The following is a 60948-nucleotide window of genomic DNA, read 5'->3' as shown; positions in this document are numbered from 1 at the left end:
ACATGCGATCAGAACAATAAAACAAAACTGTACAACAATAATATAACATAATACATTCAGATTATAGCAACTCCCTTTTTTACAATCCTGTAATCCCTTAAATCAGGGATTTATTTGTAGCTAAACTCATATTTGAGTCAGTCAAAAGTACTCCGACCTTATAATGTGTTGCAATCCTTCTTTGGATGATCATATAAATTGACATGTTTAGGCCAGAATGAGGGGGACGGTTTTCTGTAAAAATGTGGTATATGCACAATAGAGTTCCGAAATGATATGTTACTAATTTTGGGGATAGACTTTTCTCATTTTCAATATGGGAAATGATACCTCAAAGGCTGACTTAAGCTTACTCATGAAGGAAAACAATATAACCAAAACGTCTCACAAATTCAAATGTTGATAATATTTACCTAAGATAAGAATTTACCTTCAGTGTGATATATTTGTTTTAGAGATTTAAACAAGAACCCATTTTTGGTTATTAACTTGCATTCTAGCATAAGAATAGAATGTTATTGATGATAATTTTTGAAGGAGGAGGAAGATGTTATTGTTCAAGGCAGCTTATTGGGAGAGGGGGTCCTTCCATTTTATTTGCATAGCAATCAATTCGGCTGAGAGACAGACTTGATTTGCTGTAACTCACACAGTATTCATGGTTTTAGAGTAGGCATAACCTTTTTCTAATGACCCTTTAATCCCTTTATTTGGGGTGGAGCCAGGGCAACTGAATGAAGCTGAGCGTTTACTAGAAGCTCCATTCAGTCACTTCAACTCCACCCGGAATAAAGGGATTAAAGGGTTGTAAAAAGAAAAAAGTTGCCCCCCAAAATATGGAGCTACGTAAATAGAATCAGGACAGGCTATGCAAGAACTAACCCAAAGCTCTTTAAGTGAGAAATGGCTGAGAGGCTGCAATGCAACGTTGTGCTCTGGAACAGACTGTAACACATACAGTTCAAAAATGTCTCCTTAGGAAATTTCAAGGCATTTGGTGTGTGTGTGTGTGTGTGTGTGTGTGAACACCCCCCCCCCCAAGGAATGAAATATTTTGAGAAATATTTCTCAAAGGACCGGGGGAGGCTGTTTTCGTCCTTCCTAGGCTTCAGGAAAGCCTCCAGAGCCTGGGGAGGGCGAAAATCCCCCCACACACACACTTGGGGGTTGCTTGTGCATGCGTGGGTGGAGCTCACTCGCGCATGCGCAGGTGGGTGGACACGCACACACACAAAAGCACAGTTTTGGCACAGCTTTAGAAAAAGATTAGCCATCACTGACCTAGGATTTGCATTTCCTCTTTTGCGTATAGAGCCAGCTATGACCCCTACATGACCCCATAGGAATCTAACAACAGCCAGTAGAATATTAGAGGGCATGTTCTTGCACAGGAACAAGAAGCTCAAATACAAAGACCAAAGAAGGTATAACACACACACACACCCAACTCCATTTCGTCAGCTGCACCAGAACCACAACTCCTGATTGTTCTGTTCACCATTAAACCATCTTTCCAATCAGCCTCCATGTTTCCAGTGTCTTTCTCCCAGCTTGGAACTGAACCAGATGGATATTTCTTCCAACATATGTAAATGGAGTCTACCTGTAGTCAAAGAAAGCAGAGAAATGCAGATTTCTTTTCATGCTTTGATATTCAGTGATAAAGGGTAAATAAGGATCATTTAAAGAACTAGCAGAATTATTAAAAATAAATACCATGAAATGGTCTGAAGTGAAACTGAAGTGGGAAAATACAGGAAACTTATTTCAGAGGTTCGTGTGGAGTAATATGTCGGTAGTGATATGCAGGATGGATATGTGAAACTATTTTAATTTTTTTTTTTTTACAGTAGACGATTCGAACATTTATTTAATGGATTTATATTCCGGCCCATCTCAAATTAATGTCTTCGCGCGGCTGAAAAATTAAAAAAATGCATTTGCTAAAAATTAAACACAATAATAACCAATATTAGCGTTTGCACTTTAATAAAAGTCCGTAATCTGAATTCATTATTAATATCGGTCACTCTGCAAGATGCTAGACATCGTAAGGGAAAAAAACCGAGCTTCCTATCTCCCAGAAAGTTTGCAGTGTCCATAATTCCGGGGGCGGAGACGCAGGAGAAGGAGCTGTAAGGCTTTCAATCCGAGTCCAAGAAGTCCCGTTTAGGGAGGCTCTCTTCCAAATACAATAACGCGGGTAGAGTCCGGAGGACAACCGTGGAGATCTGGCGGGGGACCTCCGTTACGGGGTTGGGGGCTTTGCCCTGGTCGCTCGGCAGCAGAACGGGCCGTCGCCTCATCACCTGGCGAAGGCGTCAGACTAAAAGGGTGCCGGCCCCTTTAAGAAACTGACGGCGTGGAGTAGAGGCCCGAGGTGCCGATTGGGCGGCGTGGGCCGGAAATTGAAGGAGAGCTCGTGCTGCCGTTTGGGTTTGGCCGCAGGATCAGCCGCCGCCCCCTTTTCCTCTCCTCGCAGGTGGAGCAGCGGCCGGCGCTGCTGCTGTTCGGGGGCATTGGGGGAAGCGGGGCGGTATTTGCAAGGGGTGGAGCAGGGAGCGCTGCTCCTGCTCCGCAATGCCCGCGGCGGCTTCCGATTGAGGCAGGAGCCGTTTGTGGGTGGGTGGCAAGTGAGTGGCTCTTTCTTTTTCCCCAGCAGGCCTGGTGCCGCCATGGCTGAGAGGGCTTTTCCGAATCCCTTTGCAGACTACGACAAATCCTTGGCAGCAGGATATTTTGATCCTTCAGGGAGGGTGAGTGCTTGGATTTTGGCTTCTTCTTGCTGCTCCTTTTAAGAAAGTGTTTCTCAATCTTGGCGACTTTTAAGTCCACGGAACTTAAAAGTCGCCAAGGTTGAGAAACACAGTTTGAAGCGGTTGAAAGATTAGGGTGTATTTTGGTAGCAGCCGCGAGGGAAGAAAGGCTTCCCTCATTAGGGCTTTTTTTCCTCTTAATAACGCCTGGCGGCTATAAGCTGTATAATAAATGTAAACAAGCTGCCATTTTTATTGTTTCAGTCTTGCCTTCATAAAGACCTTTCTAAACATCGTTTGCCAGAGTCTAGGTCAGCGACCCAAACCCCCAAAACGCAATGTGTCTGCGGGCCCCCGCATATGCGCCCGCCCCTGTGCATGCACGCGCTCCCCGGCACGCGCCCCCACACATGCGTACGCAGCCCCCTTGCATGTGCCCTGCCCATGTGTGCTCCTATAGCCCCCAGCACACAATATGCGCATGCCCCCTGCACCAGCCCCAGTGCATGCAAGGCATAGACCTGATTACCAGCTGGCTGGCGGGAGGCGTGCAGTTGAGCTGAATTAGGGCGACGGCTCGCGTGCCCAGAGAGAGATCGCTGCGTGCCACCTGTGGCATGTGTGCCATAGTTTTGCCATCACGGGTCTAGGTCATTAAATCTTACTTTGAATTCAAGGACGGAGTTTGCCAAAAAGAAGTACTTAACAATATTCCTAGTTCATTCTTACAACTTCTAGTTAAAAATAGAAATCATTATTTCTCTTTCCAAAATTATATGCATTATTCTACAGCATTGTGTGGTTTCTGTTTATGTAATGCCCACTCTTGTACAGCAGAGTGTTTGTGGGGGGGGGGGGTGTTCAGGTACATGGCAGGTAGACATTCTCAGTGTTTTTAAGGAAACTCTGTAAAGACATCCCCCCCCCCCCAAAAAAAATCAGGTAATATTGTGGGTTAAGTTTAATATGTTTTCGATATTTATTTATTTATTTATTTCTTCGCACTTCTAGACCGCCCCCTCTCCCAAAAGGGACTCGGGGCAGTGTACAGTCCACACAGCAAATATTGTGGATGATGATCCACAATAAAATTCATTAAATAGATAAACAGATGAATAAGTGAATAAATATAAATATGGAGGAGGTTAAAAGAATTAAAAGAACTGTACAGCAAGAATATAAATATGGCTTTAAAACCCCTAAAATCAATTAAATTTAAAACAATACCCTTAAAATACCAGTTAAAAGTATATTTCCAGGAGGTAACAGTTATAACATTTATAATTATGCCAGGCCAGCTAATCGGAACAGGTGAGTCTTTAATTTTTGTCGGAAGGAGCGGAAGTCCGTGGTGGTTCTAATATCGGGGGGGAGGTCATTCCAGAGGGTTGGGCCCATCACAGAGAAGGCCCTACTCCTTGGCGCCGCCCGCTGGCATTGCCTAATGGACAGCACCTGGAGAAGCCCCTCCCTGTGAGAGCGAATTGGCCGCAGGGATGTATGTGGGAGGATGCGATCCCGCAAGTAACTAGGTCCTGTGCCATGGAGCGCTTTAAAGATGGTGATCAGAACCTTGAAACGCACCCGAAAAACCACAGGCAGCCAGTGCAGATAAATCTTAGTGTCACCTACTGTAGTGCGGAAATACAGTTCCATAATTTTTAATGACTGGGTGGTGATGAGAATCACGGAAAAAACTATTTTAAAAAGGGTGCTCATTGACTTAGCTATAATAAGTCATGCTAGTTGTGAAGTAAATTACTTTAATTGTGTTAAATTGGTTGGGAGCAGGATAGTGAAATTCTTTTTCTTAAGTGCATCACCTATGACTTTATGAAGAAACAGAAGATTCACTCTCATGCATTTGTACATGGAAAGCATAGAATCAGAACCCTGCCATTTCTTTCAAACCCCAATTAAGGAAGCCTTCTAAATATTGAGATTGTCTTGATTATGAAACTTGGATTAAAATATGTTTTTGTGGCTGCTGCTCACTGAATACAACAGACATCTTTAGAGAAGGGTGTGTCATGAGAATATCCCTAAGAAAGCCAGGAACTCTGAATTGTAATTGCTTTGTCAGTACCCTTAGGCAGAATACTTGGCAACAGCTTTAGCTTTTCAAAAGATAATCTACATATTCAAAATAAGATATTTGGCTAGAGTATGAAGTGTTTAATATGTTGTGCAGAAATATGTACTGTGCCATCCACAAATATGAGTGTAAAAACCCATAAACAGCATTGTGTTTGCCATATCTCTGAAATCATAAAAAAATGTCAGGCAATTTAGGTGGAAGAGTGTCAAGGGAACCAATAAATGCTGAGTGAAGCATCTAGCTATGAAGTTTATATAGCACTACTGAAGAGACATCACTCACTGTGTGTTAGCTTTAAATCAAGAGGAGGATCTTGTTATTGACATATAAAGGCCTAACTAACTTGGGAGAAGACTTTGGTATCTCACACTTAACTTTCCAAAGAATCACAACATTCAAGAGAAGAGTCATTTTTGATGATGTTATTGTGTAGATTGCCCTTTAGCAATAACTGCTAGGACCTGTTTCAGATGCCTCCTAGAGATGCATCTTTACCGAAGTCTTCCTTGTATGAGTATTAGCTATTACATATGGATGTATATATTTACTGATTAAATTGTTCCACTTATTGTATTTTATAATGATTTTATATACCTAACACTTTATGGAAAATGTATTCTGCTTCAAGATAAATAAACATTAGTTACTGTAAGCACATGTATCAGTTGTGTTGCATTTGTTTTTTTAGCTGTGTATGGATGGCCTTCATTTAGCAACCACAGTTGGGGCTAACAACTTGGTTATTAAACAACGCTAACTGATACAGCAATAGTGCTTATGTCTTATTTAAGCCTTTCTGTGCTTTACAGACTTATGAGGATTGGCCACAAAGTTAATTTTTCATCGCTATTGTAATTACAAATGGTCACTTACTATACATGCATCTGAACTCTTTTCAAACAACACAGTACAGTGTGTGTGTATACATACACACACACACACTGTGTGTGTATATGTATGTATGTGTGTGTGTATGTGTGTATATATATATATATATATATATATATATATATATATATATATATGTATATATATATATATATATATATATATATATATATATATATATATATATATATATATATATATATATATATATATATATATATTCGTAGATTTTCACGGGTGTAGGTAAGCTGGTCTTGTTGTATTCGGGTCTTTTCCCGTGTAAGATTGAGATTGTCTTGGCAACGTTTCGGCAAGGTCTCACACACACACACACTGTATTTTTATAAGACGCACCAGTGTATAAGACTCATCAAGATTTCGAAGAGGTAAGTAAGAAAAAATGGTTTTTGTCCTCCCTGGCCAACAAAACGTTCTGGCTGTTTTGATGATCACAACCTCTATATGAATCAACAGTGGGATGCAGCTATAAATAATTGCAATCCTAGGCTGCATAAACATAAATAGAATAGCAAAGAGAAATAATTTCTCTTTGAAATGATGGACGACAAAAGTGTTCAGAATTGTACCAGAGTACAGGTCAAGAAATAATGGGTTTACAAGGAGATGGAATTTGATTCTATGTAAGGTAAAATTTCTTGATAGTCATAGTTCAACAATGGAACAAACTACCTTGGGATTTCTTTTGCTGAAGATATTTAAACAGGATGGATCCCCATGTCAGGGATCTCCTGTAGTAATGAGCTCCTGCATAATTTCCCTTTCCCTTTCAACCTTTACATATTTATGTATGTGTTTCTATATAATGCCAGTGTTCATCACAAAGTTTCAAACCTGAAAGGGTTTTTAGGCTTGGAGCCTCAATAAATACTTGACTGCATTAAGAAATGGATACCTCCTTCATTTGCTGTGGTAAGCATTTTATGCTTACCACAGCAAATGTTGGTTAATCTATAGTGCCCTGTACAAAAGCTTCCATGCGGTAGAATGGTGATGAGTCAGCGCAGACTGTCAAGTAATATTGTACGATGCTATTTCTGTCCTATTTGTCTAATGGCAATCATCTAGCAGAATCTACTCTTAAAAAATTGAGTAGCCTTCAAGGTCCCCTCAGGGGAAAGTATAGCACTGGCTATAACCTCAAGGTAATAGGCATGGATAGCCAATGTATCACCAGGGGAGAGAAATACAGTTTTAAATATTTACGGTTAAATTCTTAATAGTTACTTGGAAGAAAGTCTGCAGTAATAGGGTTTTCTATAAAAATGAATTTTGATTCTTCTTTCTCTTTTTAAATTACTGCTTCCAGTCTGGCAGCTGTTTATTTCCTTTATACTTCTAAAAAGGTGGTTCTCTTAAAAGTATACAGCACTTCAAAGTACTTAGTTTGGCACATCTTGATAAGTGACAGTGTGTCTGCTGAGACATAACCACTGTGTTTTTATTAACATCTACAGCTCACTCCTGAATTCAGTCAGCATGTGAATAATAAAATCAAGGAGCTTCTCCAACAGATGGAAAGAGGTCTGAAATCTGCCGACCCCAGGGACTGTACTTGTTATACTGGCTGGGCAGGTAGGATGGGAGAGCTGCAAAATGTGAATGCTAAATAGCATGTTTTAAACTGGATGTTTAAAGAATGGCTGGAGGACATATGGTCTTATTATACTGCTGGGATTGAATTTGTCTTGAAGAAGGAAAGACTTGGGGAATCCTGCAAATATTATTTATCAAGGGATTTGTAAGCTATCCATTTTTTTTCAGGGTGAATTATCTCCTGAATTTCCGAAGTATTCCTGAATGTGATAGTAATTCTTTGGACAGAGAAAAAAAAGGTTTCCTCTTTTTGCTATTGTTGCAGCCCATTGATAATGGCTGCCAACCTTTCTGCCTTATCAGAGATGTCTCTACGTTCTTATACTGGAATTCTAAACTAGTTTACTGTTACTTTGCTTTTTGATAAGCCAGTTTCAAACTATTCTTTTGAAATATACTAGGAGTGCGTTTGCACACATCACATTTAACCATGAATAATGAATAAATTATTGTGGGCTTGAGTTTTAGAAAAATGAAACCCTGTACTATACAATCTTATCACTTCATTCATGCAATAGATACATGAGCTGCAATAGTTCGCAGTATGCTTCTGGGTGCAATTCAAGTCACTTTAAAGTTGCACAGATGTGGGTTCCGGGTGGTGACGTCGGGGCGAGTGTGGGGAAGAAATCAGGGCTCTGACTTCTTATCTCAATCTACACGTTTGGAGGACCCCTGCGGGGGTGCGCTGATCTTGGAGAGAGACGCGGAGGAGTAGGGAAACCCTAGGACTAACGAAGCGGAGGGCAACCACCTGCTATGATCTGGGGATACCTTTTTAATCCAGCGTGCAAGTGTCTGCCTTGTTTCAATGGAGGACTTGAAGTCTCAACAAACTATTTAGAAGGGGAAGGAAGAATTTAATCAGCCTGTTGTGTCATTTAGTGGATTGACTTGTGAGTGGAAACAACGGTGAGTGTTGGCAGAAAAGGAAGATCCCAGAGAAGAATGGGCAAAGTAGTGAGTCTCTAGAGATCGGGTGAGAGCCCTATAACCGAGCAGCCACCTGTAGGAGTGAGAGCGGCAGATTTTTAGAGGCAAAGACCGGCCCAAAGAACTAATTGGCCTAAATGAGCAATCCGAGGGAAAACAACAAGAAAGAGCACGAACTGACTCTTAAGACATACAGACTCAAGTGGTGGAAAAGAAACCGAGAAAGAAAGAGGACTTGGAGAACGGTGGTGTACTTGAGGGGGGGGTGGCGGCAGCTGACAGATAGCAGGTAGGAAAAAGAGGACAACGAAATGGAAGGGGAAGGCTGATGCAACAGCTGTGCTGAAATTATCTAGAACTATTTAGAACAGAAGAGCATGGACAATTTTGCAAAGACTGAAAAGAAAAGTAATTCAACCCAGAACTTTTTTTAAAAAAAAGGTAAAAGAAAAGGTGTTGAACGAATTGACTGCATTAATAGTTTAGTGAAATAAGTTACAATTATGTATAATATTTATAGATAATATTTATAATACCTATAAACAATTACTAAAATCTAAATTTATATTTATAAACAAGTAAGTGGAAAGCTTGTGGATATCCTTATATATATGTCTATGGTTATAAATATCTATTTGAATTAATTGCAGTAATTGCACTAAGGATATAATGAAATAATTGCATTCTTAAGATATAGCACTGTTGGTATAAATGAGTACTGAGTACTGAGACTTCCTCTCTCTGTCCTCTCTCTCTGTTTGCTTTTTCCTTCTTATTACCCCTTGTTATTGAATTATATATATATATATATATATATATATATATATATATATATATGTGTGTGTGTGTGTGTGTGTGTGTGTGTGTGTGTGTGTGTTGTATTTGTGCTGATAAATAAATAAAGGGAGACTAGTATGGATCCATTTCAAGCTATTTAGCTCTCATCAGCTAGCCATACCCTTACTGGGATTTGAACCTGGGATGTGTTACATATTAGGCAGATTTGTTAGCCACTACACCACAGGCTCTCCTCCTTTTATCAGGTAAGCCAGGGAAATAGGTATGTGTTTGTGTTACAACCCCTGGTATGCCCAAATATGGGAGGGAGCTCACGCCTCCCTCTTTCTGTCCTTCGGCTCATCACAGAAAACCATCCACATATTATTTATCAGCACAAATACAACACAAATATAAAAAGGCAACATTAAAAATAAAAATATGGGTTTCTGCCTGGATGGTTTTCTGTGATGAGCCGAAGGACAGAAAGAGGGAGGAGTGAGCTCCCTCCCATATTTGGGCATACCAGGGGTTGTAACACAAACACACACACATACATACATACATACACACACACACACACATTGTTTTAGTTGTTTATACTGCTTTAAGACTACTGTTTGTGGATTATTATAGATAGAACAAGCTAAGATAAGGAATTATTTTAAAAAAACTTAACAGCAAAGCATATATATTATATTATCAGTAATATCTAATGTAACAGTGTATAGCCTATTAGTAGAAAATTTAGGATTGTGATTAAAAGAGGGGGGGAAGAATATTGATAGAAAAAAAAGATAAGTTGAAATAAAAATAAAAGTCAAGATATCGAATGCTAATTTGGGACAACATATATAATATACTAAAAGAACAAGATAAAATTTTAAAAGAGATGGCGAGTATCACAACAACATCACTGAAAGCCGGGAAAAAGACAACTGTAAATCCAGCGACAAAGATATTGACTGCTTCTCCAGCATCCCAAAGGTCCACAGAAGGAATGGCTACAATGGAAAAAACAGATTCCGGATTGAATATCGAAAATGTGCAGGCAGCATTGCTAACCATCCAAGAACCTATGACCAAGCTTCAAGAGGCAGTAGCTAAAAACCACAGTGAATTGAACACAGATATGAATGAAATGAAAATAGAGATGAGTGAAATGAAAAATGACATACAGAAATTAGATGATAAAATGGGAATAATACAACAAAAACTGGAAAAAAATGAACAATCAATAAAAGCGGTAGAAAAAAGAACAGAACCAACAGAGAAGAAACTAGACTTAGTTGAACAGTAGATGAAAACATCAACCAAAAACTTAGAAGACTCCCTCATCCACCTGGAAATGGATCGTGCAGCATTTTATCTCTGATTCCAGAATGTAACAGAGACAAAAGAGGAAGATTTACAAATGATAATGTTGGAATTAATAGCAGAGATGTTACAAAAAGACAAGCATGAGATCCTAAATGAATTGGACGATATATACAGGGTAAGCACTAATTATGCCAGAAGACACCGATTACCTAGAGAAGTACACATTAGATTCGCGAGGAAAAAAGTGAGAGATATAATTTATAGAATAACAAGAAACGAGACGATGGTGTACAAAGGGAAAGAGATACAAACCCTGAAACAAATCCCACGAAGAGTGAGGGAGCAACGGAGAGACTATTGATTTCTGGCGACATAACTGATTAAACAAGATATACTATTTAGGTGGTTGGTACCTGAAGGGATGCTGGTAACTTGGCAGGAGAAAAGGATTAAAGTTGACAATCTGGAGAAGGCACAAGATTTATATGAGCAATTAGTAGGCCCGGAAGAGGAACAGAGCAGTAAGGAGAAGTTGGAATATAAAAGCCAGGAAGAACAACAACAGAGAACAACGGAAGGAGAACAAGGAGAAAGTAGTAGGGAGGAGAAAGAACAACAGAAAGAGGAGGAAATGAGACCAAAAACAAGGAGCTGAAAAAGAAACTAGAGTTAATAAAAAATAAAGACAGCAGAGAATTAGGAGGATGGAAGAAGAAATTCAATTATTGTCAGTAAATATTAACGATTTAAATTCACCAACAAAAAGAAAGTGTATCTGGGCAAAATTAACAAAACAAAAGGCAGATATAATATGCTTACAGGAAACGCACATTAAAAAAAAGATATAAAATACCTGGAATGTCCTAAATTAGAAAAATTATATGCAACATCACCAGAAGAAAAGAGAAAAGGGATAGCAATATATGTTAAAGATGGGATAAAGACAAATTTAATTTGTGCAGACCCAAAGGGAAGAATATTAATGATAAGAGATAGGGATGAACCAAAAATCAGTACTACTGGTAGCAATGTATGCCCCAAACGAAAATCAGAAGGAGTTTTATAAAAAAAACTACACAAAAAAATTAGAGAAATTGGATTGATGAATATTTGTATAATAGGAGATTATAATGCCATAGTGGACGGTAAAAAAGATTACATAAATGACAAAAAAACTAAAAATAAAAAAAGTATTACCAACAACTTGCTTTGAGATGATGGAGGAGCTAAATTTAATGGATATTTGGAGAAAAATCGAACCAGAAAAAAAAAACAATTTACCTTTTACTCAAATCCACATCAATCCTGGTCACAGATTGATATGGCATGGATGAATGGGGAAATTGGGGCAGAAATACATACAATTGAAATATTACCAAATACGTGGGTGGATCACAACCTCATTAAAATAATTTGGGAAGGAAAAAAAACTAGACGAAGATAGATGTTAAATTTGCAAATATTAAAAGAAAAAGAATTTATTCAAACATGTAGAAACAAATTAGTTATTCCTTAAGGAAAACACAAAAGAACAGAAATCTATACAAAATTTATGGGACACCATGAAAGCTTATTCCCGTGGAATTATTATAGCGTATTCAGCAAAAAGAAACAAAGAGAAATAGGCACAACAAAAGATATTAGAGGAGGAAATTAAAAATTTAGAAATAGAATTACAAAATAGCCACAGAATGACAAAATTAGAAAGGATTGGATGTTACATACCGTGTTTCCCCGAAAATACGACATATCCTGAAACTAAGGCCATGCCAGATTTTCGCGGTGGGCAAAAATATAAACCCTCCCCCTAAAATAAGCCCTAGTGAAGGGATGGGTTTAACTAGAGCAGGGGGGCAGCCCTTCCCTTCCCCGGTCACCCCAGGGCTTCTTGGCCCCTTAATCGGATCAGTTGGGCCGCTCCGTTCACAAAACAGCTGATTCGCGGGTGCCACTCAGAACTCTACCTACAGCAAACGCCGGTCGCTTTTGCAGCCAATCGCTGCTGCAAAAGAAGCCGGAGCCCAAGCAACACAACCCAAATGCCTCATGCCCTCCCAGTCACAGCTCGCAATTCCGTCCACGGAACAGGAAAAGAAGGCATTAAAATCCATACTGTTGGGACATCGGAAGAAGCCCTGCGAGGAGACGCTGGTGTTGAAGTGCAGGAAATCACCCCCCAACCTGCAGATCGTCTTTTCAAAGAGGAGTTTCACCAGGACACAAACGCCGCCTTCAGCCACCTCTTCATCCTGGTGAAACTCCTATTTGAAAGGACGATCTGCAGGTTGGGTGGGGGGGAGAGATTTTCTGCACTTCGGCAGCAGTGTCTCCTCGCAGGGCTTCTTCCGATGTCCCAAGAGTATGGATTTTAATGCCTACAGGAGGTAGGAGCTTCTCACCTGCATATTCACATTGAAGGCTCGAAATGGGGCTTTTTTGCGAACGGCTTGAAAATGGGGAGGGGAGATTTTCCTTCCTCTTACCCTGTTCTGAAGCTCAGCACATAAGAGGCAAAATCCCTCCCACCCCTTTTCCTGGCAGTCATTCTTTCCTTGGGATTTCAGTGCAGACACACATTCCCCAAATGCTCTATCCGAAGCCTTCTCTGCGTCTGTGCAGAGCTCCCAAGGAAAAGATGGTGTGTGGGTGTGAGAGAGAGAGAGATCCCCCCCCCCCAAGGCAGCCACATCCCTCCACTAACCTGCTTTCCTGCTCCATTCTCCACTGCCACGTGGAGGGCAAGAAAAGTAGTTTCTAAGTTTACTTCCAACTTTGCGAGAACTTGGAAGGTATTTTCTGGTATTTTTTTTTACCATAGGCACACAGTCTACTTTTCTTGTCCTGCACGTGGAACGGAGAATGGAGCTGGAAAGCAAGTTAGTGAAGGGATGTGGCTGCCTTGAAGGGGGAGGGTGTATGTGTGTGTGTTCGTTCGTTCGTTCTGCCAGGAAGAGCCACCCCACGCGAGATCAGAGCAGCACAGTCAGCTGTTCCGCGGCCAGCAAGCAGGACAGGCAAAGTCCAGGATGCAAGGAGAAGTTGGGTCATTGTGGCCGCAGGCAAGCAGATGGTGGGACGGAGAGGGTGGGGCTGGTGGGCTTGCTGCTTCCTGCACCTGAAAAATAATAAGCCCTCCCCCTTTAATAAGCCCAAGGCCATATTTCGTGGGTCAAAAAAATATAAGACCCTGTCGTATTTTCGGGGAAACACGGTAAATTAAATATATCAGACCAGGAAGAAATGGTAAAGGGCCTAAAACTAACAAAACACAACTTCTTTGAGCAAGCAAATAAACCGGGGAGGTGGTTGTCATACAGATTGAGAAAAGAGAGAGAAAAAAGATTAATATATCAACTTCAAGAGGAAACTGGTGAATTATAGCATACAATGGAAGGGAAGAAAAAGATTGCATACAAGTATTTTGAGAATCTGTATAAAGGAAACAAGAATGGAGAAGAATAAGAGAATGGAGAAGAAACACCGTCAATAACAGAAGACATGAAAGAAATGTTGTCAAAAAAATAACGAAACTAGAATTGAAACAGGCGATCCAAAAACAGAAAAATAATAAAACGCCAGGCCCAGATGGATTTCCAGCAGAATGGTATAAAACAGTGATGGCAAACCTATGGCACGCGTGCTACAGGTGGCACACGTAGCCATTTGTCAGGGCATGTAAGGAGATGCCCTGTCAGCTGGCCAGTGCGCATGCGCACGCTGGCCAACTGAGTTCACCCTTTTTAAAGCCATTTTTCGCCCTCCCCAGGCTCCAGAGGCTTTTTAGGAGCCTGGGGAGGGCGAAAAGAGCCCCCCGCCTCCCCCCGGAGGCCCTCCGGAGGCTTCATGAGCTTCCCTGAAGCCTCCGGAGGGCTTCCCGGGGGGCGGGGGAGGCTGTTTTCGCCCTCCCCATGCTCCTATAAAGCCTCTGGAGCCTGGGGAGGGCAAAAAAAGCATGCAAAAATGGGGGGTGCAAGAAATTACAGGAGAACAAATAAAATACAAACCCGAACTCTTTCTGCTGGGAATAATCAAAGGGAAAAATATCAAGAAAATTAAGTACATATTAACACATCTGCTGACCACACCTAGAATAGTGTTTGCCCAATGCTGGATACAAAATAATATCCCCTTGGACGAATTAGTGATACAAATTTTTTTGGATTGTGCAGAGATGGACAAATTAACACTAAAATTAAAAGACAAAGAAGAGTAGGAATATTATGAAATTTGGAACAATTGGTATAAATGACTGCAAAACAAGAATAAAATAAAGCTGAAAATTTTGTGTGTGTGTGTGTGTATATATATATATATATATATATATATATATACATACATACATACATACATACATACATACATACATACGTGTGTGTGTGTTACATTTATGATAAAGGAGCTGATAAAGCTGATAAAGGAGGAGAGCCTGTGGTGTAGTGGCTAACAAATCTGCCTAATATGTAACACATCCCAGGTTAAAATCCCAGTAAGGGTATGGCTAGCTGATGAGAGCTAAATAGCTTGAAATGGATCCATACTAGTCTCCCTTTATTTATTTATCAGCACAAATACAACACGTGTGTGTGTGTGTGTGTATACACACACACTCACACACACATACATACACACACATACATATACAGAGAGAGAGAACTGTGTATAAAGTTTATAAACATAGAAGCGAAATAATATTTACATGTACAAGTATGATGACATAATAATGTTGATATAATGACTGTAAGGTGTTGTAGAAGGAAAATAATAATAAAAAGGAAAAAAAAAAATAAAGTTCCACAGGCGTGAGACCAAGGGCTGCCCCTCTCCAGTGGTTTCTGCCTGCCCCACCAGATCTAGCACAGTGTGTATGCTCAATAAAATAATGCCATTTAGCAGGTCCCTGGAAATATGCTTCATTGTCATGGCACCAGCTCTTTGGAACAGCCTCCCCCTGAAATAACACAGTCCCTAGGCCTTTCACTAGACCATGAAGACCAGGCTGTTCCCCCACGCATTGGAAGCATTTGGGAGCTCCAGCATGGATGTATGTGTCTAATGGTTTGTGTTTTTATTGAGCCTTGAAGCTGTTTTAGTTGATTTTTGTTTTAATGTATACCACTTTGTAATATTTGACTCAGATCAATACATTAAGTCCTTTATCTTTTAGGCTACTGTCCTTCTCTTTATGTCTTCTCAGACAAAAAACATTCTCAGTTCTCCTGTTCTGAGTTGGTGGCACACTTTTGGTTTTAGTCTACTGGTGGCATGGGCATTTCCTTAGACTAGCTGGGTAATTCTGTGAGTTGAAGTCCATGTATCGTAAAAGTTGTCAGGATTGAGAAGCACTGCCCTAGACATTAAGGAACATAAAGGCTCAGTAATTTTGCAACATTTACTTTCTAGGATATGCTTCATTCAGTGAAACTTCCTTAAACTTTTAGTATTTAAACTGAGTATTTAAAATAGCTTCAATGGTACGTTTTTCCTTAGGGCACACACTTCTTAAATTATTAATACTTGAATGAAACATTACATTTTAAGTATCAGCTTTGGTGAAGACTTAAATAAATACTAAATTGTCAATTCTGTTTTTTCCTTTTTTCTAAAGTACTTGATTAGAGGTAGGAACATTTTGCAAACCAAGTGAGCAAGGAGTAACATTTAAACCTGATTCACCTCTTTGCATAGTTTCATTCATGATTGGTCCCACATTCTTACTAGCAGTACAGATTGCTGTAGTCTTTTGGGAAGTGGTGATATTCTGGGAAACCTTATATTGTAGAAAATGTTACAGTATTATTTTGGATTCTCACACTCATGTGCCCGTGCATAGTTCCTTTCAACAATATTTTGTATTCATATTGTAATGCTAATAAAACATGAATTTTGATTATTGCTTGATTAAAGAAATCATAGCCAATACCTCTAAATTTCCACATATATAGAGAGGGTGGAAGGAAGCATTTGCAAGTTCTTTTACTGAAAATCAAGTTTCCAAAAATGTCTACTCAGATCATGAGGAAGGGGCACGTTCTCTTGTTAATCAATCACACTTTTAATCAGTTCATAAAGCTAAACAATAAATTATAATGTTCAATTTAAAATAAATTATAGAAGTTTATGCAAATAACAAAAATCTACATTTAGATGGGTTGAGTGAGGGGTTTTTTAAAGCAGAATTTGAGTTTGAATGCAGCTGGTGAAATGGAAGAATTTATTACAGTATTTGTTTTGACATACAAAATCTAGCATAGAAAACATGCCCTATACACAATACATCTTTTATGTCATATATATGACATGCCATAAACATGATATACAAAATCTTAAATGATTTGTGTTAAAGGTAGAATTGTCTCATAGAAAGGGTTGGAAGGGACCTTTGAGGTCCTGTAGTCCAACCACTTCTCAAGCAGAAAACCCTGGGTAATTCAGGACAAATGGTTGCTCAATCTCTTGAAAACCTCCATTGAAGGAGCACCCACAACTTTTGGGGGCCAATTGTTCCACTGATTAATTGTTCTCACTTTAAGGAAATTTCTTTTTTATTTCTAGGTTGGATCTCTCTTTAACCTTCCACCCATTGTTCCTTGTCCTGCCTTCAGTTGCTTTGGAGAATAGATCGACCCCCTCTTCTCTGACAGCCCCTCAAATATTGGAACACTAATTCACGCCTATTTTGACTTGTATTCCTATTGTGTCTCCCACAGTACTGCTTTTGAAAGTTTGGATCATTTTTCCTTTTTCATAAAGATAGATGGAAAGAATGAATTAATCTGTCCCATTTTCCCTGTCATCTATTACCTCCTTGCCATCTTCTCCAATAAGTGGATCAATTGTTTCCTCGACTAATCAAAGGTACAAGTACAGGTTAGGCAAAACCTGGCTCAAAATCAGTAACTGTGAGAGGGACTTTGGAGTCTTAGTGGACGATCACTTAAACATGAATCAGCAGTATGTGACAGCAGCCAAAAAAGCTAATACTCTGTTCTATAAACAGAGGCATAGAAGCAAAAGCACACAAAGTATTAGTACCGCTTTATAAAGCCTTAGTAAGACCACACCTGTAATACTGCATCCAGTTTTGGTCACCATATTATAAAAAAGATGTTTGGACTTTGGAAAAAAGTGTACAAAAGATCAATTATGATGATTAAAGACCTGTAGATTAAAACATATGAAGAACAGTTGCAGGATTTGGGTTCGGCTAGTCTAGAGAAAAAAAGGACTAGGTGGGACATGATAGGAATATTCCAGTATTTGAGAGGCTGCCACAAAGAGGAATGGATCAATTTACTTTCCAATGCACCAGAGGGCAGGACAAGAAACGATGGATACTAATCAAGGAGAGAAGCATCCTGGAATCATCCTGACAGTGAGGACAATTAACCAATGGAACAGCTTGCCTTCAGACGTGGGTGCTTCATCACTGGAGGTTTTTAAGAAGAGACTGGACAGTCACTTGTCTGAAATGGTATAGGATCTCCTGCCAGTAGGGGCTGGACTAGAAGATCTCCAAGTTACCTTTGAGCTGTATTCTGATTATTATTTTTGACATTTGTTGCAAGTCTTAGTTCTTGGTTCATTCTGAGTTTTAGCTTTTCTGACTGCATCCTTGCAGATTCAAGCTGGTTTTGTCTATGGTCTCTTATTATTTATTCTTAGTGGTATTGTAGTAGATGGGCTTTTATTATCTAATTTTAGAATCTCAGTGTTTCTGTCTCATTTATTTATTTATATTTCATACTTCTTAACCATCTCTCTCTCTCAAAGAGGGTTTCAGGGCAGTATACTATTTAATCAATGAAATTAAATATTAAAATCAAAATATTGTTGTCCCCCCCCCCCCCACACACACAGGTTTTGATCTCTTTGTGGAAGGCCAAGACATTGAGGGCTTTTCTCAACTCCAAGGGAAAGATGTTACATAATGCAGGAAAAGCAGCAAAAAAGGCTTCTTCCTAGATCCCACCAGTCAAATTTATTTTCTGCTTACAGATTTTTCTTTGCAAAATGAAATGTGTTGTTTCCATAGGATGTATTCTCCTTCACTTTTATATACCCAATGCCTTCCAAGATTCTGGATTTACTAAGGTATTCAGTGTGATTTCAGGTTACAAGAAATGAATTGGCCCAAAAGAAGTGTTTTCCAGAGTGAGTTGCAGGATGGTCCAGTAGTGATATTGTCACATCCAATTGGCTTCAAGACTGGACTGAAGCTAAAGCCACGCCTCTGTTCTCCTCCCTTCTGACTCCAGTTTCAACCCAGTCCGGCCTGAGACAAGGCTAAAATCTTTGGATTCCTGATTAATTTGACCATTTCTGGACCCTCCTCACCTCATCCCTGCTTCCCTGGTATCAGAGGCCCTACCTCCACCTTATTGTAAGTCTCTGGTGGCTAATAAATAATACTGGGAGAGACCATCCCCAACTCTTTCTGTCAAAATTCAACTGTTGTAGAGGCTGATGCCATTTAGACGTATGCTGGAACTGAGGTTAAACAGCAAGTTTAACTCTACATTTCCTCCCATCTTATTGTTACCAAGCAGAAGTGCATTTATATTAAAAAGGTGCTCTTCCTCATCATAAGTTGGGTGGGCAACTGCAGGCTTTCATTTTGTAGCCTTTGAATGTCCTCTGATTATGATTTCTGAAAATGACCAGTGTGTTTCCCTCCATTTTGACATTGAGGACTGATGAGAACTGTAGTGTATCAAGCCATATCAATATGGATTTTTTTAAAGGAAGAAACTTTCGAAATCTTGACCTGCCCAGATGTGGTATGGCCTTACCTATTTTATAGCCCTCTTCTCTGCCTTGCCCCTTAAAATCCTGTCTGTGGCTTTTACCTTTGAAAGTTCTATCCCTATGCTAGATGCCTAGCAGAGTTGCAGTGTCAGCAATATAGGGCTTTGCTTACTATCTGTTTCCGTCAGCCGTTTAACTAACCAAGCAGGCAGCTTTGTTAAATGGGTAGTTCTGTAGAATCAATAAAAGCCTGAGGACATGTCATGCTAGAATTCTATAGAGAGAATTTTAAATGGATAGAACTCTTTCTGCCAACAGACAAAAAAGGCTAGAACATAACCTGTGCAGATCAGCCAGGTTTTACCTTGATACAGTAATAATATAGCCTCTATAGAGTTAACTTCGCTCATTCCCCCTGCCACTATGCCAGCAAGCATCATTTTGTTAGTTCCAAAATTTTATAAAAGGACTTCTAAAAAAACAGATTTTTAAAAAAGTTATTCTTTTAGAAGCATATACTCCCTCTGCAAATAGTATTCCATTTTTTTAATTATAATTTTTAAATTATTTCCTGTCAGGAAAACAGAACCAATAAGATGTTAGAAACTTAAGTTCTGATTACAGTTTGGTTCAATTGCAGTTATCTGTGTTCTAAATTGAGCCCTGAACAAAATTGTGATCAGTTTCTATCTCTACTTTTTATCTAAAAACCAGCAAATTAAATGTATGCTTTGGGGTAGAAATTTAAATATCTACATATCAACTGGTTTCTTCTATATTGCCAACTCCAAAAACGGTAGAAGGCAATTCCTATTTGCATCAGTGGTTTTTATTGGATATTTTTATTAGTTCCACTTTTGGCAAAATATATACTGTAAATTATATTTTGTATATACCTCTTGTGCATTCTTCATTCGGTATAAGTTCTCTGTAAACAAATTATGATGGGGGAGTAACACAAACTGCTACATTGTACTATACCAATTCAAGACAAATTAGCTGCTCAAGAAAAAAAATTATAGATAAGATTGGAGGGACTATTAAAGAAATGCATACAGTGTCATACTAGTACCATTAGAGGCAGTTAAAATAATGAGTAAGATTTGATTATAATCCATAGTGGTTTAATTGTTATGAAACATTCAGTACCTTCTGCAGTATCATAAACATCTCAGCCTTTCTTTAAAAATTAAAAGATGTAAATTCTTATGATTCTGAAAGAAAAGGTCAACAGTTTTTACTTTCAGATTCAGAAAAAACAAAAATCTGAATACTGCTAGGTTTTGAATATTAAAGTATCAGTTATTCTCACAGGCCTATTCCAGTGATGGCGAACCTTTTTGGCATCGCGTGCCAAAAGCGGGGGGAGCGCAGGGGGGGTCGTGGGTGGGCATGCCACACCCATAATCCTATGCGTGCGACCCCATGCGCATTCGCATGCAAAGCCCCCCACCCAGGCATGCACATGCAAAACCCACCCTCTTTTGAGTCCTTGATGATCTCATTTTTCGCTTGTTCCAGGCTCCAGAGGCTTTCTAGGAACCTGGGGAGGGCGAAAATGGCCTACCTAACCCCCCCAGGCCCTCCGGTGGTTTCCAGCGCCTTCCACTTGCACCCGCAGCACCAGCTGTTCCCCACCGCCTTCAGAGGCAACAGAGGCAAACGCTACTCTTGGTGGGGCGGCCGTGCTCGCATGGTCCTGGCCTGAACCCTCATGACACACACACACACATACACCACTGAGCCAAGCGCTCAACTGCGCCAGGAGGCACCTGGCAACACCAGCGGTCTCCCTGGTGGCTGGTGGGCAGTTGCAAGTGCAATGCCCCTGATGTCCAGTGCCTTCCACAAGCGCAGAAAGGGTGTGCGGTGGAGAAACAGGTTCCCGGGGCAGGGGGGGGTGAAAGAAAGATCGGACAAGTGGGGGGGGGTTTCCCCTGTTTGCCACAGGAGTAGCGCTGGGCTGAAGTGCCTTGCCGGGCATTTTCATCCTGAGGGAGGTGGAGCTTCCCTGAAATCTCCCCACCCCCCGTGGACTTGAGGGGAAAGCCCCCCTTTTCCCCCCTTCTCAAATTGCGGGAGAGCGGCACATCTCAACAAGTTGCCGAGCTCGCCGGCTAGCTGGGGAGACTAATCCGCCAATGAATCCTAATCATAGCCTCGGGCCCTCTCCCTCCCTTCCTCCCTCCCTCTCTCTCTCACCAGGCATGCCATGATTTGAGAAGGGGTTTCCCACCCCCCCCTCAAGTCCACGGAGGGAGCAGCACTGGGCTGAGGTGTGGGGAGCTTTGCTTTTCATTTTCACTGACCCGGGGATAATAACTGACAGTTTTGCAAAAAGTCATGGCAAAACTTCAAGAGTGTTTTGCAGATTTCAGCCCAGCCTCTCCTTTCAAGCTCAAAGCAGAGGACGATTAAAAAGATACAATTGAATAAACATGTACTGCTGTTCATGGGAATTTTTAAAAGGAATCGGGCGTTGAAGGCGCTCTGAACAGAGTGTTTGACTCGGAGGGGGAAAATATTGAGTTCTTTTCAAGGTAACTTGAGATCAATGGCTGCACTAGAAACTGAATGCTTTGCACAGATTGTAGAGAAGGAAAAGGAAGAAAACAAAGCAAAGCTCCCCACACCTCAGCCCAGCGCTGCTCCCTCCATGGACTTGAAGGGGAAAAAGCCCCCATCTTTTCCCCCTTCTCAAATCGCGGTGTGCCTGGTGAGAGAGGGAGGGAGAGTGTGCACCACCTCTGATTCGCTCTCCAAGCTTGGCTTCTCACCTCTGTGGCCAGCGCTTCACGCCCGGCCAGTGTGCGGGTCACCGTGGCGCTTGAGCGAAGAAATCCATGCAGTCCAAGCGAGAGAGAGTGTGTCTGTTTGCCCACCCACCTGCTGGGCCGAGGCTATGATTAGGGTTCATTGGTGGATTAGTCTCTCTAGCTAGCCGGCACGCTTGGCAACTTGTTGAGAGGTGCCGCTCTCCCACAATTTGAGAAGGGGGAAAAGGGGGAGCTTTCCCCTCATGTCCACGGAGGGAGATTTCAGGGAAGCTCCAAATGCCCAGCAGGGTGCTTCAGCCCAGCGCTGTTCCTGCTGCAAACAGGGGAAACTCCCCCCCCCCCACTAGTCCGATATTTCTCTCACATACACACCTCCGGGAACCTGCTTCCCTACCACACACCCTTTCTGTGCCTTTCTCCCATGGAGGAGGACATTCTGCCTCCTAGCTCGGGAGCCAGCCGGGGGGGCGGGGGGGGCAAAACAAGCGGGTACGATGGTAATGGGGAGAAGGTTAGCACACGCCCATCCGCACCCACCACCTCTGCCAGCTCAGGGCAGCTGACTCATGTATGAGCCGAGGCTGCGGGGAGCCCCCTGTGTTGCAGAGGGGGCCCAGCATTTGCCTGTATGACAAAGCATTCCCCGTTACTAAGGGCGAATGGGAATACCCCCAACAAGCAAAGGACATGCGGCAAACCGCCTGCCTGCGCTCAAGTCAGCCTGCCTCTTTCCCCACATGGGCTCTCTGGTCTCTGGCAAGACCGGATTCTTTCCTGCCCTGCTGCATCCTCTCTCCGCACCCAGAGGTGGCTGGGGCAACAGTTCCGCCTCCCCCCTCCTCAAGCCCAGCAAGAAAGCCTGATCATCCCACCAGATCCATCCAAGGAAGGAGAGAGAGAGCCGGCCTCAGCCGATCTGCTCTCCCCTAGCTAGATGCAGCAGTTAAGGGCAAAAAAAATGCCCGAAAACGAAAGCTGAAGTCAGCTGGCCAGCGCACGCATGCGCGCTGGAACTGACAGGACAAAGCCACGCGTGCCCTGACAAATGGCTCCACATCCCACCTGTGGCACGCTTGCCATAATTTCGCCATCACGCGCCTATACAATACATTTTCCATACCTAGTTTTCTATTTGAGCCCATTTTTTATTTCATCTACAAACTTCAACCAAAAGTAACATCTAACCCTAAAATCTGCAAACTCCATATCATACAAATTGAAATGTGGAAACATGGCTTATTCCATGCTGCTGTTAAAATTTTGATACTGTGCTGTGACTAATTAGCTGAAGGAAATATGGTGATATCCAGAATAAGACATTTTCTTCTTTAAAATAGTTTCAGGTACATAGCATTGCAGATGAGACTTAGGATAAAATACCTTTTCACAGTCTTCATTGGTAGTACTAACACAAAAACTGCCTAGAGAGTGGACAAGGTTATTAACTTCAGCAGGAAATGGAGATTTGTCCTTAATATTCATGCATAATTGAATTGGAATGACGCTTGGGAGATTACCTATGCAGAATGAGAAAATGATCTAAATTTAAAAATATTCTATCAGCAAAAGAAAGTAATTTTGCAAGCAGCTCTTCTTTCTCTTTATTTTTTATTTTTTTAATATAAGCTTAAATACAGAGGTCTGCATTCTCTTAGCAATGGTTAATGAGTTTGAAAGTACAAGTGTACTTTATAGTGCTATAAATAAATAAAAAATTGAAAAATCTGGAACTACTGTGTGTCACTCTTTCCTACAGTGTTATTTTTGAAGATGCCTCTAGAATGCATACTGTTTCCTTGAAGGCTTCAGACTAACAATAATGTTTTCATTTGTACCTAATACATTTACCAACTTTCCTTCTTTACTAGCAATAATTCACATTTTCTAATGTCCTTTTAAATCAGTAAATCACTGTCCTGTTTTTGACCTTGGCATTTTATGGCTTGCTAGGTTTATACTTATTTCCTGCTGATCATTCTTTATTCTGTTAGTGTTTTTTCCGATAAAGGATTATCATTGCATTTTGGCTACAGTGAAAGAAGACCATTATTCCAAAGTCTCCAAGTCTTTGTTAGTATTTGGATATGAATCTATATCTGTTTTGGTCTCTAAAAATTAGATGACATAACTAAATCACGATAATGGAAATGTAAGAATCATAAAACAAAACCATCACCTTTTGACATATCTTATGCATCAAATATTCAAACTTTCACTGACACAAACTTAGAAATGCTGAATAATGATTTCTCCTGTGCGCTGCTTGGAGATGATTCCTGCTACCCATTTAGAAGGCCAACAGAAGCAGTTCCACAACATTAATTCGGGTTCCCCCAAAAGTGAAGCGATCCCTCCGGTGGTGGACATCATCAGCCATGACGAAAGATCACCTGTTCAAGGAACCAGACTGATTAGTCGTCACAACCGACAGCATCTTATTCGGCTGGGATGCCCACCTAGGTCAGCAAGTGACACAGGGCAGGTGGTCTCAAGACGAGTCAGCTCGCAACATTAACTGGCTAGAGCTGAGAGCAATGAGACTTGCCCTACATCACTTCAAACAGGACATTCAGCATCAACATGTCCTGTTGATGAGAGACAATGTGGTCACCAAGGGGGCATGAGATCCAGATTCCTCATGGCAGAGGCAGAAACCTTAGGTAGGTGGGCGGAACATCACATCAAATCGATCCGAGCAGACCATATCTCAGGGGTCAACAACACCCGAGCAGACTGGCTAAGCATAACCACTATAAACAACTCAAAGAGGCGCCTGCAACCTGCTCTCTTTCGCCAGCTGTCACAGAGATTCGGCCTGTGATCGACCTGTTTGCCAGCCAGGAGAACATGCAGCTCCCTTTTCTCCTGCTTTTTCTCCTGCTTTCCATCCCCCGGGCAGAGGGGACGGATGCCCTCTGTTGCAGGTGGCCTTCGGATCTCTTGTATGCCTTCCCGCCGCTTCTTCTCCTGCCACAGGTAGCACGCAAGATCATCATGGAAGAGGTGTGCTCCTGATACCCCCTCATTGGCCCAGGAGGTCCTGGTACGCCAATGTTGTCAGCCTGTCAGTAGTCAAACCCTGGCACATCCCTTGGGAACAGGTCTCCCTCAGCCAGGGGGCCATTGTCTACCCAGATCCCCAATGGCTCCAGTTGGCCATCTGGCACTTGAGGGGGACCTCCTGAGAAGGGACAACTTTTCAAACAAAATGATCCACACCATCCAGGTGTCCAGAAGACCATCAACCACCAGAATCTACGATGCCACATGGGCCACCTTTGCCACCTGGTGTTCCACTTGATCCAGTCACAGCAGCCGTCCTGAGAATATTGGACTTCCTACAGGAGGATCTTGATAAAGGTTTAGCTCCATAATAATAATAATAATAATAAATTTGGATTTATTAGCCGCTCCCTTTCCAGGCAGGACTCGGGGCGGCGTACACTAGGACATATATAAACATACATATATACAAAGACATACATGCACGGAGGAGGTAATAGATTACAACATTTAGACAATTAAAACCATTAACATACCCCAATAATAAAAACCCAATATACAATAAAAATTTAAAATTTAAAAAAGACAGTCAGGAGGAATATGAAAAATTACGGTTGAGCCAGGCCAGATAATTGAAAGAGGTGGGTCTTCAACTGTACACGGAAGGAGCGGAGATCGGAAATAATCCTGATGTCACGGGGGAGGTCATTCCACAGGGCTGGGCCCATCACAGAGAAGGCTCTGCTCCTGGGTGTCGCCCCCCGACACTGTTTGGCGGACGGCACCCGGAGAAGTCCCTCTCTGTGTGAGCGAATTGGTCGTAGGGATGTGTGGGGCAGGATGTGATCCTGCATGTAACTAGGTCCTGTGCCATGAAGTGCTTTAAAGATCATAATCAAAACCTTGAAACGCACTCGGTAGACCACAGGAAGCCAGTGCAGCTCGCGCAGGAGAGGTGTTACAGGGGAGTATCTAGTCCTCCCCATAATCACCCGCGCAGCCGCGTTCTGGACCAACTGTAGTCTCCAAACACCCTCCAAGGCCAAGTTGCCACATTATCTACTGTTTGGTCAGGGGATTCTTCCCAACCTCTCAGCAGACTGTCAAGGGTATGCAGTTTCCTCAAAGACGCTTCCAACCTATGCACCTGGCGGCTCATCGCTACCCAACTTGGCAGCTTTCAGTGGTCTTACAGGCTGTGATAGCGACCCCCTTTGAACCATTCAGCTCCATCAGCCTGCAGCACTTGACTCTTAAAACAGTATTCTTAATCGCCATAACATCGGCAAGGAGAATATCGGAGCTGGTGGCCCTGTTGGTACAGGAGGACTTATGCATTATCCACCCAGACAGGGTTGTCCTCTGCTTGGCCCCTTCATTTATACTCAAAATTAATTCTTGGTTTCACAGGGAGCAGGAGGTAGTTATACCAAACTTTTGTCCTTGCCCCAGCCATCCCAGGGAACGAACCTGGCATACCCTGGACGTCAGACAGGCGCTGCGTAAATATATTAAACAAACAGCAAAATTTCACAGGTTTGAAGCCCTATTCGTCTCTTTTCAACCGGGGGCCATGGGGCAGAAGGTATCTTCTTCGACCATCGGCCAGTGGCTAAGGGCGTGCATCACATTGGCATATGAACAGCAGTCAAGAACAGTTCCTTACCATATCACTGCTCATTCCACACGGAGCGCCTCCACTACAGCTGCCTGGACAACCCAGACAACAGTAGAGGAGATCTGCAGGGCGGCAGTGTAATCATCCCCCTCTCTGTTTGTTAAAAACTATAAGATGGATACATTTGCCTCCGCCGACGCTTCATTTGGCAGAAGGGTACTACAGAGGGTTCGCTCAGCAGCCGACACACTGGACAGACATTCCAGCCACCCTGGTGACATTTAAGTTGGGTATGTCCCATGCTTGGACTCTCCAAACAGCACACAGGAGAATGACCATTGCCTTACCTGAAGGGTCATTCTCTGTGCACTGCGGGAGAGTCCAGCCCCGCCCAGGGGTCTCTCAAATCCAGGGTTCAGGAGCAATAGTCAAATTTCTACGCCATCTCATCATACCTTTCAGGTTCCAGCAATCGTTGAAAAACTGGCATTAAAGAGGAACAGGAGGCGAGGCCAAAGGAAAATTTGAACTCAGTCCTTGGGCAACCAAACTAATTTAACCCATGCTTGGACTCTCCCGCAGCACAGAGAGAACAACCCTTCAGGTAAGCGAATGGTCATTTTTTTGCTGCTGTTATTGTTGAACTTAGATATGATCTTTTTAAAGAGGCACTTTCTTACTTCTGTGTGAAGTCCTTTAATTTATACACTATATTGCCAAAAGTATTTGCTCACCCATCCAAATAATCAGAATCAGGTGTTCCAATCACTTCCATGGCCACAGATGTACATAGGCTTGCAGACTGTTTTTACAAACATTTGTGAAAGAATGGCTCACTCTCGGGAGCTCAGTGAATTCCAGGGTGGAACTGTGATAGGATGCCACCTGTGCAACAAATCCAGTCGTGAAATTTCCTCCCTCTAAATATTCCACAGTCAACTGTCAGCTGTATTATAAGAACGTGGAAGTGTTTGGGAATGACAGCAACTCAGCCACGTAAACTGAAGGAGCGGGGTCAGCGGATGCTGAGGCGCATAGTGCGAAGAGATCACCAAGGTTCTGCAGAGTCAATTGCTACAGACCTCCAAACATCATGTGGCCTTTAGATTAGTTCAAGAACAGTGCGCAGAGAGCTTCATGGAATGGGTTTCCATGGCCGAGCAGCTGCATCCAAGCCATACATCACCAAGTGCAATGCAAAGCATCGGATGCAGTGGTGTAAAGCACACCGCTACTGGACTCTAGAGCAGTGGAGACGCTTTCTCTGGAGTGACGAATCGCGCTTCTCCATCTGGAAATCTGATGGACGAGTCTGGGTTTGGCGGTTGCCAGGAGAACGGTACTTGTCTGATTACATTGTGCCAAGTGTAAAGTTTGGTAGAGGGAGGATTATGATGTGGGGTTGTTTTTCAGGAGCTGGGCTTGGCCCCTTAGTTCCAGTGAAAAGAACTCTGAATGCTTCAGCATACCAAGACATTTTGGACAATTCCATGCTCCCAACTTTGTGGGAACAGTTTGGAACTGGCCCCTTCCTCTTTCAACATGACTATGCACCAGTGCACAAAGCAAGGTCCATAAAGACATGGATGACAGAGTCTGGTGTGGATGAACACCAGACCTGCACAGAGCCCTGACCTCAGCCCGATAGGTTGGGATGAATTAGAGCGGAGACTGAGAGCCAGGCCTTCTCATCCAACATCAGTGTGTGACCTCGCAAATGTGCTTCAGGAGAAATGGTCAAAAATTCCCATGAACATACTACTAAACCTTGTGGACAGCCTTCCCAGAAGAGTTGAAGCTCTTATAGCTGCAAAGGGTGGACCGGCATCATATTGAACCCTATGGATTAGGAATGGGATGTCACGTACAGTAAGTTCATATGCGAGTAAAGGCAGGTGAGTGAATACTTTTGGCAATATAGTGTATTTCCCAAGTGGGGGCACTGGCATATTCCTCTTTTGTTTCCTTAGTTATGCATACTTTAGGGTTTGCTTGTTTTCTGTTTTGTTTTTGCATTATACTGCTTCTCATCAACCATACTAATCTTATATATCACCGAGTCATTCTGCATTTGATGAATGGACTTAGAAATGTGATATGATCAAAGTTGTCCAGGGTATTAAATATTAAATTTTTAGGTTTGAAAGTTATGTCTATTAATGACATTAGCATCTGAGATGAAAATGCATCAAATATAAGCGCCTATCAATAAGATCTTCATAAGAGTATTTTGTATATGGTAACCATGATTGTCAGAAATAGAGACTGTTTGCCCATACCTAAGAGTATTAACCCAAAATTATCTAAAATTTATCTTTTAAATGTATGACAATGGATATTTATGGTTAGACTGCAGATAGTACATTTAATGTAACTTTGGCATATTTCCCTGTTTTTAGAATGATTTTATGGTTTGGGATTATCATAAAAATGCTAGTACTGTAATTACATGATTTTCTGTTTTGTATTACTATGCAATTAAAAAGGCTTTGTCTTAATAGACAATTTATAGGTAGTCTTTGGTTTATGACTGCTGTTTAATGATTTTTTTCAGAGTTAACAATTGCGTTGGAAAAGGTGCTTTATGACCTATAAATCACTTCTAGCCATCATAAACCTTACCATTCCCCTCCTGCAGAGTCACATGATTGCATTTTGGGGCCCTGACAGCCAGCTTATTTACGACTGATTACAGCATCATAATCACATGATTAGGTTGGCTGGTTTTTTTTGCTGATTTCTGCTGGTTTTGGTTAAAAAAAACAACCCATGAATTCAGGAGCATGGATTTAGACTTAATACCATAGTTCGCTTAATGCTGTAAAAATGGTCATAATATCAGGTCTGACCTTGTGGGTACCTTGACATATGACCATCACAACTTATGATCAAAATTCCAGTTCCAATTGCCATCGTAAGTCAAGACCATTATAATTAATGAAATGAAATGATTATTGTTAATGGTATAATAATAATAATAATAATAATAATAATAATAATAATAATAATAATAATAATAATAATAATAATGAGTGTAATTCTTTTTTCAGGCATTGCTTTGCTATATTTTCATCTACATGAGGTATATGGAGACCCATACTATCTTCAGATGGCTCAAGAATATATAAAGAAGAGTCTTAGTTGCTTGACAAAGCGATCAATCACTTTCTTATGTGGTGATGCTGGACCTTTGGCCGTGGCTGCAGTTGTATATCATAAACTACACAATGACAAGCAAGCAGAAGATTGCATTGCTCGGTAATGCCTCAAAATATTTGAGTAAATGCTCAGTGATACCTTAAACTCTCCATGATAAATATTGCCTTACTTTGGTGGGGGGGGGGGGGAGCTGTTTCCACCAGAAGGTTGATGTTGAGTGCAACATCTGTTATTTCAGACATAATAGGACAATGAATAAAGCTGTCACTCTTAAACTAAATTATAACATTTAGGAAGGGAAGTACATTCATTTTTAGAATGATTAATTTTGACAGACTAGATAGAGAAAACATTGGTAAATTGCATAGATTTTCCTTGAATAATCATCTGAATTTAAAGTTTCATTGCTAACACTTTTTCCAAATTTGTATTTCCTATTTAAATTTTGCTAAAAAATGCAAATCTCTATTGTTTAAAGCAATGGTATATGAACAGTGATATTTTGACTGCACGTCTGAGATACACAGATCACCTTCATTTTATTTGGGTTTGTATAAAAGTCATTGGTATGAAAATGTCTATATGTACATTTTATGGATTGTTGTAACCATATGTAAGATTTATTTTATGTCTATAATAAAATTCTGATGCTACTTTAAATTGATTTCAATGTAGAAGGCATATTGTACATTATTTTTATATTTCTTGTACTATAGTTATCCTAGTACCTGCCTATGTATCTGGATCAGATCCAGGTTATCCCCCTTCTCTGTTGTCCCAAATTCTGGAAGTATATTTAGGCAGCTTGCATAGTCTCATATGACTCTGGCTTTTATAAACAGAACTGGAGAAAGTCACACATTCTCCATCAGAACAGTATTTATTTAAATGCATTCTCTATTCTTTGTTTCATTTGGGAATTTTTTCTTTTGTTTCTTCCACACTTAACTCCTGTTCTGAGAATATGAATTCAGTATAATCACATAGTGCCCTCTAATGGTATTATTGGAATAAAGCATGAAATTGTAAAATAATTGTCCTTGAAGGCTGAGGAGCTCTAAATAACAAATATTAACAAAGCAAATATTAAAAACGGAGTTTAAAAAACATTGAATAACAATCTTGAGTTTGTTTATATAGATACCATTTTGCTAATTTCCACGTGAAACATGCTGCATTAGCATTAATTTTATGTTATTTCCCACCAACTAAAAAATTGCCTCTTAATCACAGAGATTTTTTTTTTGCAATTAAAGATAACAATGGTTTCATTTTATCCTTGGATTTTCTAATCAAAGTATGCCTAATTCTGTATATTTTCCCAGTATGTGTAAATTTTTAATCATCCGTTTCCTAAATCCTGAGCACTGATGATGTTACATAGCTTGAAATTCTGTTGCCTGCTCTCAAAATGTATGTAATGCCTGTCATCTTGAAAGATGATATGGTAGCTAGAGATCTCTGACTTCAACTGCCACTAGCATAAGTTCATAACTGACTGTTGAAGTCTTGTCATTCTGTTGTGGTTTAGGGAGACCAAAATATACAAAAATTAATCATGAGTAACACAGAGTTGTTGTTTGTTCTTAAAGCAGCGGCCCTCAACCTCTTGGGTATCAGGGACGGTTCCATGGAGAAAGAGTTTTTCCCACATACCAGAGGGGGCATTAAGTGATTATACTGAATTCATATTCGCAGAACAGGAGTTACACTTCTTGAAGAAACAAAAGAAAAAATTCCCAAATGAAACAAAGAATAGAGAATGCATTTTTGAAGAGAGCTAAATAAGGATAATGTAATGTACAGGTAATCCTCGACTTACAACAGTTCATTTAGTGAACATTTGAAGTTATAACATCACTGAAAAAGGTGACTTATTTTCACACTTAAGCATCCCTATGGCCCTATCATCAAAATTCAGTTGCTTGGAAACTGGCATGTATTTATGACAGTTGCAGTGTCCCAGGGTCATGTGATCACCTTTTGCAACCTCCTGACAAGCAAAGTCAATGGGGAATCCAGATTCCAGATTCACTTAACAACTATGTTACTAATTTAATAAATGATGTGATTCACTTAACAACTGTGTCAAGAAAGGTTGTAAAATGGGGCAAAACTCAAGAAAAGTCTCAATTTTCAGCTCAATTGTGGTCGTAAGTCGAAGACTACATGTAAGGCAATGTAATGTAATATCATAGTAAAATAAATTATAGCACACTTTAAACATGCTTAGAAAGCCTTCTCAAATTGGAGGCGGGGGGAACTTTCCTTGCCATTGAATTATAAAGTCTAATAGACCTTTTTCCCCTCCAAGCTTATTGCATCTGCCCAAACCAGATCCACGAATCCCTGATGAAATGCTTTATGGACGTATGGGGTATTTATCCGCTCTGCTGTTTGTGAACAAACATTTTGGAGAGGAAAAGATCTCTCAAAATCACATCCAACAGGTATTCTATCTTTTTTTTGTATCCTGAGCTACTCAAATACAGGTAGTCCTTGACTTATGGCCACAATGAGCCCAAAACTTCCATTGCTGTGCAAGACAGTTGTTAAATCAGTTTTGCCCCATTTTACAACCTTTTTTTTTTAGTTATTAAATAAATCAAAGCAGTTGCTAAGTTATTAACATGGTTGTTAAGTGAATCTAGCTTCCCCATTGACTTTGCTAGTCAGAAATTGCTAAAAGTGATGACAGAACGCTGGGACACTGCAACCATTATCCAGCATCTGGATTTTGATCATGTGACCAAGGAGATTCTGCAGCAGTCATAAGTGTTAAAAATGATCATAAGGCACTTTTTTCAGTGCCATTGTAACTTTGAACAGTCACTAAACAAATGGTTGTAAGTCAAGAACTATCTGTAACTATAAACTCCTTCCACTGTTAATAATGCAGCCTTCTAATGTCTGCTAACCATATTTAAAAAAACAAATCTCATAAGATTTCCAGATCTCACATGATGGGCAAATTCCTCAAGATTTGAAGAGTATGATTACAAAATCTCACGAGATTTGGACAGGTCCCAATCCCCCCTCCTTTGAGGGGAGGAGGGGTTGCCTGGAAATATTATTGCCCACATCTAAGTTCTCTCATTTATTTAAAAAATACAACACTGTTCCTTATCAGCTAGCATGATAATTGTAAATTAAGAAAAATATTTATTCAAATCCCACTTGGATATGAACAGATTAGAGATGTAGATTATGTAATCATTTTATCTATGAGACTCCTGTGAGGCAGTTTCTCAGCAAACTTGATGGAGGGATACTGGAATATTTAAAGGTTTTAAGTCCATCCTGCTATATAAAATACCTAAAAAAGATTATTGTCATGCTTTTCCCCTTTTATTTATGCCAACTATAAAATTTTGAAGCATAGCCATTATTATTTCTGATTTTTCCTGTAGGTTTGTGAAGCAGTTATGGCATCTGGTGAGAATTTGGCACAGAAGCGGAACTTCACAGCTAAGAGCCCACTCATGTACGAATGGTATCAGGAGTATTACGTAGGAGCAGCCCATGGTCTAGCAGGAATTTATTACTACCTGTTGCAGGTGAGAGGCACTCTGCAGTAAGGAAAAGGTCTGTTTAGAAGAGTACACCCATTCATGTTGGCTTGGATATGGCCAGAGATTTCATCATCATTAATGTGGCACAAGTTGTAAAATAAAACTGTGAGTTTCCAAATGCGACAAATATTCTTTTTCTACAGAAATTAATATCCTATGTACAAAATTGTTGCAACTATAAGCCAAAATTATAACTAGGTTATTTTAAAGTTTAAAATAGCAGTACATGAAACATAAGACAAGTGTAATAAACTCAATAGTTTAATTGAAATCTTTTTAGATTAAAACTGAGAAAATAAAAAGCTTCAGAGCACCTTGCTTTGATTCTCCTGATAGCTTCTTCAGATAATTGCTAAATGATAATATCTTTTTCTTCTGCTTTTAATATGACTTGATGTTACTCTTCTGAATTATGATACTCCTTTATAATAAAATAAATCTGTCACTTTAATTTGTTATTAGGTATTGAGAACATGGTCATGCATATCTTATATTTAATGTTTGGAGTATTTTACAGTCCCCTCCAGAGTCAGATAATTTAGGCACAATTGCATCTTTTATATTTTTAAAGCCATGCTTTAAAACACAGATGAAGGAGCATCTTATGACTGATTTAAGATCATGTGTATTTTCTTATTTCAGCCTGGTCTTGGCGTGAGTCAAGCAAAATTGCATAACATGGTCAAGCCAAGTGTGGATTATATCTGCCAGTTAAAGTTTGCCTCTGGCAATTACCCCCCCTGCATCGGAGACAACAGAGATTTGTTGGTCCATTGGTGCCATGGTGCACCCGGTGTTATCTACATGCTCCTTCAGGCTTATAAGGTAGGTAGTAATAGTTAGAAAACCAAACAAGATTGTTGTCCCTTCCTGTCAGATTGTTTGATATTTCTATTGTAACTAAAATGGATTTTATATGTCCCTGCCATACATTTTGATGGTCTTACTGTTGTGTAATGGTGACAGCTGGTAGTGACAATTCTTCCATTTATTGCTCAAGAGATCTTTTCAAAGAAAATGACAAAGTCAGAAGAATCAGAATAGAGCTGTAAGGGACCTTGGAGGTCTTCTAGTACAGTCCCCTGCTCAAGCAGGAGATCCTACACTATTTCAGACAAGTGGCTGTCCAGTCTCTTCTTAAAACCTCCAATGATGAAGCATCCAAAACTTCTGAAGGCAAGTTGTTCCACTGGTTAGTTAAGGAGAAACTGTTAGGAGGTTTCTCCTTAATTCCAGGTTGCTTCTCTCCTTGATTAGTTTCCATCCATTGTTTCTTGTCCTGCTTTCTGGTGCTATAGAAAATAAATTGACCCGTCCTCTTTGTAGCAGCCTCTCAAATACAGGAATACTGCTATCATGTCCCCACCAGTCATTCTTTTCTCCAGACTAGCCGAACCCAAATCCTGCAACCATTCTTCATATGTTTTAGTCTCAAGGCCTTTAATCACCTTAGTTGCTCTTGCACATTTCCAAAGTCTCAACATTTTTTTTGTAATGTGGTGACCAAAACTGGATACGGTGTTCCAAGTGTGGTCTTACTAAGGCTTTATAAAGCTAATACGTCACGTGATTTTTATTCTATGCCTCTTTTTATACAACCAAGGATTGTATTAGCTTTTTGGTGGCGGCTGCACACTGCTGATTCATGTTTAAGTGATCATCCACTAGGATTCAAATGTCCCTCTCACAGTTACTGATTTTGAGCCCGGTTTTGCCTAATCTGTATCTTTGGTTTTTCCTCCCCAGGTATAAAACCTTGCTCTTCTCCATATTAAATTTCATTTTGTTGAATAGGACCCATTGTTCAAGTTGTCAAGATCTTTTTGGATCCTGCTAATTTGGTGTCATCTGCAATTTCGAAGAGTTCCCCTTCTATTCCCTCATCTAAATCATTTATGAAGATATGGAAGAGTACTGGGCCTAAGACAGAACCTTGTGGTACCCCACTGCTTACTTTTCTTGATGTACATGTAGTACCATTAATGACTACTTGTTGAGTATGATTTGTCAGCCAGATACAAATCCATCTGGTGGTGATGCTGTCTAGCCCATATTTTTCTAGCTTACCAAGAAGTAGGTTGTAGTCTACTTTGTTGAATGTCCATAGCATTTTCTTGATCTACTAATTTAATCACTTTGTCAAAGAATGAAAGATTGATTTGGCATGATCTGTTTTTAACAAACCCGTGCTGACTACTAGTTATAACTTTGTTTCTAAATGTTCACAGATCTGTTTTTTGATTATCTTTTCCAGAATCTTCCCAGGTATTGACATTAGGCTGCTTGGTCTCTAGTTTCCTGGGTCTGTTTTTGTGTGTGTGTGCGCGTGTGGTTTTCCTCTGGTAGTTCCCTGGTGCTCCAAGATTTTTTTAAGATATTATACAATGGTTTTGAGATAACATCTGCCAGCTCCTTCAGAATTCTGGAACATCAGGTCCTGGTGATTTGTATTCATCAAGGTCAGGCAGGTGTTCTCTTACCATTTTATTGCTTATTTTAATTTTTATTTCTAGTCTGCATTTTACAGGTATGATTTTGGTAGGTTGGCTATAGTTTCTTTTTGTGTGAAGGCTGATGCAAAGAATGAGTTAAGCAGTTCTGCTTTCATTCTACTGCCCGTTACCTCCTTGCCATCATCTCTATTTAATGGATCAACTGTTTCCTTGGCATTTTTCTTGTTATTTACAGTATATGTTGGAAGATTTTTTTCATTATTTGACTTTTTTTGTAAGCCTTTGTTCATTCTGAGCCTTTGCTTTTCTGACTTCATCTTTGCAGATTTGGGCTATCTGTTTATATTCTGTCTTAGTTATGTGTCCCTCTTACCATTTTTTGTACTTACCCATTTTATCTTTCAGTTTATCAGAGAGATCTTTGTGCAATCATAGTGGTTTCTTCTTGGATTTCTTGCTTTTATTTTTCAGTGGTATTGTGTTTGGGCTTTTATGATCATATTTTTCAGTGTTTCCCACGTTTTCTGTTCTTGTTCCACAGAAAATGTGAATAGCCACTAATTAGCAAGAATATGTTGAGCCTTTTCTTTTTCATCCTTGAATGGTGATAAAAGCTGCCAATAATAAGTAAGAGAACAAAATGCTGCTTGTTTTCTCAGATGTTTGGGGAACAGAAGTATTTCAGTGATGCCTTGCAATGTGCTGATGTGATATGGCATTGGGGGTTGCTGAAGAAAGGATACGGGCTGTGCCATGGTACTGCAGGCAACGCATATGCCTTCCTGGCACTGTACAATCTTACTCAAGACATGAAATATCTCTACAGAGCATGCAAGGTGAGCATATGTTTATATGGGACAAGATGTCTAGCTTGGCCTGCAGAAAAATTAACCAGACAGACAAAATGTAGATGACTACTTCATACAACTTTGATTATCTGCCTTGAAAGGCTGGAAAACGGACTGTCTTATTCTTATTTTATCTTATTATTATCTTATCTTTATTTATTTATTTTTTGCAAATATGCAAAACACAGTTTACCATTGGAAAATTGTTGATATTGCAAATTTCCTACACAGAAGCCACATGTGTCAATCTTATCATTTCCCTATTAGTCACAGAGCTTAAAGCAAGGTTACTTGTTATTCTTTTCTTTTTCCTTATATAGTCACTGGCTTTGAATTTTGGTGGTGGTGGTAATTGAAATTTATTGTAGGAGAAAGAGATTACTTTTATCATTTGCCCTATTTTCTACAGCCCTTTCACTCTTAAATAAAAGCCTGCTCTGGAGGATATGTGATCCTCTAGTACAGTATTTTTCAATCTTAATAATTCTAGGTTAATTGAACTTAAATTTCCAAATTCCCCAACCAAAATTCTAAGGCTTGAAGTCCGCCCATCTTAAAGCTCAAGAATAATCAGGATTAGGATCCTGAATGTGAAAAATTCCCTCAGCCTTGTCTAATCTGCCTATCCCAAGCTTTCTTGTCCCCTATGTGTGCTTCTACTAGGCTTTTGACTCAGAAGGCTTGGATTTGCGCCAGAAGGAGGTTCTTCCCTCCCAAGCCCCCCCCCCCCCCCCGAGCTTCTTTTACCAGTCATTTTTGGAGTTTTTCCCGTTAAAATGTTTGCAAAAGGAGCTTAGAAAATACTTACAAAGCACCTGCAAATATATTGTTAGCAGCAGGTAAAGCTCTTAAATATTCTCTATGTCCAGGATTGATTTTCAGTATTAGCATATATTGAGACATATCTTGTGCATAAAATTAATGAAGACTGTAAGAAATGATTCCTACAAAAATTACTTCTACTAGATAAAAGTGTTGTTGTTGTTTTTTTAGTTTGCAGAATGGTGTTTAAGTTACGGGCAACATGGATGTCGGACACCAGATACTCCTTTTTCCCTTTTTGAAGGTAATAGTCACTTCGCTTTTCCTCTTTTCAGAATCTTAATGTTTTTGACTGAACGATAGTAACAATTGGGATTGGATAACTGAAGTATGGTCTCATACACTCAAATTTCTACATAAGATAATAATAGCATACACGTGGATCAAATCAAATTATTGCAGCTGAACGTTATATTTCTGTTTGTAGTTTCCTGTATCTGTTGCCCTCCTGATGTGTAGGAATTATTTATTAGTTGAGAGTGCTGGTATATAGTTATTCCAAGACAACTAAAAGTGTCCTTGATTATATGAGGCTTCTATTAGAGCAGACAAATGGGTTGTCTCTGGGATTTTTGGGGGGGAGGGGGGTGAATGTCTGCCTTACTAAAATGGATTTTCCTTATCCATGACAAACTGAAACATGAAGAAAAATCATTTGAGGACCTCAAAGTCAAACTGACAAAAAGAAAAATAATTAAAAATATAACATGGATTTCTCTGTTCCTCTTCTATAACATATTGGAATTGATGATACTATATTATAATTAGCATCAATACTTATATAATACTGGAAATATTTTGTATATCCTAGTATTGCAGATACTGAAAGATAATGTCCTTCCATAAGGTTTTTGGCTAGTTAATGGCACATCTGTGTTTGTTTAATTAATTAATTAATTAATTAATTAATTAATTCAAAAACTGTCCTGTTTCACCTTTCCATCTAGCAGACACCATGCAGCACTTTCAGTTCATTCTTCACTCAGAATTTTTTTTTACATCTAGACGTTTGCTATGTATTTCACTATTATCATAAATAAATCATTACAAAATACATGTCTGCTCTTCTAAATCAATCTTCTTCCATCCTAAGTGCCCTGGAGATGTCTAAACTTAAGTTCCCAGATTTCCTTACTTACTGTGGATATTTGTTAATAGTTCTCGGATTGAAGGCCAGGCATCTGTTTAAGCATAATTATTGTTTGTCTGTTGTTATTGTTTTTTACAGGAATGGCTGGAACAATATATTTTCTTGCTGATCTTCTGATACCAACCAAAGCCAGATTCCCAGCTTTTGAACTATAAATTCCTTCTCAGCCAATATTAAATACTTACAAGAAGTTATTCAGTTCTTTGGAAAAGGCAGATTAAGCAGGCTAATTTCTTAATTTTTCGCTAGAAAATTCAAACAATAAGAGTAGTATTCATGTTTACATTATCTTCTGTATCTGATCTACTTTTAAAAACCACTAGCCTTTTTTGTAAGCATTCTAGGTTCACAAAATACAAAATAGTTTTGTCTGTTTTATTGAAGGGGCTGCAACTTGACTAATGTTTTTTGAAGATAAAAAGCATAATATATCTGGCAGTCAATTAGTTTGCCTTGCTTAGTAACTATAGGACAGATCTTGTAATTATATTCTGGCAAAAAATATTCCTTGTGTTGGGACTCCCAAAACAAAGCAAAGGCTGTGGCTAACACAAGAATTTTTCAAAGCCATTTCTGAAACATATGCTTCTGATTTCTATGCATGTTTGTTGTTAAAACAAATGCACTGCTGTCTTTATCAGCAACTTGTTACCAAGCGTATAACTCTTGGATGAATGTTTATAGCACACTTCCAACAGGAATTGAATATGTGTGGCTATATTTACCGTTGCATTTTTCTTATCTGTGACAGATTAGAACAATGTGGCTTATAGTATAGGACCTGTCTGAAATCTTTTTGTTAACAGTCATGTATCACTCAGTATTTATTAGTAGCTTGCAAACTCTAATAAATTTATTATATAAAAAAAGAATTTACCAATAGTCTAGTATTAGCTTGAGTTAAGGTAAAATGTAAAGTGTAGTTCAGCTTTAAAAAAAAGGCTGAAATGATTCTTCTCACATAGTTAAATTAACACCTGGCTGATCTTGCAAGACAAATACTAAAATGTACATTTCATAAAAAAGAGGTAGCTGACTCCAAATGATTAAAAGGAACTGTTCTGTAGTTCTTGCATCTTATAGTGGCATAAGTTACTTCAAGGCTGCAATAGTTTCCAATATGAACTGGGGGGAGGGGAGACAGTTACCTGGAGGTTCATAACTTTCAGACAGCAGTATTCAGTATGTTGAATAGCCTCTTAATAAAAGTATCTTGTTCATTTGACTTTTAGGTACTGTATAAGTTCTGTTTATGTGAATAATTAGTTTGAAGCCTTTGGAACATACTCTAGTCTGCTTTGTTGTTAAGGTTCATTGAATTAAAGCTGTTTTGGAGTAATCTCTCATTTTATGTTCTTTGTAAATGTCAAATATATAAGTACACACAGATAGAGAGAAAGAGGGGAGAGAGAAAATATAGCTCTTTAAAGGAAGGAAATTCTACAAATGTTCAGATTACCACTGTGCTGTATAAATTAAAAATGAACTACACAAGTAAAGAATCCCCCAAGTCAACCTCAAGGCTATTCATGCCTTTTTTTGGAAAAAAAATGGCCCCATTTTTGTGAAAAACGGACCGTTTTTGGGAGGTTTGCAGAGTGCAAAAACGTTTTTTTCCTTTTGGAAAGCTCTTTAACTGATTGATGAGAATTACATTGATCAAGTGCTGTGCCAGCAGAAACACCTACCTATCTAGTATATTTCTCTCTCTCTATCCCTTTATCTACCTACCTACCTACCTATCTACACACAATCTCTCTCCCTACCTACCTACTGTATTTATCTCTTTTTCTCTCTATATATATCCCTTTACCTACCTACCTACCTCTCTCCCCCTACCTATCTACTGTATTTCTCTGTTTCTCTCTCTCTATCTCTCTACCTACCAACCTACCTACTCTCACTCTCCCTACCTATACACTGTATTTCTCTCTCTCTCCCTACCTACCTATTGTATTTTTTTCTCTATATATATATCCCTTTATCTACCTGCCTAACTACTCTCTCTCCCCCTACGTATCTACTGTATTTTTCTCTCTCTATCCCTCCATCTACCAACCTACCTACTCTCTGTCTCCCTACCTATCCACTCTATTTCTCTCTTTCTATTTCTCTCTCTCTATCCCTCTACCTACCTACCTACATTCTATCTTTATCTCTACTTTTCTCTGTCTCCCTCTATCTACCTACCTACTTTAATTTGCCTCTTCAAAACCTTGGTGCGTCTTATACTCCGGTGAGTCTTATACTCTGAAAAATACAGTAGATAAGATCACAGAACATGGAGTTACCATATATGAAAAAAACCCGAAGCTAGCTCTTTTTTCTTGAGGAAAGGGGGTGGAATTACAATAACAAGCTACAAGAGAGGCACCTTTTGATACATTTTAAGCTGCGAATTGAGAATCGTACATGATTATGGAACTAGAATGCAGGAATGGGGCAGTGGGATAAGAACTGAGAGTAGAAGAATGTAATCCATAAATGTAATGCCTAAAGGGAAGAAAAACATGGCCCAAGCCAGCTGAGCCAGTAGGCTGCTGTCATTGGATCAGAAAGGAGCAAAGCAATGAGCCAGAAGAGTAGGCCTTGCTGTTTTGTACCTAAGCAATCCCCAGAAACAATTAGGGGAGGGGAGAAAGATGCATCTTCTGCTCACCTGTGCTGGAATCAGCCTGCAGCCTTTGATCAGGGAGTTGCCATAATCTTTGTGTCTTTAGCTACAGCTTTTTATCCCAGGGGGCTAAGTACGACAGGTTTGGATTATCAGCATATTGATTCACTCATTCATGTAATAAATGTATATGGCCATCCATCTCATATGGATGACTCGGAGGCTGACAGAATAAAAACTGACTTTGCTATGACTAATTTTGTTTAGAAGAAAGTATCATCCCCGAACATTTATGCCAGCAGGTACTTTAAAGGCCATGAAAACTATAGGCAGAGATCATTATTGCTTCAAGTTGTGAGACTTGAGAAAATCAATTCCCTTGATCCCTTCCTTGGTCTCTTCTGGGGCAGTAATTATGTTGTTAGCATCTTTAAAAAATCCCCCAACATGTGAAAATACACTTATTATGATGTAATGTAATTTACTATAACAGTGAATGTTTGCTGCTCTTGGGATAACTGATAAAAGTAAATAGCTTGTTTTGATTTAACAGTTGTACAGTTTTTATGTTCTCAGTGTGCATGTAGTCAAGTAATATGATATCTAATGTAAATGTATAAAGGTTTTATACAGAAATTATTAATTACATAGGCAATCCAATTTTAGTCTTTTGCTCAAATATTATGTGCTAATTGTATGTCTCCACTGCCAACAGATGGCAGTATAGTTCAATGCTTTTTTTACTACCAATATGCTGATAAAAAGTGGTAAAAAAAGTACTTACATAAAAAATAAATTAAAAAACATATTAAACCTTAATCACATGAAACAATATTAATCATTATGTTGATATAGAGCCAGTTTTTTGCCAAAGGTGAAAACACATCACCTTTAATTGTCTTTCTATTATAAAACAGTAATAATTTCTGCTGTGCCTTCGACTCAGCAAATCTTGCCCTATAGATATTGATAAATTCAAGATATTTTATTTATAATCTCAAATCATACATCTTTTAGTCATGCTCTTTAAAGCATATCAATAAACATATGGATATTAAACAAGAAAACGGCATCATATACAAATGTTGCTTCTATCACTTTTAACTTGGCATGACAAGGCAGACAGCCAAGTTTTAAAATATTCTCTGACGTATATAAAAATGTATGAAATTAATTTCACTTTAAGGTAATAAAGGAACATTTTTAATGTTCTTTAAAACCCTTAACTACTAAAAAGTTATGTTAACGTATATTAGTAAATTATTATTGTGAAATCAAAAGGTGTTTTAATTAATTTTAATTATACTGCCATTTTGCAGTTTTGTGGATGGTCACTAGGATGCTCTTGAAAGATAATTAAATATATTGTCAGATATTAACATATGTTTGCTTGTTATATTAAATAGTAAGCTAATTACTGAATCTCTTCAGTAATTAGACAAAATGCATTGATTCATCTTTCAATGGCAAGATAATTCTGTTGCAGAATTGCTTGATCCTTTATCAATTATTTTTGCACATTCCAGTTCTTTAAGAGTAAACTGGGATATAGAAGTATACTGAAATGGAATCTTTCTTGGTTAAATGTTCATGTAACTGATCGCTTATAAAGGCACTGGAACAAGAACTGTAGAACAATCAATCACTCTTTGGGGGATGCTGCTGAATCTACTGAATACGTGTACGGTACCTCTAAGGAATTCTACTTGAAGAAAAAGTTATTGCAAAGTATGTTCCGTATATGATCTAGACGAGCAACTAAGGGGAAGCTTTACCTCACAAAACTACTCGGGTAATGTATGAAGCAGCTGAGAAAAATCCACAAAAAATGAGACTTTACCCCAAAATAAGCAAAATTATGCATTTGTGGATATTAATTAACTCTATTTGACCTTTTACCTCATAATTGCTCATATTTATAGAAGTTGGTTTCTGTGTCTATCAATATAATTATATATGATATAATTTGTTTAGTATAATTGGAACATACTAGAAGAGAAATTGCATGGTCTCTACAAATATTTGCCATGCCACATCTCATGAACCAGAGGTTTATAGCCATTTGTTCTTTAAAAAATTACTGAATTAGTTTCCCCAAAATGAATGCCTACATTGATCTTTGATTGTCTGAAAAACACTAGAAAGAATTATGGTTAATAATGGGCTTTGAATGAAAAGAATCTGGGATTGAACAGAGCAAATACATAAGCCCTGAAATTTCTTGAAAAGTTTTCATCAGAAATTTCCGGCAAGTGGTTCAAGTTCTGATTGAGCAGAGTTTGTGTTGTTCACAGCAGCCACAATTTGTTAACAGTTTTTACAGTGACTAACCAAAACCATGATGGGCTGTTCCTTCACCTCATCAACAAATCTAGTTGGAACCAGGCCCATAAGTAGTTGCTATTCAGCATGCAACAGAACATACAACTGGCACAAATGCTTCATGTGACGACTATTGGGAATAATCAGATTCAGTCATATTTCCAGCATTTGTGTTCATTTTAAAATAGTTCATCTTCCATTCAGCAGTCTTGGGTAGTTTTGAATGGAGAGGAAAATCAGTATTTGTGGAGCATAATTTCTTGCTCCAAAAGAACTCTGGATTCTACTGGATAGATTCATTTAACTGACTCTCATGCAGAACAATCTGTTCCTTCTACTATGAAGCTTTCCTGAGCTTGTGGTTGTTCTCAGTTGTTATGCTAATCCATGGATGTCAAACTCTCAGTTTGACACCCCTGTACTAATCCTTTCTGAGCTCACTAATGCTCAGACCAGGAAACTAAAACTAGATAGCTGTATGTTGAGCAATGTTTTTGCCTCACAATGGTTGTATGATTTGAAAACGGAGGGTATAGTCTTTAACCCTGTCCCATGGTCAATTTCCTGGTCTAAATGAGGTTGACTACACCCTCTGCAGGGTGAATAGACCAATTCTCTTGTCCGCTCAAGGATTTGGATGAATTGCTGGCAATCACTAAGAAAAAGTAATTGGCAACAAGAAGCAACCCAGATTCACAACATGATTGCCCCTGGATGGCCTCTGCAAACCAACCTTAGTCCCTTGCATACTGAAAACCAAACAGGTATGAAGCCATAATAATAACACTGGAGTGCTGGTGAAGAAAAAGAAGTGAATCTACATATAGTATATGTTCAGGTTTGAGCCTTCACTGGGTGGAAACATCACTGCTTCTCTCTTATTGCATCAGAGGACTCTCAGCCTTCCTTAATAACACTAACTCCCTGTTGGAGAGGGATGAATCAATGGATTCCAGCTAGCATTTCTGTTCACATTGTTCAGCATTTTGCCAACAAAATAGTTCATATTTCCAAAATCTTGATTATTCATGGGTATCTGTGATGAGGTAAGTTGTGTGACATCTGGAATTCCATTTGGCCTGTGAACTCTGATGAAATGGCAGGGTTTTCTCTTGTATAACTTCTACCACCTCTGGACTTCTGCCCCTTCTGGCTCCTTTGAGGAAAAAATGGAAACAAAGTTGACTGGAAGTTTGCTAGCACATCTTTATAAAAGGGTGATATCTCCAACCTTGAAAGATGTTGTGGTGTACCCACTCAAGAAAGAGATACACAGGATATTTACATGGGATATTTACAAGACTCTGTTAACTATAATCTCAATACAAGTAATCTTAATCTTCCTGTGAAATTCATTTCATGGTCTAATCTAGTTCCACTTTATGCATGAAAGCTGACTGGGTGAATTTGAACCAGTCATTTTCTCTCAGCCTAGACATTAGGCTCAGGTGACCTACTGGTCTGTCAATTTCTGTATCCATCAATGAATCAATACTCCATTGATTCACACACACACCCAAAAAAACAACCTGCACTTGGAAGGAAAATGCTAGGAAGAAAAAAACATTATTGTAACTGTTGAGTTATTGGTTGTTTTGATGTATTTATTGGGGATATTTTTAACGTCAAAACCCTTGGTTTTGTTGATTGTTTTATAAACCACCATGAGTCTGTGTTGATTCAGCAATATGCTAGTAGAACCAATCAAAAAGTAGCTATAGTGCTATGTCTAGTAACAGGCCAATATCCATACTTCTAAGATTGTAGGGGAAACGTTTGGCCATTAAGCAGCACTTGTTCCAGACCTCTTAGAACCTCTTATATCTCTTTCTATAAATTAGGTTTTATCAGACTCTTGATACAGAACAACCTGCTCAGAAGTTTTATGAGTCTGGAAAAAGCCAGTGTGACCTCAGTTGTTCCCAGTATGAAATTAATATCTATAGTTAGAGGGTTAGGTAATCTCTTCAATGAGTCCCAGTTGTATAGGTATACTATTATATGGTTTCTGAATTGGACAGGATTTTCTGAGAAGTAAAAAGCTGGTAAAAATTGATTTTATGTATGGTTTTGCTGTGGTTATCTCACTAACTATGCTTATGGAAGAATTTTTTCTTTAATTTGTAACACTAGCCCATACATTTGTACAGAATTGTGTACAAAGTTATATATTAATCTGATTCGGTATGTCAATTTGTTATCATTGCAATTTAAGGTTGACTTTATTATTATAATAGCCTTAAGGCTGCAAAATATTAATGGATTACAAAATTCAAATCACAAAGAAAAAGATACCTAGAGAAGCAATGGATGAAAACAGGATGAAAACTGTAATAGTCTCAGAAATCTTTAATTGAAAATTCCCATGAGTGTTTCATGCATACACCAAGAGAATGCAAAGATGTATGTGTGTGTAACTTTCTCAACTTTAAATTATTTAACATGTTGTCTTCTGTGTTTTTTAGCCTCATTATGTGTGTATATGCTTTAAAACTCTTTGACCCAGTCTGCAGAGGCCGTCTTCATCCTATTTTGAGTGCTGCTTAATTATCTAAGATTTATAATCTCAGTCTTAGCTAATGGACATCTTCTACTGATGACCTCAGAATTCATAAGATACATGAGAAGCAGAATGACATTCTTAAGACACATGCCTTTTGACTCCACTGCTAAATAAGGTCTTTGGGATGGGCGTTTCAAGAAGGCATTTCAACAAGCCATGCAATAGGACTAAAGACATGAAACTGGCTTCCAAAAGAATTTTAAAAATCTATTAAGCTACTCAGCTTATATATTTCATGTGTCTTCCAGAAACTGTTATGAATCATTGATAAAATAATGAAAAGAACTAACCTCCACCCCATTTAGGGAAGTAGTTAAGGCACCTTTCATCTGTCAAAACTGTTGGGGAAAAGAGTGATTCCTTCCCATCCTGCATTTTCCTTGGGAACATGGGACTAAGTGCTCCTTTCTCCAGAGTACAGAATGTAAACTTCTAATCAGGGACCAAGTCTTCCTTACATTTTCAACTGTTATGGCAGTGATGTGTTCAAGCAAGGAGATCTCTTAAAAGGATGTAGCTACTCATTCCCACCTCACACATGCTCATTGCCAATTAGAGAAGAAGGTGCAGAATCTTGGTGCTTATTCTTGCCATTTAATTTAGATTTCAATTTCTAAGGCTTTTCATCATTTGTGCATCATTTAAAACATTTACTTCATTTTCCTTAGTAAGGCATAAAAGACTAAATAGCAATAATAATATAACTAAAAGTCTTAGAAATATACAACAGAGTTCACAACAGTGATACTAAAAACATGTAAGTAACATTTCATTTCATTCCACTCACAAATTAATGATGAATATATGTCTAGTCTCTGGAATTTGGCCTCTAATATAGTGGACATTTAAGTTATAGTTACATAAAATCCCTATGAAATTTATTAACTGCAAACTCTTCATGGTAGAGGGCTGGTTTAAAATAGATTTTTAGTACATCTCGATTGTAGTGAAGTATAGGAAAACTCTAGCAAATACATGGACTGTGGATCATTGCAATTCCAAGAATCTGAACTGGAAGAATTACAAAAGGGATTGTTATTTTTAAACATATAGAAAGGGCAAATCAGAATGACCAGAATTAGTGTTATGCATGGTAATCCTCAGATTTTAAATCAGCCAGTGAGAACTATTTCATGGGGCCTATCAAGTTAAACATTTTTTTCTTTGAAGAGTTCAGCAAAATGAGAATTACACGCACACACCCATTGTTGATCTGTCTAAAAGTGTAAATAGGCATGAGAGAAATGATTATGGTTTGTCATATAGTCAGCCAGAAGTTTAGACTGGATTTGGTACTTTTATCTACCTTTTGAGTCCTTACTAATGAGGGAGAAGGAAAATACCCTGTTGATCTATTGGAATTGATGGGGCCTAAGTGGAAAATAGAAGGCCTCTGGAAAGCGAAATGAACCAAAGTTTTAGCTAGGATGACTTCATAATGTACCAAAAATATTTGTAAACAGCTGAACAGTTCCAATTTGTGCAAAGTAGATAGTTTCATGAGTATATTTGGAATAAGAAGAATAAAACCGTGAGACAAAAGGAACTGAAAGTAGCAGATAGATGAAGTTTTCAGATGTACACAGGTATAAGTGGAAACTGATTATCAGTTGTGGAACAAGTAACAACAACAAGGATGCAAGTTGTGAAATGTGTGCAGAAAAGTAGAAAAAGTGTGGATTGAGATGAGTTTGGGGCCACTGGCCTATAGCTATCCTTGCTGGACCAGCTATGTCAATGGATCTCATTGCAATGGGTTATTGATGTAAGTCGTGTTATGATGGTTGTTTATGTTCCAAATTGTTACTGAAATAAACCTCTGAATCTCAAACTTATGTTCAAGTATGGCAGCAGTTGTTTTGGGATTGCACTCAAGGCACCTATTACTATTGGTACTATTGTTGCTTTCTTTTGCCAGTCGTTCTACTTTTATTTGTAGGTCTTTGTATTTTGTTATTTTTGTACAGTTAGTTATTTTCTATTCTGCTCTCTCCAGGTACTGCCAAGTCCATTATCCAGACTTTGTCTTTCTTATCGACAATTGGTAATGCTATGGCATTTTGTCATGCCTGTATGTCTGAATTCTAAAGTCCCAGAGCACTTGTATAGATTGTGAGGTTAGTGTCCATGTATCACTGGCAGATGTTAGAGCAGGTAACACACACTGATCGAAAACTTTTCTCTTCAGGCATAAGGGGAGGATGTTCTTGAAAATTATGCTTAGTTTGCCAAATGCCTCCCAATCATATTTAACATACTATTCAATTTCATTTATTATATCACCTTCAATTGAGATTCATTGGCCAAGCTAAAATAATAACGATGATGGTGATATCTAGTCAAAATATGTAACATAGGCATTTTCCTGTTATTGTAGAGACAGCAGCCAGACTGATTATGCTCCGTCCATTAACCAATCGGACTGATTCTACACTTATGATGTCATCGTGCCCTTGTAGCTCCTCTCCAGTTTCAGACTCAGTCCAACCTGGACTGGCTGTGAGAATTGATCTCTCCTCCAAATTATTTAATTATATCTTTAATTGGTGAATTTTTCCCCAAAAAATTGTTGTTGCTTTAAATTGGTTTCTTAAATAATCCTTTATTCTACAAATTGGAGGGAAATTCAAAACTGATCTCTGGTTGCCTTTCCTCAGCCGTCTGATTGCCTGTGGCCACGAGTTCGCTCAAGAAGCCTTGCAATCAGATCAGCCAGCTCACGAGCTACAGCTCCACGGCTGTTTCCCTGCGGCCCTCCTTGATTGTGGGCACTCGGACACGCAACTGGCCGTTTCACGCGCAGCAGTTCCAGGTGAGTTTGGTGGCCATTCTGCAGATTGCCTGGCTACACTTAGTATCGGCAGCCATTTTGTGGGTTGGAAAAGCCCGTGAAGATAACGGTGGCCATTTTGAGGCTCAGAAAAGCCTCAGAGAAAAAAAAGTCGGCCATTTTGGACACTTTAAAAAAGGCGCGAACTCTACAGCAGCCATTTGGAGTGCCCAGAAATGCGGGACCACCCAGGTGGACCGGATCAGGAGCACTTGACCAGCAAACAGGTGAGACCATTGCCTATCTTATTGGGGTGTTGATTTATGTTTGGGGAAATGGCTGATCCAGCTATGGATACGAATGCAGGATTAGAGAAGGCAGGGCCATCAGGGGCAAAGAGCAGCAGGAAGAGGCAAGCCAAAGAGGCCCCTTCCTCCGGAGTAAACCCCAAGGTCTCTAAAGTGACTACCAGAGCAGAAGAGCGCAGGCAGAAGGCCCTTGAGAAAGAATTTCAGAGGACCCAAAAACAACAACATATTCTAACTGCCCAGCCCTCCCTCCCTCCCTCCGAGGATCACCAAGTGGCATCCCCAGCTCTACCTGTCATGCCTCCCATGGGTCGTGACCCCCCCCCCCCCAGCCTATTCAGAAGGGGAATTGTCTTCTTTGGAGTCCTTGTCTTCAATGGAACCTGACAACAGAGGCAATTTCTTTTATGTCCCTCTTTTTTTTTTTAATGTTGTACGCCGCCCTGAGTCCTTTGGGAGAAGGGTGGCATATAAATCAAATAAAACAAACAAACAATAGGGAGTGCACCTTTGAACAGGCTTCCCTCCTGGTTACACATGGTTCTGGGGGGGCCCACACCATGTACACCTCTCCTGCTGATATGGCAACCATCATTGCTGAAACCATTCAACAGGTCATGGCTGCTGGCCTACAACAGCAACCCCAACCTGCTCCATCACATAGCCATAAGCATAAATCTGCTGCGGCTCAGCAACCTGATCCCTCTGCCTCTACTTCTCAGGCCTCAATTGGCGGGAAGCAAGATAGCCTGCAGGACTCAGACCTGTCTGATGACGAGGTGGTCACCCCAGATACCCCTGCCTTTACTGGATTATTCAAAACTGATCGTTTCAAGTCCCTTCTCCTTAAGGCCATTAAAGCTGCTAACTTACCATCTTCTGCTTCAGCTTCTACTTCACAGGATAAACCAGCAGAACCGGCTTCAAATGAGGGTCCCAGTACCCCATTCACCGAACCCACGGTGGAAAAAGAGGTGATCCCTGTTCCCAAGATATTCCTGAATGTCGTCCAGAAGCAGTGGGAGTCTCCAGGCATGGGCCCACAGTCAACCAACCTTGACAAACGTCTCTACAACATTGCACCAGACCTCACCAAGTTCTTTGAGACTCCCCCAGTGGACACACCGGTTGAAGCCCTGTCTTCACTTACTGTGGTCTCTGGAGCCCCTGAGGAGGTTCTCAAGCCTGAGGAGAAAAGGTCAGATCAAACCTTAGACAAAAACTATCAGGCTGGGCCCTGCGCTGTTAGGGCCTCTACAGCCACTTCCTTTTTCTCCAGGGCGGCCTTGGTTTGGATTGAACAGCTTCAGGAGTGCATCGCTCCTACTGACACTAGATCACATAGGGATCTCAACAAGATTAGGGCAGCGGTTGAATTTGCGGCTGATTCTTCCCTTAATGCTGCTAGATTCGTTTCTAAAGCCATGGCTTCTTCGGTCATGGCCAGGCATCTGCTTTGGCTCAAGCCATGGCAGGTGGATGTCCATAACCAAGTGGCGCCTAGCAGCCTCCCCATTCAGTGGCACCCAATTATTTGGTAATCCCTTAGACCCGTACCTCATGGAATCTAAAGACAAGCGCAAGGTCCTTTCATCCATCTACAAGAAACAGGACAGTCGGCCCACTCCCTTCTATAGGAGGTCACCCTTTCGACCTTCCTTCCCCCGTACACAATGCCAATCCCAGACAGGGATCTCACCAGGACAGGTCCAGTAGATCTCACCAGGACAGGTCCAGTAGAAACACACAGCGTTTCCCCTCCAAGAAATCTTACCATGGAGGAGGCAACTGACATTTTTCACATAGGAAATGACTATCTGGACTCTCTTCCGATCGGAGGCCGCCTGGCGTTCTTTGCCCACCACTGGGAGGAGACCACAACAGACAATTGGGTACTCAAAACTGCCAAATTTGGTCTCATGCTAGAATTCCACTCCATCCCCCAGGAACACTTCGTGCCATGTCTGGTCTCTCAGTGTCCTCTCAAGAGGGCACTGATGGAACAGGCCATTCAGCACCTGTTGGAGATCCAGGCCTTCCAACCGGTTCCTCCTCATCAGCAAGGGCAGGGGTTTTATACCCGCCTGTTTCTGGTACCGAAGAATTCCGGGGGATGGAGAGCAATTTTAGATTGCATTGAAAACATTGAACTGCCACATTGTCTATCAGTGGTTCAAAATGCTTTCTCTGCACACCATCCTCCTGGCGGTCAGGAAAGACTACTTCCTCATGTCGGTGGACTTGACCAAAGCTTACCTTCATATTCCCATCTTCATAGACCACCGAAAATATCTCTGCTTCTCCTATGGGGGGAGGCACTTCCAGTACCGAGCTCTTCTGTTCGGTCTATCCTCTGCCCCCAGGGTATTCACAAAAGTATTGGCAGCACTAGCCGCCCACATCAGGTCATTCCCAGTTTGGATTCTCTGTTACCTGGATGACATCCTCTTGTTGTCCAGGTCTCCGGTTCAGGCAGAAAGAGATCTCGCCCTCACCATTCACACCTTGCGGAATCACGGGTTCAGGGTGAATCACCTCATTCCCAGTACTTGCCTTCTCCACCTCGGGGTCTTGATAGACACCATGGCGGAGAGGGTGTTCCTATCCAACGACCGCATTCTCAGTCTGAGGGAACTTGTCAGGAAGGTGATACGTCTATGCAAGGCATCCCTTCTTCTCTCCCAAGTCTTGGGCAAGATGGTATCCTGCTTCGGGATTGTCCCGTGGGCCAGGTTTCACAGCAGCAGCCTTCAATGGTTCATTCTTCTACATCAAAAGGCCGACAGGAGCAGCACTCCTCTCAGGGTCCCTCTTCCCAGATAGATATTACACTCTCTCAAATGGTGGCAGTCACCGGTGATTTTGCAAGGGACCTTGTTCAGAGAGCCATGCTGTCTCACACTTACAACGGACGCAAGTCTGACAGGATGGGGGGCACACATGCAGGACCTAATGGCTCAGGGTCAGTGGTCCCTCGAAGAGAGCCAAAACTACATAAATTGGCTAGAATTGCGGGCAGTTCGCCTCGCCCTCAGACACTTCCACCACAGAGTTCAGGCCCATCACATATTAGTCCTCACAGACAATACCACGACCAAGGCACACATAAATAGACAGGGGGAACTCGTTCCTGGTCCCTGATGCAGGAATCCAACCTGTTGTGCCAGTGGGCGGAATCTCAGCTGTCATCTCTCAGGGCAGAACACATCTCAGGGGTCTCCAACATCCAAGCAGACTGGCTGAGCTGGACAATGATAGATCAGGTGGAGTGGACCATCCATCCGAGCCTCTTTCATCGACTGACACTACAGTTTGGCCTCCCAGTCCTAGACCTGTTCGTGATGGCAGACAACCAGATACCCATGTATTACTCGAGGTTCATAGACCCCATGGCAGAAGGAGTAGACACTCTCAGATGCCAGTGCCCAGGGGTCTCCTGTAAGCATTTCCTCCCCTTCCCCTCATTCAGAGGATAATTCAAAAAATGCTGGAGCAGGAGGCAGAACTGTTGCTGCTAGCACCGAATTGGCCACGCCGGCCCTGGTATGCCAACCTAGTGACTGTCAATCTCCACCCCATGGCACATCCCACGGTCTCTCCTGTCTCTACACCAAGGGTCAGTTTGTCATCCCGACCCCCAGTGGCTGCAATTAACCGCATGGCAATTGAACGGCAAGCCTTAACAGCCGATAACATCTCCCTCAATGTCATTGCTACCATTCAGGCATCATGCAGAAGCTCTACTAACCGCATTTATGATGCCACATGGTGGACTTTTACTTTGTGGTGTTCCAACCAGACTGTTGACCCACTTAGGGCATCCATTCCGCAGATATTGGACTTCCTGCAGAGGGGGCTTGATCAGGGACTTACCCCTAACACGCTACGCTGACAGGTGGCCGCTCTGGCCTCTGTTCTGGACAGCCTGGCATCCGAACATCTACCTTCTCATCCCTTGATCCGGAGATTTCTCCATGGAGCGTCCAACCTGCAGCCCCCTGCCATACATAGATATCTGACTTGGGACTTACCTCATGTCCTAGAGGCTTTGACTTCTGCACCCTTTGAACCTATGAGATCCACTTCTTTGAAACTATTTAAAACACTATTTTTGGTGGCTGTAACCTCAGCCAGACGTATTTCTGATTTGGCTGCTCTTTCAATCAGGCATGACTTGTACGTGTTCCATCCAGACCGAGTTGTCTTAAGACTGGACCCGACATTCATACCGAAGATCAATAGCTGTTTCCACCGAGGTCAGGAGTTGACCTTACCTGATTTCTGTCCATCTCCCCGTCACGAGAGGAAGCGCAAGTGGCACACTCTTGATGTATGTCGTGCCCTCAAGATCTACATTGACCACACCGCCTCGTTCCACCACTCGGAAGCTCTCTTCATCTCCTTTCGCCAGGCCTCCTTGGGTACTAAGGCTTCATCGTCTAGTGAGGCGCTGGATAAGAGCCTATATTAAACTGTCTTATGAACTTCAATCCATACAGGTCCCTGCAAACATTACAGCTCACTCTACATGCAGCGCTGCAACATCTGCAGCTTGGTCCACTCAAGCCATCTTGGAAGAAGTCTGCCGGGCAGCCACCTGGGCATCTCCCACTGTCTTCATACATCATTACAAGTTGGACAAGTATGTGTCGGCTGATGCGGCTTTTGGGTGCAGGGTGCTGCAACAAGTGCTTGTGCCCTAACGGAATTTTTTTTACAATTTCCCACCCTAGTGGACAGCCCAGTCTTTGGTATGTCCCAGTCCGGCTGCTATCTCTACGATGACAGGAAAATGGGTGTTGGTTCTTACCTGATACACTCATTTTCTGGTAGAGTAGAGACAGCAGCCAACCCCGCCCTAGTACGGGTCACGCGAGGGAATTCCTTGTGCGGAGGAGAGAGATACAGTGACTATGGACTTTCACTTTTTGCTCACAATTCTCACTTGAGTCTACAGTTTTCCTTCATGGGGCGGAACCACAAGGGCCCGATGACATCATAAGTATAGACTTAGTCCAATTGGTTAATGGACGGAGCATACCCAGTCTGGCTGCTGTCTCTACTCTACCAGAAAATGAGCGTATCAGGTAAGAACCAACACGCATTTTAATTTAATGTAACAAATTTAAACACTTTCATTAATAACAAAATTACAAATATGTTTTAAATAATCAAATGTTGGAGTTTACCATATCCATCAGAGAGGATACACTACCAAAAAGGTCCTCACTGGATTCACACCAATTTTACAGAAGATCGAGAGCTTTTCTTACTTGCAACTGATTTGGTAGACAGGCGGCGGCAGATGTGAGATTATCAGTAAGGCATGCCATAAAGAATTATCAGTATTCCCAAGCCATAAAGAATTTTCTATAGATTATTAAAACCTTGAAATACAAGAAGACAATGAAGCTACAGAATCATGGGGTGATCAAAGAGAATGTTGGTAGTCCCTGGGCAAGCCACATTGCTGTATTCTGCAGGGCCTGAAGTCTCTGCGCTTGCTTTAAAGAAAACCCCATATAAAATGAATTATAGAAATTTAGGCTGAAAATCACTACATTCACCTTAGGTGGCATAATAAATGATTGCTTTAAGATGACATCCATATTTCAATCCTTGGGCACAACCTTCAGACTGGTAAATACCACCAATATCCTGCAACTATTTCCCCAGAAACCTCTATCTAACATCACAATTTGATTTTATTAAGATTCAACTTCAGGTGGCTCATGGTTAATGTATGTGAATGTAATGAAATTTCAGTGTAGCTGTATGCAGCAAAATTTCATTTTAATGTATGCTGATTAGTGTACATTTAGTCTAAGTCTAAGTCAGCTAGGTTGAAATACCATGTGGGAAGTTGATCACCCTCCCATGCAGTGGTGGGATTTCTGGGAATTTCTCCTCTGTGTTAGAGGCACCAAAATAACCAAGATGATGTAAGATCTGCTGGAGCAGGGGAGTTGGACTAGATGATCTCCGAGGTCTTTACCAGCCCTGGATTGCTGTGCTGTTTCAAAGCATCCTCTGAAGCTGCGTCTAGTGCCAGGTTTGTGGTCCTTCCTTCCTCTCCTTTTTCTCACCATCCCTCCTTCTAACTATCCATTCATCCATCCATCCATCCTATCTCATTCACTTTCCCTGCCCTCTTTATCCCTTCCCACTTTCTCTTTCTTTCTTTCTTTCTTTCTTTCTTTCTTTCTTTCTTTCTTTCTTTCTTTCTCCCTTGAAGCCCCCCCCCCACGCCCTCTGCAGTCTCCTGGGAGCCAAAACAGGGTAGGGGCAGCACTAAACCTCCCCACCCCCCGTTTTTGGCCTAGCAAGCTTCACTGAAGCCCCCTGGGAGCCAAACGGCATCGGGGGTGCCCACATACACTGCCTCTCATTTTTGGCCTAGCAAGCCTCCCTGTACTTACCCAGGATGCGTGGGGTCTCCGGGAAGGAGGAGGGAGAGGAGGGGAGGGGCCAGCCAGAGGTGGTATTTGCCCATTCTCCAAACCGGTTAAAATTTCCGCTACCGCTCGCCCTCTGCTCCCATGTATGTCTGGGATGGGACCAACAGAGATATTATTTTGGTGGTGCTACCATCTCTCTCTCTCTCTAGATTCTTGAGGTGCTCTCCATTAAGACGTTCAGAGACACAGTCATGAGATATTTTTTTCAGACAGCTTTTAATTACTGTGGCCAGTTGTTTGACCTCAAGGAGTTATCCTTTTATTTGTTGTATTTTAATATATCAGTCCTTATAGTTATAAACTATCAGGAATCTAACTGGAGTGTGGTGAAGTACAACATCATATTTTTAATCACGTTGAAGTTTTACTTTTTTATTGCTTCTTTAAGATTGAAAATCCTTTGGAATCACAACCTACCAATTGCTGGATGAGATTTTCTTCAATTTGTTTTAAAAGAAAGAAAATCAATATAAGGTATTTATATATGTACTTTCTTGCAATGTACAGTAAAGAGATGATTTCAGAGTTGTTTCTGGAAGATTTTATAAATGCTAAGACTTTGTGAAATTCACTTTAAAAAAGACATTGAGGTTAATTAGAATGAGCCTCTTTTGTAGACACCACCACCCCAATCTGTCGTCTTTACATATCAATCATGAAACAAGACTTTGAAGATTGATTACTAAAGCCCAAGATGGCTACTTTAAAAGAAATGTTTGATTTTGTGGCTTGTGAAATGCTTGAATTTTTTAACTCTTTACTGGAACAAAAAGTTATTACTGAAGATGAACAAATATTCTGAAGATAACTGAGATGGATTCCAAGACAGATTTTTAAAATGACCACTTATAAAAAAGATGGAAGTACTGAATTTATAAATGCAATTGGATGATTGCTTAAGAATGGAAAAGAGGTTGTGGACTACCCTTTTAAATCAAAATATAAGAGATTTACTGGAGTTACTTCATGGAAATTACAAGCGGACTTGAGATGGTAAGAAATTTGAGAGATGAGGCAAAAATAGTTGAAGAAAACAAGTTAGATTTTTATTTATGGGACTTCAGTATGGTTGAAAGGTAGAAGGAGAAATACAAATTGATTATGGGTTTTTAAATTATTATTTATTTGTTTATTTATTACATTTTTATGGCACCCATCTCCCTTACAAGGTGACTCTGGACAGGTTATTTATTTATTTTTATTTGATTTGATTTCTAGACCGCCCCCTCTCCCCGAAGGGACTCGGGGCGGTGTACAGGTACCAAATTAAAAACCATACAAATAGTAATAAATAGAATTAAAATCGGATTAAACTTTAAACCCCTGTACAAATTTATAAAAATTAAAACTTAGCCTTAAGACCAACCCGTGAAATTTAAAAATACAGACTGAGGTGGGAGAGCTGAAATTAGGCCAGGCCGGCTAGATTAAACAGGTGGGTTTTGAGCTTCTTGCAGAAGGATTGGAGGTCCGTGGTTGTTCTAATATCAGGGGGAAGGTCATTCCAGAGGGTTGGGCCCATCACAGAGAAGGCCCTCCCCCTGGGCGTCGCCCACTGGCACAGCCTAGTGGACGGCACCCGGAGGAGTCCCTCTCTTTGTGAGCGGATCGGCCGAAGGGATGTGTGGGGCAGGATACGATCCCGCAAATAACTAGGTCCTGTGCCATGGAGCGCTTTGAAGATGATAATCAGCACCTTGAAACGTACCCGAAAAGCTACAGGTAGCCAGTGCAGCCCGCGCAGGAGAGGTGTTACGTGGGAGTATCTAGCGACTCACGAAACTGCCCGCGCAGCCGCATTCTGAACCAACTGCAGTCTTCGGGTGCATCTCAAGGGGAGGCCCATGTAGAGAGCGTTACAGTAGTCTAGCCGGGACGTCACAAGCGCATGGGTGACTGTGCGAAGGGCGTTCCGGTCCAATAAGGGACGCAATTGGCGCACCAGGCGAACCTGGTGAAACGCCCCCCTTGCCACGGCTGTCACATGGTCGTCCATTGACAGCCGGGCATCTAGGAGGACGCCCAAATTGCGTATCCAATCCATGGGGGCCAGATGTTCGTCCCCAATGGCCAGTGATGGAATCAGCTGGTCGAACTGGGGTGCCGGTAGCCACAGCCACTCCGTCTTGGACGGGTTGAGCTTGAGTCTGTTACTTCCCATCCAGATCTGTACGGCTTCCAGACACCGGGACATCACTTTGACGGCATCATTGGGGTGGTTTGGGGTAGAGATGTACAGCTGGGTATCATCCGCGTACAGATGGTAATCTACCCCGAACCCACGAATGATCTCGCCCAGCGGCTTCATATATGTGTTGAACAGGAGAGGCGAGAGGACCAACCCTTGTGGCACCCCACAAGTGAGCGGTCTCGAGGTCGACCTCTGCCCCCCTGCCAACACAAATTGCACTCGGCCAGAGAGGTAGGAGGAGAACCACCGCAGGACGGTGCCCCTCATCCCCAGCCCCTCCAGTCGATGCAATAGGATACCATGGTTGATGGTATCAAAAGCTGCCGAGAGGTCTAATAGGACCAGGATGGAGGAGCAACCCCCATCTCTGGCCCTCCAGAGATCATCCACCAACGCGACCAATGCCATCTCTGTGCTGTGGCCGGGCCGGAAACCGGACTGGCGCGGGTCCAGATAATCAGTTTCCTCCAAGTGGCGTGGAAACTGTTGTGCCACCACACTCTCTACAACCTTCGCCAGAAAGCAAAGGTTGGAGATGGGACGATAGTTGGCTAACACAGCTGGGTCCAGGGAAGGCTTCTTGAGTAGAGGCCTCACCACCGCCTCTTTCAGGGCGGCTGGCAAGAACCCCTCACTCAAAGAAGCATTGACTAACTCCTGGAGCCAGCCTCGTGTGACCTCCCAGGATGCCAGTACAAGCCAGGAGGGACACGGGTCCAGTAAACATGTGGTGGCTCGCAGTCGCCTACGCAACCTGTCCATATCGTCGGAAGTAACAGAGTCAAACTCCTCCCAGAGTGGAGCCTCAAGACCCACCTCCGACGTCCCCTCTAGACCACTAGTAGGGACCAACTCGCTTCGAATCTGAGCGATTTTGTCCTGCAGATACTCCCCAAATTCCTCTGCTCTACCCTGCAAAGGGGCTTCCCGCGGCCTCTGTTGAAGGAGGGAGCGGGTTACCCCAAACAGGGCGGCAGGGCGGTTATCTGCGAACGCAATAAGAGTGGCACAATACTGACGCTTGGCCACTCTTAACGCCACAAGGTAAGTCCGTAAATGGGCTCTCACCTGTGATCGGTCAGATTCAGAGCGTGACGATCTCCATCTGCTCTCTAGGCGTCTCTTGCGGCACTTCATCACCCTCAGCTCCTCGGTAAACCAAGGGGCCTGGCTGCCGCAAGAGAGGCCGCAAAGGCGCAACCCGGTCCAAGGCCCCGGTGGCCGCACTGTTCCATGCAGCCACTAGATCCTGTTAAATAATGAGTTTTTATTTCTGGTAATGGTCAGTTATCTGAATTGGATAGTTTGGCAAATGTCTAATAGTGTGATGGATTAATTTGTGATCTCTAAATAAAGAGTTATTATTTCTGGTAATGTTTGATAGCTTTGAAATTATTTTATTGCAATACTTAATTGTTAAGAGAGGGATGAAGGGAATTTAGACTAAATTAAAGGAGAAATTATGTTACTAGGTAATTTCATTAATTTTTCTGGATCTTTGCTGATTAATAAGAAAATCTGAAGATTTAGAGAAGGGGTAACATATGAAATATATTACCCCTTCTCTCTTCTCTAACATATGAAATGAAGAGGTATTTGGTTGTGTTTAGAGACGTGATAATTTGTTAAAGTTGAATATACTTGTTGGGGATGAAGGGGGAAATTTCTCATATTTTCTTTTTCTTTTTTGGGGGTACTGCACTTTCTAAATATTTTTCCTTTTTTATTGTATTTTTGCATTAGGTTTTTTATTTGTTTTGTCTATGTAATAGGAACCTTAATAAAAAAATATGCTAAAATGATTTGAGAAAAAAAGGAAAATAATTGTTGAAAAGTAAGCAAATCAAGAAGTCTTGTGTATCTTTGGAAATTATACATAGTTTTATTCTTTTCATAATAGGCTAGTATTTAAGTTGGTGTCTGAAAAGGGACTTGAACTCTACTTCTAAAATAAATCACTAAACTCTGTCACTGGAAATGTGTCAGATACTGTCCATTAGCAAAATCATAGTTAAAGTTGTTAATTTAGTTCAGTAGAATCTTAGTCCTTTGTTCCTGAATCTTGGCATTGGACTGAACTCTACATTCTACAATATAAAACAACTGCCAGAACTCTAAAACTTTGTCCCATGAGAAAGGCTGAGAGGCTACTTCAGAAGTCTGGAAGGAATAATTTGCATTCCTCTCCGATGATCACCTAGAGATACTGTTACTCCTTAGAGACAGAATTAGAAAACCTTGAGGGAGAGGGCAATAAAGCACAACTGCAAAGTCAGCCCTTGGCTATATGCAGCACAGCAGTTGGTGTCCTTCCTCTTGGCAAAATGAGCACAGAGCTCCTTCACCCACACACTCTATGCTACGTGTCTCAACAGAGCTTGGGAACTGTTCCATACTGAATACACAAATGTTTTCATTTTGTTATGTTTTGTTTTACTTTTTCTTTCTTGTTAAATTCTTGCCTAAGCTGTGTATGTGAGTGAGTGAGTGAGTGAGTGAGTGAGTAAGTAAGTGTTAAACTCCTGGAGATTTCCAGGACTACAGTTTTCAGGATTTCAGAAGTGGTTTCCTTGGGGTGACAGAAAGTGACTGGCCCCAAGGACACCCAGTTGGCTTCATGTCAGAGGTGGGACTAGAAGTCATGGTCACGCAGTTTCTAGCATTGTGCCTTAACCAAGCTAGCTTGTTCTAAATATATGCATGTTTAAATCTATTGTGGTTGTTGTCGCAAGTTCAATTTTAGTTCTTTTACTCTTCATTCAGTCAATTCCTTACCTGCAGCTAATTATTTTAACCATTCATAATTATTGATTCATATTTTCTTAATAGTCCTATGGATGCTAAATTGTAAAGAACACCTCCTATTATGATTCTTTGATTCTTTGACTCTCCTCCTCAAAACTACACAATCTGCTTTGAACTGGAGTTCTGTAAATGATCAGATCCACTCTGGGGGGACCCTAATTAGTTAATGTTCATAACTCACTGCTTCTAGAGTTCTGCACTCTCACTGCTTGGAATTGGCTAAACCCAAATGCTTTTCCATGTGTGGATGAAACACACATAAGAAATTACTGCAAGGGATATTGCATATTTCTTTAAACTCTTTTTTTTTAGCTTTTGCTATCAGAAAAGTCATAGAAATCTATATTATATATAGCTCTTATGTGAAAAACAACTGTGGCAAAT

The 60948-nt window shown here is 40.7% G+C and overlaps 1 protein-coding gene across 1 annotated transcript; it reads left to right on the top strand.

Annotated features, from left to right (window-relative positions):
* The first annotated feature begins 2463 nt into the window (after positions 1–2463).
* On the top strand, positions 2464–39879 carry LANCL1 (LanC like glutathione S-transferase 1). Its single transcript, XM_081936294.1, has 10 exons — positions 2464–2482; positions 2663–2756; positions 7218–7335; positions 29580–29787; positions 32003–32138; positions 33099–33245; positions 33903–34085; positions 36373–36549; positions 37555–37627; positions 38612–39879. The coding sequence occupies exons 2-10, from the start codon at positions 2676–2678 to the stop codon at positions 38686–38688; spliced, it is 1200 nt and encodes a 399-aa protein (XP_081792420.1). The 5' UTR covers positions 2464–2482; positions 2663–2675; the 3' UTR covers positions 38689–39879.
* The last annotated feature ends 21069 nt before the right edge of the window (positions 39880–60948 follow it).

This window comes from Natrix helvetica (genome assembly GCF_964273705.1).
Source record: "Natrix helvetica genome assembly, chromosome: 1".
NCBI classification, from domain to species: domain Eukaryota; kingdom Metazoa; phylum Chordata; class Lepidosauria; order Squamata; family Natricidae; genus Natrix; species Natrix helvetica.
This window is presented reverse-complemented; position numbering and strand designations above follow the sequence as displayed.

Coding starts and splice junctions, on each gene's coding strand:
- LANCL1 (XM_081936294.1), top strand. CDS start 2,676: ATGGCTGAGAGGGCTTTTCCGAATCCCTTTGCAGACTACGACAAATCC. Junction 2,757..7,217: donor ATTTTGATCCTTCAGGGAGG/GTGAGTGCTTGG, acceptor TAACATCTACAG/CTCACTCCTGAATTCAGTCA. Junction 32,139..33,098: donor CTCAAAATCACATCCAACAG/GTATTCTATCTT, acceptor TTTTTCCTGTAG/GTTTGTGAAGCAGTTATGGC.